The sequence below is a fragment of the Xenopus tropicalis genome, chromosome 6 (genome assembly GCF_000004195.4).
Source record: "Xenopus tropicalis strain Nigerian chromosome 6, UCB_Xtro_10.0, whole genome shotgun sequence".
Classification (NCBI taxonomy): Eukaryota; Metazoa; Chordata; class Amphibia; order Anura; family Pipidae; genus Xenopus; species Xenopus tropicalis.
Window position 1 is genome coordinate 64,556,996 of NC_030682.2, and position 51,481 is coordinate 64,608,476.

A 51,481-nucleotide genomic window follows, 5' to 3' on the forward strand; every position below is an offset into this window, starting at 1 on the left:
AAAAAGCCACTGTGATTGTAGGGCTTTAGATTTTCTGTGTAATGTGTCACAAAATTTTGTGATCACTGCAAAATGATGTGCCATGCTTTATAGCGCACATTATTATCCTTTTTTAGTTGGTGAGCTAACTTCAAAGGTCAGTTTAGATTATACTGTATTTACCTCCAAGATTTGATCAGCATGGATATATTGTTTTGTAACATGCCACTGTAGACAATAATACAATTTTTTTAAATAGACAACTAATTCTAACAAAGAAATTTGTTTATTTAAGTGTTTCTGGTGACAATTACAGATATCCTAGAGTCTCAGAGGCTAGCTAAAGCTTGTGGTTGTTGGGATGCAGTTTTTGTCCTTATCTAATTTCCTGTCTAAATCTGATTAAGAAAAACCCCAGTGATGTTCTTGCAGCTTAGCCTAAAATGGCCTATTACAGGTAATGTAGAAAGTGGGAACATATATAATACAAATTCTGTTGGTGTATATGATTGTTTTCCAATCTGTGAATGTTAAATTATACTCTTCCATAGAAACTTATTTGCGTTTTAGTTTTTGTAGTACTTTTTAAGAGCATATTTTCTGTATCCAAAACTGCTGGTAGGGGGTTTGAGTGAAAACAATGTAGTGTGCTCTTAGTTTACTTTTCTTAAACCCCATTACCACCTTTTGCCCATAAGCTGTCTTCTTTCTGCCTCCTGTTAGTTTCTGTGTTAGGTTCTGTTTTATTGATGGCAAGGCTGGTAAATTCACAGACAAGTAGCAAAAGACTGGAGATATTTTCCTTAATAGACCATTTTCTCTTCAGTGTTGACTGAAAAGACAATTCTGGGGCAGACAATGGAGATGGTAAAATATGTGTCATGATTAAAAAAAATTGACACTGCTTGAAACAGGAAGTCTATTTCAAGGAACACTATCAAATACTGGGAAAACATGCGTAGAGAGTGAATTATTTACTATGTTAAGAGTGTAATTTAGAAATAAAAAGTACACCATAAAAATCATGACATAATCCTTTAAGTGTAAATATACTCTAAAATATTCCCTAGCTGTCTTATATGACATATTATCACTTTAGCCCTAGATTGCCAGTATCATCTTGCATGCATCCTGATACAATTGTGCGCCCCCATCGGCCTGTCCTTGTGCAACCTTGTATTGACACACCACGCATGTACTCTGCACATAAATAGACACTGAAGCTTCTCTCTTCATTGCTAAGTGATCATCACTACTCATAAGACACTGAGCCATATTCTACTAAAGCTACTCCTGTGTTCCCTACCTTCAGCTTGATTTCCTACGATTTCTGACATCTAATTGACTCTCTCTGTTCAAGAGGAGCCTTTCACCTGAGGTTGCAACAGGACTGCAACCAGTGAAGGAGTGGCAGGAGTGCCAGAAAAAAGTTCCAGTCGTCAATGTAGAATCACAAGGAAAAATTGTAGACTGTCAGGCAGAAAGTCAGTGCAGACAGCAAAGGTGCCATCACAAAAAGTCAGGCCAAAGGAACACAAAAATAGCTTCAGCAGGAAAGGGCTCGGTGTTTTACAAGTAGCAACAATCTCTATATAAGACAGGCCTGAGCATCTATTTACGTGCAGAGAGCATGCACGTGTATCAATCCTGGGGCGAGTTAACGTTGGGAAGGCCTGTGCACTATGATTCATGCAAACCGTTTCCAGTCAACCCTGATATGTACCTGGATTTGCAGAAATGAAAGTTGCATTGATCAGAGTGCAACCCAGAGGGTACATGACATATACTTTTACATTCTGGGGAAATAAACAGCCCTCTCATAGTAAGCATTCACATGCTAAAGAGCTATGTAAATTTTTTCAAATAGTACCTGCTCCAGATGTTTGTACTAAGACTGTAATTTAGTTATGTTGTTAAAGGAGAAGGAAAGGCTAAGTCACTTGGGGGTGCCAAAATGTTAGGCACCTGTAGGAAGCGCTTCCTCCTTCCTTTTTCTTCTGCCGGCGAAATCCGTGGGCCGGCGCATGCGCAGTAGAGTAAAAAGCCGACTTTCTTGTTTAAGTTAGGCTTTTCACTCTACTGCGCATGCGAATAGGAAGTAGGAAGCGCTCGCTGCTACCCCGGGCTAGTGCTGTTCTCTTCGTACAGGGGCACCAGCCGGGGTAAAAGGTAAGCGAGCTAAGTCATTTCGGGGTGCCTAACATTTTGGCACCCCCAAGTGACTTAGCCTTTCCTTTTCCTTTAAATTGCGCCCTCTTGCTGCACTTTTATGTTAAATCTCAGAATCATCACTGCATTTATTTAAGGAACAACGCCCATGTCACCTATGTAAAAAAAGAAAAAAACACCCCTTAAAGGAGAAGGAAAGATATAATCAACTGAGGAACCCCTCAGTGACTGTAATCACTTACCTTATGCCCTGGGTCGGTGCTCCCCTTCCTCCTTCTGTCTTCGTGCCGCTTGCTCATCCTCAATAGAGTTGAAAGCTGAACTTTAACAAAAGCCAGCTTTTCCACTGTACTGCGCATGTGCGGACCCCGAGATTGTAAAGCAAGAAAGACAGGAGAATTGCCCACACAGGTACCCTGTGCCGGTGCAGTTTCCTGCTAACAGTGGCACTGGGCCGGGGTATCAGGTAAGTGATTACAATAACTGGGGGGAGCCTAACATTTTGGCACTCCCCCAGTGATTATAGCTTTCCTTCTCCTTTTATAACTGGCTACAACTCCTTTTAGCAGCAGTTATTGCACTTAAAAGCTTCCTATAATTTGATATGTCTTTCACTGCTGTTGAGGAATTTGCACCCATTATTACTGTACTTTAGACACATTGATTAGCTTTAGTGCACAAACTGTATGTTTCAGGTGCAATAACATTTCTGTTTGATTCAAGCCAGAACTTTGACTAGGCTTGCTGCATATCCCAGTTAAGTTTTGGCTTAATCTCAGAGACTTTATTTTCTAGCACAGTGATGCCCAACCATTCACTCATGGGCAACATGTTGCTCATCACTCCCTTTGATGTTGTTCCCAGTGGCCCATTTTTGAGTTTCTGGCTTGGAGGCAAGTTTGGAAGCACAGAGACAGATTCACTCCAAGCAGAGCCTCTTGCAAGCTAGAAGTTCACATGGGGCTACCAAATAGTCAATCCCAGTCCTTATTTGGCATCCCCAAAGAAGTTTTTTCATGCTTGTGTGGCTCACAAGAAAGAAATAGCTGGGGATCCCTGTTCTAGTATGTTCTAGTATTGTGCATTATTTAAGATTTCTTCAGTAATGGTAAGCTGTGCCATCCCATAGGCAACACAAGCATCCTTACACCATCATAGTAGCACCATCATGTTTGACTTGCTGCAATGGTTTCCACCAAACACAAAGGGGCATGTGTTCCACTTTTGGCCTCACTGGTCCACTGAACAAGAGAGGTCATCCAGGTGTTTTTCCTGCAAATGCGAGGTGAGGGTTGACGTTACTCTCGGATAGTGAATTTTGCCTTGTTGTTCTCCTGTGAATGCTCAGTCTTTTTATTGTCGATTTATCAACACTGATGCTACCTGGAGCTAAAGTGGTCTGCAGTCGTCTTTTGGAGTGATTTTGGTAGGCAGCCACTCCTGGGGAATATTAAACTCTGTCTCTAGTCTCCATTTGGATATATTGACTCTTGCTATGCTTTGATGGAATCACCAAGCCTAAGTAATAACTAAGGCACAGTTACTTTTTCAAACGTAATAGGAGTGTTTGACAACTTTGTTGCTTAATTAACTGCATAAAATGTGTTTACTCAAGTTCCCGCAGAAACCATTCAGTGTATGTAGCAATTGGAAAATTCAGGAAGGGAGCAGATACTTCTTTCTAGGTAAAAATAGCCTCTTCATTTCATTATGGTTGACTTTTTTTTTTTTTTTTTTGGCACTGAGACAAAATGCAGGATTGGGGCAATGGCACACGCTGCTGATTGCAACTATTTTTATTACATTTAAGTAGACCATGCTTTCTCTGCAATATTTCTTTAGTAAAGAATCTGCAGACAGCTGCCACTGAAACAGATTGTAGACGACCCATTGTGTGGCTTACCCCATTTATATTTAAGTAGAGTAAACTCCTGCATTTGACATGTCATGATTTGTAAATGTTTTACAACCAATTTTTTTTTCTCACTGAAAACTGTGTTAAAATGACTTAAATTGAGAAAAAGACCTTCTATTTCTAGTAAAGGGAATCATAGCAAAAGCATTCTGGCGTTTTTACAGGATTTCCATTGACAGAAATGGGAAATTATAGGTGGCAGGTTTCGGTATTCTGATTATGCATTTTTAGTGGGGTCAAAGGGAAAAATGACCAAAAAAAGAAAGAGACCTATGACCAGGCCCTCAGGTGGCAACATGTCACTACCTTCAACTGTTAAGCACAGCAGCATCTGATGTTTACACATTTGGTCTATTTTTGTTATTTTTTTATTTTCTTTTCTGCATTGCTTAAAATAACATTATAAATATATTTTAATGTCTTTCCTGCTATGTGTGTAAAGAATACATTTATGACCAATGAGCCGCCGTTGAAAATAAAATCCCACAGGAACCAATAGGCTGCACATATTAAGCGCAAGATATCCAATACCATCAGTAACTATGACAAATTAAATGTTTTTTGGTAGAATAATAAAACATAGCTAAATAAATCATATACTTTCTGATTTATTAATAAGTCCCACTAAGTGTGATAAATAGTATAAATATTTAGATATTTTTTACTTATAGCCAGTTTAAATTATGAGGTAACATTAGTGTTTTCTTCCGTTTAATCTGGCATAAAATAGCCATACACACCGAACGATTTGGAGAGGCCAGTGACGCCAGTAGAACTCAGAAGCAGCTGATAGGCTACATGTATAAATAGGTGTAGAAGCAGATACAACTCTAGTAAACTTTCATAGAAACTGGCATAGCTGGTTACATTATGTAAGCTATGTACTTTTACTAACTACACAGGTTGCTTGGCAAGTTTACCAGACTTGTAACTTTTTTTTTTTTTCCCAAATATTCAAATGGACTTTGTCAAGTCCATAAAAGTGTGATGTTGGTGTATATTATGACATAACTTAGCATACATACATTTTTAAATTAACACCAAAAAAGGAATCTCAGCATTAAAAGTAACAATTTATAAATAGGTATTAACTTTTTCACCAAATACTGTGCTTGTTTGGTGTAAAATTAAATGCAGGTATGGGATCCGTTATATAAAAACCCATTATCCAGAAAGCCATGGAAAAGCAATCTCCCACAAGCAAAATATTATTTTTACAAAAACTTTTTTCTCTGTAGCTTAAACTTGATCCTGTTAAAGCTGCACGAATCCATATTGGTGGCAAAACCATTCTGTTGTTCATGTTTATTTTTAGCAGACTTAGTTACAGTGACGATCCATATTCAGAAAGTCCCAGTTCCCAAGCATTCTGGATAATGGATCCTAGACCTGTGCACCCTTTTATAAATCAAGCCCATAGTTTCATGTGCAGTTAATAGTGTATTAAGATGTATGTACATAAAAGTAGTTTTTGTTATTTGTTTTTCAGATTATTGTATCCAGTAAACACCATTTTAGGGACATCAGGCCTATTTTCATCTATTCCTGTAATTTGTTCTTTGTTGTTTAACCACTAATGCCTTTGTTTTCTTTATTGCTGCACTGGGTGTTGTGGTGTTATGAAGCCAGCATTTTCAGGCTGATTTCACTGCTCAGTTTTTTTAGTTTGCAATTTGAGCCATTTTCAGACCAATAAACTCAGATTTTATAATTTTGTTGTTGGAACCCTTTATTGTATCATTTTCTTTCATTTATTCTGCTCATAAATGTCTAAGGGGTATTGACCGACAACATAGAGAAGGCCAAACTACTTTTTCTATGTGGTTGAAGTGTGAAATAGTTTAAAGGAGAAGGAAAGGTAAAAACTAAGTAAGCTTTATCAGAAAGGTCTATGTAAAAACAGCCATAAGCACTCACATTAACTCTGCACTGAGTCCTCTATCAAAAGAAACACAGGATTTTGTCTCCTTTTTTGTAAACCTGTTCTTAGGGTAACTGACGTCCTTCATTCATGGAGTTTGCGCAGTTCTCTCCTCTCTTGTGCGCCCTATTCATAAAACTCACTCCCCCAGCCTTAGGAATGTGTGATCTGAGCTATAACAGCCAGAGCTGCAAGCAGGAAGTTATTAAGACCAAGCTAAAATGGCAGAGAAAGCTTCGAAGGCTGTTTACTCAGGTATGGTAATGCTTTCTGCAGAATAAATATAGCATTCTACGTGGCTCTAATGTGGCGAATCTATTGGCAGTAAAATGCCAAAATGACTTTACTTCTCTATTAACCCCTCCAATAAGAATATTAGTTATATCTATATACACAGAATCACACAACTGCAGATCTGCTTGTCTGAATGGTCAGTTTAGTGCAGGTGAGGACAAACAACAAATTTTCAGAATTTTTTTTTTTTTTTTTTTAAAATCACTTTCTTGACACATTACATAACATCTCTCTGCTCCTTGACAATAGATATGTGCATGCACAATGTATTTTCTACAACAGAAATTCAAATTTGTGGCCATTAAAATTAAACTTCAAGGCACCCAGAAGTGACATCACTATGGTACACTCTCAAGAGCTGAACTGAAAGAATATGAAACGTTGCAGTTGCATAACTATATATATATATATATATATATATATATATATATATATATATAGGGAGCTCTTAGTGGAATGCAACTATATAGAGTATATATTAATTGAAATAGGACATTGCAATTCAGTATGCTGGCTGAGGGGAAAAAGTGAAAAATAATACAATTGTAGAAATCCAGAAAATAGGAAAAAAGCTTCAGCAGGTTTACCGCAAAACATTTATTGTGGGTAGTGGTAACTAGCATTTTTTTCACAAGGTATATTATATAATGACCCATCACTTATGTTTAACTATTGTACTATCCCTTTAAGGAGTTTCCTGAAATGCTGTGTGCTTGGTGGGTCATAGGTCAATTTGGTTTTAAATGAGAACACATGGTTATGGTCTTTGTACACTTATAAAGGGTATTGACCCGAAACATGTTGTGTAACCACTACCCACAATTAATGTTTTTCAGTAAAAAGGTGTTACCACTACCCACAATAAATGTTTTGCAGTAAAAAAGTGTTACCTCTACCCACAATAAACCTTTTGCAGTAAACCTGCTGAAGCTTTTTTCCTATTTTTTGGATTCCTACAATTGTATTTCGTTGCAGCACAGGGCAACAACTAGGAGCTAAAGCTTTTTTTCGCAAGTATTTTATACAAAGTTCACCAATAATTTTTTATTTTTGAAAAATAATACATTGGTGCTCAATAGTGTTGGGGCATGGACTAGATAGGACCTATTTAGAATGTGTCTGCTTTTCTAATTTATAGATCCAGCAAAACACACTCAAATAATAGCATTCCCTCCCCCATGCTTAAAGGAGAAGGAAAGCCTAAGTCACTTGTTAGGCACCCCCAAGTGACTTAAATCGCTTACCTTGTACACCGGGCTGGTGCCCCTGTTAAGAGAGAACAGCACCAGCCCGGGGTAGCTGTAGCGCTTTCTTCTTCCTTGTTGGCACGCTTGTGCATGCGCTGTAGAGTGAAAAGCCGAACTTTAACAACAAAGTCAGCTTTTCACTCTACTGCGCATGCGCTGGCTCAGGGATTTCGCCGGCAGAAGAAACGCAGAAGAAGGAAGCGCTCGCTACAGGTACCTGGGCTGGTGCTGTTCTCTCCTAACACGGGCACCAGCCTGGGGTACAAGATAAGCAATTAAAGTCACTTGGGGGTGCCTAACATTTTGGCACCCCCAAGTGACTTAGCCTTTCCTTCTCCTTTAAATGAAAATACATATTATAGTTAACATAGTAATGTGGGATAAAAAAAAAAAAACAAAACAACACACAACCATCGCGTTCAGACCTTTATGTATATATACAATCTGCCTAACTGCTAGCTCAGGGGTCCTCAACCTTTTTTTTTACCCATGAGCAACATTTAAATATAAAAACAACTGGGGAGCAACACAAGTATGAAAAAAGTTTAGGAGGAGACCACTAAGAGCCTTAATTGTTTTTTTGGTAGCCCAGTTTAAACTGGCATATTACAGAAGTCTCTGTTTGGCAGTACACATTGTCTTTATGCTTCCAAAACTTGTCTTTTTTTAAGAAATTAAAAAATAGGCACCTGCTCTGAGGCAACTGGGGGCAACATCAAAGAGGGTGGTGAGCAACATGTTGCTTATGAGCCACTGGTTGGGGATCACCGTGCTAGCTGATCCAGAGAAAGGCAAAAAAAACAAACCTCTTCTGAAGCCTCTCCAATTATCCTCAGTGGGAAAAATTCCTTGGAACAAGGACTAGTCCTTGGATCAACTTATACTAAAAGCTATTTTCAATAACCCTGTATTTTCTCACTTTATAAAAAGCAAGCGTATCAGTTCATTCTATATTAAAGGAGACATATCCTATAAAAATTATGGTACAAGTCAAAACAGATTCCGCACTCACAGGACTTAGTGAAAAAATAAAAGTTACATTTATTTATGAAGAAACATCAATCTAATAAATTATGAATGTACCAGTGAATTATACTCCTCTAGATATAGAAGGATTGTGCTTTAAAAAGTTGTGTTTCTGACTGATATATTGAGAGATTCCACAAAAACCCCACTAGTCCCGCCCCTTCCTGCTGGCTGAATTCTCTGGATGAGCTGGGGGGGCCGGCGGCACTCAGTACACTGCACTGTAGGATAGGAACCAATCAGCAGCTAAGCTGACCTGATAGGGAACTGAAGCCTGTCTTTGCTTGTGTGAGTGCAGGACTGTGATTGGCCCTCCCCCTCCTACTGTGCTTCTGGCAGGGACCGTTAGGACACGCCCACTGTTTATTTCACACTGAACGGAGAAGTGATACGATCTATAGGGAGCTCCAATAAAGGGGCCATTTTTACAGAGAGGATTAATTTTTAGCACAAAGGGAAACCAGCACCGTATATTATTCATAATTGCCTACAAAATTTAAGGCAGTGATACTGATTGGTATTAGACATATAGTATGTATGTATATCTTTATTTATAAAGCGCTACTTATTTATGCAGTGCTGTACAGTAGAATACATTAATACAACAGGGGGTTATTAAGACAATAGATAAATACAAAGTATAACAATAAATACAAATAAATAAAAGATATAGTTGCAATAAGTTAAGAGTCTAATCTCCCCGAGTTGCCATGACCCGCCATCCCGCCAGCGAACATGTAAGTCGCCGGCGGGATGGCACACGCGGCGGGGCGATTTGCGCGAAATCGCGCCGCCGCGTCTGCCATCCCGCCGGCAACTTACATGTTCGCCGGTGGGATGGCAGGGGTAGGCAACTCGGGGAGATTAGTCGCCCGCGAACAGGGAGTTTTGTCGCGGGCGACTAATCTCCCCCGTGTGCCAGAGCCCTAAGAATGCAATGATAACAGAAAACCTATACACCCCTCATTTTACTCATGAATGTAACCCATTCCTTTGCCAATAAGAAAAGGGGAAAGGAAAAAAGGGGACGTTTGAAAACAAGGTATATATGCAATATTTAAGAGGCAAATTTCACAATACCAATAAACATCAAAGTTTAAACCCATCAGATGTTTTGTTTTTAAATAAAAAGTTCACTTTACTACCACCCTTACAACCTAGCATGATTCTCTTAAACCTGTAGCATTTAATCCAGATTTCCATCAAAGAATTGCACAAAGTGCACAAATATACAAAGTAATCATTGAAGGAATAGGGGTATATACAATATGTTTTCTTTTTGCATGAAACATGCAAACTATGGTGTGTCCTACTACATGCTGGAAATGAAGTTTTACATTTTGTTTTAATAGCTGCTTTATGAACCCCAGGGACACAAGTTCAAGAATATGCCCCTTAGTGCTCACTCAGAGAGAACTTGTGTCATTAGTGTTGCTGCTCTCTGCCAGATAAAAAAATCCATGCCATCCCCACTCAATGCACCACACATTGTACAAAGTGCAAATTAAAGTGCAAAATGCTCAATCATGGACTTTTTTGCACACTGCATGGTGCATTGTAAGTATGCCCTATTGGCTTCTGCACTCTAGAAAAAGAACAATCCTCCCCTTAATTATGGCAACACATTTTTACAGACTTTTACGCACTGCAGCCTTTCCTTAAGCAGAATTTAAGGGCAAGAACCCAGGGAGCGAGTTACTTGTCCGTGATAGATCTCGATGGAATGGAATATTGCTCTGATTTTCCATCTAGCTCCTTGATCTCCTTATACTCCTTCTAACAGGGACATACAGTTGTCAGACACTACTTCTGGTAAAGTAGACCCTGTGGACTAAGAAAAGACCCTGTGGATATAGTCTTTACAGTAAGAGATTGTTTAAAAGTTATAGAGTGATAATATTGTTCTAAGTATAGAAAACATACTTATAGATAAGAAGCTGCTCCCTTGCTAGACAGAAAAGTTTGTTCTTAAGACCAAGAAGAAAGACTCCAGGGCTGAACCACATTTTTTTCTGGTGAAAGGGGGGTCTGTGGTGGAATTGGCAGAAACAGATTTCTTTCTGGAGGAACCTATCCAGGTTGGAAGATCACATTTCAGCAAACAGAAGAAGCTTTCAAAACCTTCTGCTGGTCTGTGTCTCTACTGTGGTGGCTTTGCCAACTTCTGTCCACAAATGCAGGAAAATGTCAGCACCTCTACGATGTAAGGGGGGGGACAAATCTGGGCAGTAGAGAATCTTCTGATCTAGGTCTGCCTATAGAATAAAGCAAACATACTTCAAAGCAAGATTTGCCTGTCCCCTCTTGTCTATTGACCTACCTTGCTGTTACCAATCTTCTGACTTCTTAGGGCAACACATTTATTTGGGTGGTAATAGATTGGTCCAGCAAAATGGCACATAAACTCCCATCAGTATATCAATTTTTTATCCAATGTATCTTCCATTTTCATAGCTTTCCCCTTAAGACTGTAACTAACACATTGAACCCAACAGATTCCCCCACACTCCCCTCACCTGGGTAAACTCCTTTAAATACCTTGGAGTGGTGGTCCACAGGAAAACAGAGGCCTTTCTTCCAAACAAACTGGACCAAATTCTCAAAACCAATCCCCCCCCCCCCCCCCACAATAGATAGATGGCTAAACCTAATCAAAACTCTGTTACCACTGTTCCAAATTACATATACTGCAAGGGGATGTCCCCAGAAATACGAGAAAATCTGGAGAAGCTGGATAGATGCTACCACTTGAACTGTCCCCCCCCCCCCACTCCATGCCTCAGGGACCATCCTTACTAGTAGATCCACAAACCTAGACTATACCAAATGTAAATACTGTTGTATAAGCTATCTTGTATAAATAAAAATCAAGACAATAAGATGTAAAACCATATGATGCTTTATTAGATTTACATGTATGTATGTTTTTCTATGTTTAAAAATGCAAAATAAAAACCTTTTTTAATAAAAAAAAGACTGTAACTAACAGATTATCTTAATAATATTTCCAAGTTTTGGCAATCTCTTTGCAAATTGCAAGGGGTTAGCCTTCAATGCACTTCTGCCCACCTTCTGCAACCCAACAGAGCTACTAGAAGGGTTATTCAAACCTTGGAGCTATTTTTGAGATGTCATTTTTGTTTGTCTGGATAACTAGTCTAACTATTCATACAGGAAAGAGGGGATTGATCAACGCACATTCCCTTATCCCATGTTTAATTTGTAATTTAATCTGTGCAAGTACATCCATTTAAAAAAAAAAAAAAAAAAGAAAATTTTAGTAATGAGATTATGCTAATAAAATTGCCAAACCACAATTTCATGTCAGGTTAAACTCCATATGGTGGTCCTTACTATGGTGGCTTCTTTACATTTATTGCAAACAGTCTCTCTGGACCAAAGCGTTGATGTTGCAGACTGATTCTTCCTCACATCTTCTATGAGTAGAGATTTCCGAGACAGAAATGAGGGGATTGACAAATATGCATTCCCTTACCCCAGGTGTTTTTAGGATTTAATCTGTGCAAAGGCATATATTTTCAAAAATAGGTTTTTCGTTACAGGTTTATGATAATAAAATGTATGTATGGTTGGGTTCTCTGGTAATATTTTTCATAGACTAACACTGCCAAGAGTGGTTGCATTTCTTTAGAAAAGTGTCTCCTGACAGAGTCGGACTGGGCCAGTGGAACACCGGGTAAAAACCTGGTGGGCCCTGCTAATCCAGACCCAATTCCTGCCTGCCCTCCTCCCCTGATTGCTGCAAAAGTAGGTATAAAGTGTATGTGGGGAGAAAGGGCTGGTGGTGGGGAAGTGGGCGGCTCACTGCAGCATTTATATAGGAGAAAAATCCCATTTTAAAAGGTACAAGAGGTATCACAAGGTAGTTTTCAATGTTATTACATTGTTTTACACACAGACATTGTACAAAAAAACATGGCGAAGGAATAGATTTTGGTAAAAGTAGTACTGGACATGGTTATACCTTATTTAATCCATTGGCGGCAACAACAACTGTAAAGGAAAGTAACAATTAACAACAATAAAAAAGAAATACAATTTTTTTGAATGTGTGAGTCTCTCTCTCTTTATTGTTTAAATGGTTAGTAAATGAGTAGTTAAAAGTCCCACCAAATCTGTAGTCCAGGATTCAAGGAAATTCCACCTGCACACCCGTGCCTCCTCGGAATGTTAACCCAGTGTACAGCCTAGAGGGTCGGCACCCTCACCAGAACATGAAAAAAGTTGACTGGCACAATGAAATTGCACTTTTCTCACTGCGTTTCATATATATGGGAATTATGAGTTGTGCTTGTAAGCCAGAATATAAGTAGATTGTTACTACTTTAGTTTTACTGCCTTTTAGCCATAAAAACCATAGGATATTTTTTTGGATTTAATTTTGGTATGTCGATACCTGTTATAAATGTATTTAAAAATATCAGCTGTCAATCATATATTGCCTCTTTCACTTTCCAATAAGCACTTCCTAGATGTCACTGCACTCTTCACATTCCCCTTTCCTCCTCGCGGTCTATAATTGTGTAGCCTGTGGATGGGCATTAGGTCCCCCATTCTGGCTCATACAAAAGATTTTGGAACAGTCTCTTTGTTGTGCATCCTGCAGGTTTGCCATATGGGTTTGATGGTAACGCAAACTTAATATTATATCCCTCGTGCTTCATTTTCCCTTACTAAACAGAGGGCTCAGTGGATCCTGTCACACTTTAGATGTTCTACAGGTAAGTTTTAATCCAATAAAGTGAAAATTGTGTTCACATAGTTACATAGGGTAGAAAAATGACCAGAGTCCATCAAGTTCAACCCTTCCAAGTAAACCCACACAACCTATAGTTACCAAGCTATACCAACACATACATAACTATATATACAAACATTAATACTAACTGTAGATATTAGTATCATTAGTATTAGTGTCCGTTCTGTGCCTCTCTGTACGCCTTACTGCACTGGAAAAGTATAACTGGACGGGCTGTTTGTTGCATTTCCCTTTAAATAAATTTATCAGTGGACTGACGTGGCCCAGTAACCTACTCTCCCTTGGCATAACTTTCTTCTTGGGTATACCCGATATAATCCAATTAACCCAGATATCAATAGTCTTAGCCAGTATGTTATACAATATGACTTTACAGGGTTCCAAATGATATTACGGTATTTATGGACTTATGGACGTATGGTCAATGTTCTCCCTTCACCACCTTAGCCCGGTACTCACTCTGGGAAGGACTGGAGAGATTGGGAGCCTCCAAGTAACCGTACGAATTTGGGCTCTTGTAGTCCAGCATTAGAGGATCCTGCTAAAAAGTAATGTATGTATGTATATTTTAATTTATAAAGCGCTACTTATGTACGCAGCACTGTACAGTTCAAGTAATGCTCACTCTTCAGTCCCGGGAGGTTATGCTGATAGGTGCTGCTGGGATCAGTAGTCCCTGTCTTTATTACCAAGCCACTACTCCCCACAGTGGTCCAGATGTGCACTACTGAGCTCGATTTGGTTCTTTCTTTTGATTGCAGGTTTCCAACTCCTCTTTTCTTTCACTTTTGGTGTACTTTGCTCCGGTATGTAAGTTCTCTTGTATATAAGTGCATAGAATTTCCTTCCTATTTGCTGTTCCTTTGACTAACTTGTTACACTATATAGCTACATAATTAGTAATTGTTTTTTTCACTAAACTGTTAGCTGCGCTATGTTTACAGGAATCTTTGGATAATTTGTTTTCTATACTGGTGTCTAATGTGATCGTTTTTTTTATAATCATTTCAACTTTTTTTATTTTTACTTTTATGTTTTTGATTTTTTCACTTATGATAATGTCACAATTTCACACCCCCCCTTTTTTCCCCCCATGGTAGGTTTATTAGGTCTGGTTTTGTATATGTGTACACTTTGAAAAAGGCCTTTGTATAGGCTGAAACATCAGCCTCCAAATAAAGCATTTACCTTTACCTATCCTGTCTAAGTCCTGTGTTGTGCAGACCTTCATATATTTTATATAATATATATACCCTCACCAGCAATGGGCTACCCACATGGGGAGGGAGCTCCTCACATGAGCAGCCATTTTGTGACAAATGCATGCCCATAACGAGGGAGTGCCACAACTCAATCAATATGTGCAGATGTGAAGTTGTGGGACTGTGGCATCCACCGCTCCTACTTCAGGTCCGTGTGCATAATGAGCAGGGTGGGGCAATTTGTTCATTATGTGAATGCGCGCCAAACAACATGGCCACCTGCTCCAAGAGCTCCCTCCCAGTGTGGCTAGCCCAGAGCTAGCAGGTTTTTTTTTTTTTTTTTATATTGAGAGGGAAACAATTTGGGGGTGTGATAGTTGCCCTTTAATGAATATATTTTAAGTTGCATACTCATGTAGATACACTAAAATTGGTGAGGGATAGTATTCATTAAACTGTAGATTGTAGACTAAATTATTTAGTACATTTTTATTATTATTTATTAACATTTATTTATAAAGTGCCAACATATTCCATAACAATGTACAATAAGTGGTTTCATACACTGGACATACAGAGTAACATATAAAGCAACCAATAACCGATACAAGAGGTTATCTCCAAAGCAGAAACTAGTGTTTTAACCTTTTTTCCTATGTTACAATAGTTGCTGGAGAGGTTGGGTGCCAAGCAAAGAGTTAATTTTCCTTTACCTCAGCTCCTAGAGCAGGGATCCCCCCAACCTTTTATATCCATGAGCCACATTCAAATGGAAAAATTGTTGGGGAGCAACACAAGCATGGAAAAAAATTCCTGGGGGTGCAAATAAGAGCTATAATTGGCTATTTGTTACCCCTTATGTAGACCTTGCAGCCTATAGAAGGATCTGTTTAGCATTACACTGGGCTTTATGCAATCAACACTTGCCTCCAAGCCAGGAATTCAAAATCAAACACCTGCTTTGAGGCCACTGGGAGGAACATCCAGGGGGTTGGGGAGCAGCATGTTGCTCACGAACCACAGGTTGGGGATCACTGTCCTAGAGGCTGAGCTGTTTAATTCATTCTGCATGTAACAGAGGGGCGAGCAGGATAGGGCAAAGTTGTTGGGAAGTATGCAAAGAGTGAATTTAACTTTACTTCAACTCCAAGAGACTAAAAACCATCTGCTGTTGAATTCTTTGTGCGTGTAAGGAAGAGGAGAACGAGAGAGAGAGAGAGGGCAAAGTTGTTATGATGAATGCATAGAGAATTTACCTTAACCACAACTAACACTGAAGCTGTCCGCTGTTTAATTCTTTCTGCATGTAAGGGAGGAGAGGGACAAGAAAGCCGTTTGAAGCAGAGTCCAAGCATAAAAAGGTGTAGTTACAAGACGGATTGCTGCAATAAATGTAACTCACGCACAGCAATCAGCCATGAAACGCAAGGGGTGAAATCTGCAGACACAGGAAGCTCTGGAAGGGAACGGGAAAAGAACAGGTCACGTGTGAGGGTCACATGTTTAGTGACGCTGCCTGCAAGTAAGAGAAAAAGTAACCTTCGGAGCCTCCCACTTCATGACGTCGGCTGTACATAGACAGCTGCAGAAGCTACAGTCGGGTTCAGGATCTGCACAATGATTTACTAAGAGACACAGACCTTTCAGGGGAAAATGGACAACGTGACCCATACGTGGCTTTAAAAGTACATTCATATTTTGATTAGTAGTTTTTTTTGGTGTCAGTATCGCTTTAAACTCAAAGTAATCCCTCCCTGTTTAGAAAGCCGGCAAGAAGAGTGCGTACGGGAAGCTGGGTTGTTGTAGTTTTTGTTCCAGCCCAGTGTAAAGCGCTGCTCAGGAGTATAAGCATTGCACCTGTCATACAACCCGTAATATCGGGCCAAAGGAAATCTCTTCTTTGCTGACTGGAAAATCAAAGATGCCTCCTCGCATGCTGCGTTTAAACTTTTCCCTTGCCAACGTGAAAAGAATTGATCGTATCTGACCAGCAACCTGTTCTCTACCATGTGCTGAAGTGGGAGGTGTGTGTTGCAGGGGCAGGAGATCCATATTTCCCCGTAACATTTTGTGTTGGGAACATGGAGCCGATGGCACTTCCGTGTTCAGCCTATTTTGGGCCTGTGTGACAGCGCTGCGACTGGACCATTGCCTACAAAGCCAACCGTAAATGCTGCACTTGTCTGGGGACGCACAGCCTCCATGCCATGAATGGGGTTTCCTTTTCCTTTCAGCTCCATTAGGACTTTCCAATCATTTCTAGTGGCTGTTAGAAGTAGATCATTTTCTTTCTGCTTCTCGTTTTGCTTGCCATGGGCTGACTTTTGAAAAGTATTGCCTTCTGAACTACTGATTTTCCATAAAACCTAGTTTGAAGATTCTACTTTCCTGGAGCTCATCTTGGATGTAAACAATATTTTATAGGGACACTATACTAAAAACGTTTGGCTTATTTAGTTGGTTATCTTGCTCTGGTTTAATTATCAGTTCGTTTTTTGATTCATTATTTAGCTTGGCCACATTGGAATGCAATTTACACAGATGAACTTGTGACTTTTTCAGGAGTGCCAGAATAAAAAAAAGGAACAAACAAAACTGCGTGTCACGGTACCACATGAAGCAAAGTTAAGGAATATATTTCTAATATAACTGAGGCGACGTTTAGCTTTCGCATTAGAGTTCCACGCACGTGTATAGTGTTCAGAACCTTCGCTCCGATCGCTGCTTGGAGTGTATGCAAGAAAGAGGATAAAGTGGATTCAGTATCTGGCAGCCATAGTAAATGGCAGAAGGGAGAAGCAGCTAGGGACAGAGGGCGAGGGAAGAGACGGGAGACTTTCCCCGATGCCGGGCAGCTCAGAGCTTAACCAGCCTGCGGCCCTCTCCTCTACTTCCTCCGCGGCTTCCTCGGTGTCAGGCCAGCACCCAGGGCCCGCAGACGATTCGAGGAAGAGGAGAAGCCACCACCAGAGGAAGAAGCGCCGGGCCCGACAGCAGGCCATGCTAGATTGCTCGGTGGAGCCGGTCGGGCCCACGGATGGGGACGATAGTCAGGCTGCCACAAGGGGAAGGAGGCACCACAGAATGCACCGGGAGAGAAAGAAACGGAGGAAAGACCGCGGAGGGTCGGGGAGAAGGAGTGGGCTGAGGAAAGACCGAGCCCGGGCTCCCACAGTTGAATACGACGATGTAAGCTCGCTGTCTGACGGTGACCTTTCGGAAGGCGAGCAAGTTCCAACTCCACCATTTGCGCCTTCGGTTTTGGGTTTAGGCCTTAATGCATCACCGGCCTCCGATAGATGTCCATCGCCTGTGGGGTTACCTCCTCCTCCTCCTCAGGTTAGTCTTCTACGCCAGCGGGGGGACTCAGGGAGAAGCGGCAGAAGGAAAACTTCTCGCAGGCCTGAGTCTAAGCACCGCCGCAGAGAAGACATGCAGGATCGGCGTAGAGGGGGCGAAATAGGGGACCTGCTTCTCCCAACACCACTAATGCTGGCTTCCACATGGAGGCCGCAGTGTGAGCTAGGGAAAAAGCCAGAGTTCAGGCCTGTGCCCTTGTTTAGGCCAAAAAGAGAGGAGGCGTTGGCCTACAACAAGCAGCCACCAAAGGCATACAGGGATAAGGGTTTTAGGTCTTCAGTGCTACAGGGGAACCACCGCAAGAAATCTCTCAGCCCAGTTCGCTCCCCTAGTCCAGGATACAGCGGCCACCGCCAGAACCGGCGCTCCCCCAGCTTTGGAGTCCGAGATAAAAATGAGACTTCTCCACCAGCTCGTAGAAGATCCCGCAGCCCATACAGTCCAGGAGGCAGGTGAGTGGACCAAAAAGTGTTTGTTTGGGTTTCTTTTCCTTTACTCAATCAGTGGAGCCCTCCAGCAGGTGCTAAACGTCTAGGATCCCACCTGATGAAGACATGAAGGTACCATCAACAGATTAGGCTCAGAACTTCTGATTATTAAGTACATGGTAAATAAGTAAAGGGTGTCTCAGGAACTATAGTATAACATTTAGGGCTGTGACAGACGGGGAGATTAGTTGGCGGGCGACAAATCTCCCTTGTCGCGGGTGACTAATCTCCCTGAAATGCCATCCCACTGGCGAGAATGTAAATCACCGGTGGGATGGCATATGCGGCACAGCGATTTGCTGAAGTCGCAGAAGTTTCCTCTCCGCCTGAACTCACACTGAGCTACTAGTAGCAGCTACTTTTTTCATGGCTACTAAACTCCAGAAAATACCTTGCCGTAGAGCAGGGATCCCCAACCAGTGGCTCAGGGGCAACATGTTGCTCCCCAACCCCTTGGATGTTGCTCTCAGTGCCCCCAAACCAGGGAGTTATGTTTGAATTCCTGACTTGGGGGCAAGTTTTGGTTGAATAAAAACAAGATTTCCTACCAAATAAAGCCTCCTGTAAGCTGATAGGGTGCATAGAGGCTGCCTAATAGCCAATCACAGCCCTTATTTGGCTCCTCCATGAACTATTATGGTGCTTGTGTTGCTCCCCAAGTCTTTTTACATTTGACTGTGGCTCCTGAGTAAGAAAGGTTGGGGACCCCTGCCGTAGAGAATACTGAGAATTACCTCTGCTAAAACACGTAGAGACAGTTATCAGAAAATGATCAGCATTGTCTTTTTTAGTAGCTGTGACAAGTAGCTGCTACTACTAGCTCCATGTGTCTTCACCCTTTAAAGGCCTCAGTACTCTTGACAAGGTCCTATGCATTTTGTAAGACTTTACCACGGTTGCCAGATTTATTTTTTCGAGCCAGCCAAAACCAGTTCTAAAACTAGCCCAAAACTCAAAAAATAGCCCAAAACTCAAAAAATAATCCAATACGCACAATAAAAAACATTTCTAAAAAATAAAAGTATATATGGTAAAATATGCCTTTTTAGATCGTATAATCCCTAACCATGCTCTGTACCCCTTCTCCAGTTACTGGGATGACTGGAATGTTTCTCTGCCCTCTGTGCCCAGTCTATGCAGGTTATAGCAGTTTTGCGGTTCATCAAGGAGGAATAGAAAAGGGTGCTTCTGTCTATAATTGCATGCTTGGTATTGTAGGTTTATACCCGCCAAGGCTCCAAAACCTAGCCCAAATTTGTACCTTGGCGGGTTTGTACTTTGGGAACCCACCTGGGCTTTAAATTAGTAGCCCAATTTGGTGGAAAACCCACCAACCTGGCAGAGAGACAAAAGAGACGAACATGTTTTAGGGTTACTAGATCACTTTACAGTTTGTAAATTCTTACATAGTATGAGGGCTCCATGACATGTGTATGTATGTGTGTATGTGTATCTGTGTCTGTCTGTCTATCATCTGTCCTGATATGGCAGGCACTTACATGTGTGATGTGGAAATCTGGCTTGGGTGCAGTTCAGAGAATTCAGGCGTAGCTAAGAAATAGGATGCATGTTCTCAGGACTTAGTCTCCAAATTAATTTTGAATAACATTTAGGCCACCACTGAGGCCTTTGTGAATATACATTCATAGACTGTCCTTGGAAAATTTGCAAGACAGTCAAAGTGACATCAGCAATATGTCACTAAATGTGATAAAATAAACCCAATGTAAACAAAACACACAATTTGTAAATAAAACACAAAAAAGACAACTTAAATGTAGGATTTTTCTCTGCTAATACTGTCAGGTGTACACTGATGCATGTATGCACAGGTAAACTCAATTTCAAAAATATGTTGCAAGTATCACATGCGCCTGAGCTTCTCTCTGTGTGTGCTGACTTCATACAGACTAACACCAAGCCTGACACACAGAGCGAATATCGGCTAAAAAATGCATATTCATACAATACGTTTTCTCACCAATATATGCTCTGTATTTCTGCACACATGCCATGCATGTGTATTGCGCCTTAAATTGTAGATAATATTAAGGGGGGGCATTTTTGGGTTGGGGCTTTAGACACGAATAGGTTGCAATTCCTGCAAAAGTCGCAACTTTTTTGAGATTTATTTTTAATTTTTTTCACAACGATTCGTCCGAAAACTTTTCACCTAAAACCTGTCGAAGCCATGTAGAAGTCAATGGCAGATGTTTCCTTCCCTGAAAATTTTTTTTTTTTTGCTTTGAACCTTTTGAGTTTTTTGTATTTTTGGCTCTGTTTTTTGTGTGACTAGTTGAAAAAGTAGCACTTTTTACGACTTTTCTGCGACTTTTTCCCACGTGTGCTTTTTTCATTTTGGATTTTTTATAAATGTCTGAAATTCGTGGAAATTAGTTTATACGTGATTTAAAAAAAAAAAAAAAATCAAGATAAAATCAAATTTTTGTAAATCTGCCCCTAAATGTAAGGTTATGCAATTGATACACCATTAATAGGAATAAGGCACATTCTTGATTGTGAAGGTCTTGGTGGTACTCGGGAATAAAAGGCTGAGCCCAAAAGAATTGTCTGGTTTCAAAATACCTTTAGCATTCGCTCCAGGTAATCAGTCACTATACTTAGGATGCAAAGATTAAAGACCTTGCAGAGCCCAGGTAGCTGCAGTCAGCTCACACTGTCAGTCTCTCATCCCTTTTCTGTCAGTACAAGCTGGGCTTCACCACATGTATAATTATGTATAATGTCACCTACCCCATTATACATAATTACTCAACATGAATGTGGCAGAGCTGCAGTCACAACTGAATCTATGCACACGTATGCCATTTCTTTTTGGTAACTAGAATTTAGTGCTTATTTTAGAAGTATGGGTGTGTATAAGGACATTGTTTCTGAGAGGATTCACCATAGTTTGAAACACAGACTCTTAAGTGTAGGGAAACAATGTCACTTTGCAAAAGTATGCTTCTTTGTTTGCACCCAGACACACTGTTATTTTATAAGTAAGTACATTTTTTTTAAAAAAAATACATTTTACATATTTATTTCTTTAACCTCTCCAACAGGCGAACAGCTAGGTCGCGGAGCAGAAGTCCTTATAAGCCACGTCATTCTAGATCCCGAAGCAGGCACAGGGGGTCCAAATCCAGAAGCAGACAGTCGAGTATCTCTCCCAGCAAATTGACTCTAAAAAGCAGCCTTGCAGCAGAACTGAACAAAAATAAAAAAGCTAGAGAAGCAGAAGCTGCCAGAGCCCAAGCAAAAGCTGGAAAAATATCTACCCCTGTTAAGGGACAATTAGAAGCTGTCAGCAACTCACAGCAATCAAACACTGCTAAAGAACAAAAGAAAGTAAAAACAGACAGGGTTCAATCTCCATCTCAGAAAAGTGAAAAAGCCAAAGTTAAAGTACAAAGTCAAGAATCCTGCAGAGAAAATAACCTTCCAGCTGAAAAAACTGCCAAGTCTAGTAGTAAAGTAAGCAAAATAGATTTGGTTAAACAGGAGACATGCACTTCAAAAGAAAAGGCCAAAACACACAATTCAGATGCAGCTACCACGGAGAAGATTAAATGTTTGGCACTCCTGACTTCTGCACTTCCATCACTACCTCTGCCTCCTGTCCTCTCCAGCCATGGTGAGAGGTAAGTATATTAATTTATTTTTGCAAGGCACAAAGCTGCTTTATTTTTAAATGTGAATGTTTTCACTAGTTTACCTTCAGTCTTTCTATGTCTTCAGTTTATAAGTTCTAATAAAGCTGTTCATTCTTAGCCCTGTATATTCTAACTCTTTTGGGCAATGTCAAATTTTGGTAGAGTACTGGATGTGGATGACCAAATGATTCTGATTGGTCTTTGAGTTGCTTTTTGTTCTTTTTGATTATTCTCCCTGTGGGCCAGAAAAACACCAAAAAATGAAAGTGTATAAAAGTAACTAAAATATAATGTGCTGCTTCCCTGCACTGGTAAAAGTTGTGTGTTTTACTTCAGAAAGTCTACTATAATTTATATAAATAAGCTGCTATGTAGCCATGGAGGCAGCCATTCAAAGTACTTTGAAGACTGACAAAGATGAAGCTGTGAATGAGGCACTGAACTATTTGTTACCCTTTTTATAAAAGACTTGAAGAGAATGCGTGTCCCTAAATATCTTAATAGCTTCCAAAATGATTTATTCACTTAACCAGCTCTTACACTGATATGTTATGAAATTAAATTTATCACAAGATATGCTCATAGCGGTTGTTGCTGCAAAGGTTTCTCTACAGCAGAACCGTTCAAATTGGCAGCTCCCTCATTCCTTCTCCCTTTTAGTATTTTGCATAGAACCCTTTGCAGCAATAGGGGCTAATTTTTGAATATCTGGCCTTGGAGGCAAGTTTTGGAAGCAGAGAGACAGTTTTACTCCAAGCAGACCCTCCTGCAGGCCAGCAGTCCAAATAGACAATCACTGCTACTATTTGGCATCCTCAAAGACCCTTTTTCATGCTTGTGTTGCTCACCAACACTTGTTGCATAGGAATGTGGCTCACGAGTGAAAACAAGTTGGGGATCCCTGTCCTAAGGGATGGGCTTAGATGTTGTTCACTGATTAAATTTTTTTGTGGAGGTTTACATGTCCTTTAAGATAACTTTTAGTATGTAATTGAGTGCCCCATTTGTGGCATAAATTAATAATAATTATACAGTATATATATATATATATATATATATATATATATATATATATATATATATATATATATATATATATATATATATTTTTTTTTTTTTTTTTTTTTTTGTTTTTTTAGTAATTACCTTTATACAGTCATAACATGTTAGTCTTACTACTTTCTTAATGTTGGGCTTGTCTCTAAGCTGTGGGCTTGTGCACGTGCCCACAATTTTTAAGGCTAGCGCATGCATAACGCATTGCAGAACAGTGCGAAAACGCATAATTTTTTACTTATTATGACCTGCGTACACCAGTTTAAGTGTACACAGGTTTTAAAAAGTGTGCACAATAGAATTTTTTTGCTCACACAGCTAAGAGAACATTAGGTGGGGAGAGTACTTATCCACACATACATACCGTGCCATAACAGGATCCTGTGGCCCTAATATCAGAATTCCTACTGAAACTGCAGTGATAAAAATGATCTACAGGCTTTGCACACTTGAGAATAGACTGGTAGATATTGAGAATATGACAGATATTTAAAGTTTTCAAAGAGCCTGTTCTCTGGTAAAATTTTTGTGTGTGGAGTTTGCAGTGATTCAAGGCATTTACGCTTCCAAACTCTTTTTGCTTTGTGAGCAATCCTCAGCCTTTCTGCAGGACAGTTGCCTGAGCCACCAGTGCAGTCATGGGTCCAAGCAATAGGGGGTGATTCCGGGCATTTCGTTGGCTGCCTGCAAAATTGCCAGAATAGCGTTGTGTGCCACTTAATTGGTTGTTTTTAACCCAGTTGTTCAAAAGCAGTGAAACTGACCATTCGCTTTGCTATGTGTATTTAATGCTGTGTATTATTTCCATGTCATGGCTTCTGTACAGAATATCAATGAAATCCACATACAGTGGCTTGCAAAAGTATTCGGCCCCCTTGAACTTTTCCACATTTTGTCACATTACAGCCACAAACATGAATCAATTTTATTGGAATTCCACGTGAAAGACCAATACAAAGTGGTGTACACGTGAGAAGTGGAACGAAAATCATACATGATTCCAAACATTTTTTACAAATAAATAACTGCAAAGTGGGGTGTGCGTAATTATTCAGCCCCCTTTGGTCTGAGTGCAGTCAGTTGCCCATAGACATTGCCTGATGAGTGCTAATGACTAAATAGAGTGCACCTGTGTGTAATCTAATGTCAGTACAAATACAGCTGCTCTGTGACGGCCTCAGAGGTTGTCTAAGAGAATATTGGGAGCAACAACACCATGAAGTCCAAAGAACACACCAGACAGGTCAGGGATAAAGTTATTGAGAAATTTAAAGCAGGCTTAGGCTACAAAAAGATTTCCAAAGCCTTGAACATCCCACGGAGCCCTGTTCAAGCGATCATTCAGAAATGGAAGGAGTATGGCACAACTGTAAACCTACCAAGACAAGGCCGTCCACCTAAACTCACAGGCCGAACAAGGAGAGCGCTGATCAGAAATGCAGCCAAGAGGCCCATGGTGACTCTGGACGAGCTGCAGAGATCTACAGCTCAGGTGGGGGAATCTGTCCATAGGACAACTATTTGTCGTGCACTGCACAAAGTTGGCCTTTATGGAAGAGTGGCAAGAAGAAAGCCATTGTTAACAGAAAGCCATAAGAAGTCCTGTTTGCAGTTTGCCACAAGCCATGTGGGGGACACAGCAAACATGTGGAAGAAGGTGCTCTGGTCAGATGAGACCAAAATGGAACTTTTTGGCCAAAATGCAAAACGCTATGTGTGGCGGAAAACACTGCACATCACTCTGAACACACCATCCCCACTGTCAAATATGGTGGTGGCAGCATCATGCTCTGGGGGTGCTTCTCTTCAGCAGGGACAGGGAAGCTGGTCAGAGTTGATGGGAAGATGAATGGAGCCAAATACAGGGCAATCTTGGAAGAAAACCTCTTGGAGTCTGCAAAAGACTTGAGACTGGGGCGGAGGTTCACCTTCCAGCAGGACAACGACCCTAAACATAAAGCCAGGGCAACAATGGAATGGTTAAAACAAAACATATCCATGTGTTAGAATGGCCCAGTCAAAGTCCAGATCTAAATCCAATCGAGAATCTGTGGCAAGGTCTGAAAACTGCTGTTCACAAACGCTGTCCATCTAGTCTGACTGAGCTGAAGCTGTTTTGCAAAGAAGAATGGGCAAGGATTTCAGTCTCTAGATGTGCAAAGCTGGTAGCTGTAATTGCAGCAATAGGTGGTTCTACAAAGTATTGACTCAGGGGGCTGAATAATTACGCACATCCCACTTTGCAGTTATTTATTTGTAAAAAAAATGTTTGGAATCATGTATGATTTTCGTTCTACTTCTCACGTGTACACCACTTTGTATTGGTCTTTCACGTGGAATTCCAATAAAATTGATTCATGTTTGTGGCTGTAATGTGACAAAATGTGGAAAAGTTCAAGGGGGCCGAATACTTGTGCAAGCCACTGTACCTCAGATACAAAAATGGCTGTGTGCAAACAGAGCAGATTTCAGTGCAAATATGCATATTCACTGGTTTCTGGACAGATATCTGTTTTATCTGCACACAGGCCAACACAATGCCTGTTCGGGTAAACACAGAAGCAGGCTGAACAGAGCAGGTTTCTCAGCTGGCATTTGCACACAGGCCAAAAAAACAGCGGGCCCGATTCACTTTGTGTGGGTGAGCATTTGGGGAACAGTGATCACAACATGGTCTCCTTTGAGATAATGCTGCAGAGACAGCGCTATAAGGGAGTAACTAAAACACTCAATTTTAGACGTGCAGACTTTGCCAGTATAAGGGCATCTCTGCAATGTGTCAACTGGGAAAGGCTTTTCATGGGGTTAGACACAGAAGGAAAATGGAACATCTTTAAAACATTGCTTTGTAGGTATACGCAACAGTATATCCCCCTAGTAAGCAAGGAGAGGCATCGCAAAGCAAAACCTTTATGGCTGAATAAAAGTGTTATTGTCGAGGTTGGTAAGAAAAAACGTGCTTTTAGGGCATTCAAGTTAGCTGGGACAGCAGAAACTTTCATCAGGTACAAGGAAGCAAATAAAGCATGCAAAAAAGCTATCAGGCAAGCTAAAATAGAGATGGAAAGGGATATTGCTGCTAGGAGTAAAAAGAATCCAAAATTATTTTTTAATTATGTGAATAGTAAAAAAATGAAGCAAGAAGGGGTGGGAACTTTATTATCACGGGGGGGTACGTTGGTTGATGAAAACGGGGAAAAAGCTGAAATTTTGAACTCTTATTTTTCATCTGTCTATACATCTGAGGAGCCAGATAATGAAGGCTTCCCTTGTAATATGCCCAGTTCTAGTAATTTAGCTACTGACGCATGGGTCACTCGGGAGGAAATTCAAAAGAGACTTGAACATGTAAAGGTAAACAAAGGTCCAGGGCCGGATGGGATTCATCCCAGGGTATTAAATGAGCTGAGCGCTGTGATTGCCAAACCTCTTCACTTAATTTTTCAGGATTCATTGAGGTCTGGCATGGTGCCAAGAGACTGGCGGATTGCTAATGTGGTGCCGTTATTTAAAAAGGGATCCCGTTCTCAGCCTGAAAACTATAGGCCTGTTAGTCTGACATCAGTAGTAGGAAAACTTTTGGAAGGGGTAATAAGGGATAGGGTACTTGAATACATTGCAGTTCACAATACTATTAGTTTGTGCCAGCATGGTTTTATGCGTAACAGATCTTGCCAGACTAATTTAGTTGCCTTTTATGAGGAGGTGAGTAGGAACCTCGATGCTGGAATGGCAGTTGATGTCATCTACTTGGACTTTGCTAAAGCGTTTGATACAGTACCTCACAGAAGGTTAATGATCAAATTAAGGAATATTGGCCTAGAACATAATATTTGTAATTGGATAGAGAACTGGCTGAAGGATAGAGTACAAAGAGTGGTTGTAAATGGAACATTTTCTAATTGGACCAGTGTGGTTAGTGGAGTACCGCAGGGGTCAGTCCTTGGGCCTTTGCTGTTTAACTTGTTTATTAATGACCTGGAGGTGGGCATAGACAGTATTGTTTCTATTTTTGCTGATGACACTAAATTGTGCAAAACTATAAGTTCCATGCAGGATGCTGCCGCTTTGCAGAGCGATTTGACAAAATTAGATAACTGGGCAGCAAACTGGAAAATGAGGTTCAATGTTGATAAGTGCAAAGTTATGCACTTTGGTAGAAATAATATAAACGCAAACTATCTACTGAATGGTAGTGTGTTGGGGGTTTCCTTAATGGAGAAGGATCTAGGGGTTTTTGTTGATAACAAGTTGTCTAATTCCAGGCAGTGTCATTCTGTGGCTACTAAAGCAAATAAAGTGCTGTCTTGTATAAAAAAGGGCATTGACTCAAGGGATGAGAACATAATTTTGCCCCTTTATAGGTCCCTGGTAAGGCCTCACCTTGAGTATGCAGTGCAGTTTTGGGCTCCAGTCCTTAAGAAGGATATTAATGAGCTGGAGAGAGTGCAGAGACGTGCAACTAAACTGGTTAAGGGGATGGAAGATTTAAACTATGAGGTTAGACTGTCGAGGTTGGGGTTGTTTTCTCTGGAAAAGAGGCGCTTGCGAGGGGACATGATTACTCTGTACAAGTACATTAGAGGGGATTATAGGCAGTTGGGGGATGTTCTTTTTTCCCATAAAAACAATCAACGCACCAGAGGTCACCCCTTTAGATTAGAGGAACGGAGCTTCCATTTGAAGCAGCGTAGGTGGTTTTTCACGGTGAGGGCAGTGAGGTTATGGAATGCCCTTCCTAGTGATGTGGTAATGGCAGATTCTGTTAATGCCTTTAAGAGGGGCCTGGATGAGTTCTTGATCAATCAGAATATCCAAGGCTATTGTGATACTAATATCTACAGTTAGTACTAGTGGTTGTATTTATAGTTTATGTATGTGAGTATAGATTGGTAGGTGTGGGTTAGGTGTGCTGGGTTTACTTGGATGGGTTGAACTTGATGGACACAGGTCTTTTTTCAACCCTATGTAACTATGTAACTATGTAACTATGTAACTTAAGTCCGAAATAAGGAGTGCTATTTATAGCATGCGTTAAAAATTTCATCACTTCTTATTTTTCGCTCAATTCACTAAAAGGACACTTGTCATAATTTAGAAGCGATGTTCTTGGCGTTATTTATCTTGCGACGACATATTTTCAAGCAATATATTACGCAGCGCACAACATATTACACAGCACGTTGCTTGAAAATATGTTGTCGCAAGATAAATTTCACATTTTCTATATGTTTTCTTGAACAGGCAGCCATCTTTGAAAAGGTATTCTCCCTTCCCTTCCTTTCCCTCCTTGCTTCATACTGCACATGTCGTCCGTCCCCCCCCCCCTCGGCCCACCAGCCAGTCAGAAGCGGATCTGACTGGCTCAGAGAATAGGAAGGCTGTAGGCTAGGCAGCCTACAGGAGGGGGAGAGAGATTTCAGTGATGTCACTGTAGTCTTCACACTGCTGTAGGCTGCCAGCACCATATCTCAGAGAAGCAAGCAGGGATCTGGGAATTTAGATATGCAGTAAGTACTTAAAAAGAATGCCTTTAGACTTACTTTTAATTTATATTAACCTTTCCTTGTCATTTTAAGGCTCTCTAGTTTGCCTTGGAAGGTGGGGTTTAAAATATTTCCAGACTTCAAGTGGGCAATCTCTGGATCAACTTTAATTTCAGTAATTTATCTGCCCATATTACTTAATACTTAAGTATTCAATTTCAGAAGAAAAAAAAAAAACACTTTAGACCCTCTCCAGAGATCTCCCTCCTGAACTGCATCGCACTGGCCCCTAATGTTGCCTATATGCCATACATGTCTAGAAAGATGTTGTGTCGCTGTTTCTGATTAGGGATGCTAGGTGTTGTTTTTCCAGAAGTGGCTGACAAATATGCAGAGATGATGGCCGCCAATCTTCTCAGTCTCCATCTTGCAGTTGTCAAAATGGAGTCTGTGAATGTGCTGCTTAGTGACAAAAAAAAATCTTTGTGCTTGTTAAAATATTGCAATTTACAAGACCTATGCTCAAGTTTCTCTTGGAGGAGAAAACGTTTATAATGGTTTGTTAATGGTTGTACAGAGAGAAAGATGCCTTTTTCATTTGCAGATATTTATATAAATGTTTGACATCCCTTCTTAAAGGGATTCTGTTTTAATAATTCTATCTATTTAAAATGTTATTCTTGAACCAATAAATGTATTTTTTTTTAGTTGTTATATTGGTATGTAGGCAGTCATCTCACTGCATTTTGCCTGAGTCTGAGCTTTCAGAAGGAGCTAGTACTACACATTAGAACTGCTTTCACATCAGCTATTTTTTTCTCCTGCTCCATGTAACTGGAGGAGTTATGCCTTAGGGTGAATACATGTGTTTTAGCAGAGGCAAGTCTCAGTATTGTCTATGGCAGGGTATTTTCTGGCTTTCAGTAACTGTGAAAAATTAGCTTCCACTAGTCTTCACCCTTAAGTGTGCTGGACTTTTACTATTAAAGGTGGCCGTACACATTCAGATTTTAGTCTTCTCTCGATGAACGGTCAGATATCAATTGTACATTTAAATGCAACATTCTAAAACTAACATTCAGATTGAAATTGTAGGATAAGGTCCTAAAAATGACAAATCAGAGGATGTTCTGAACATGAAATTATTGGCAGACAACAATCTTGCCCAAGTGACTTCCCGGAAATGCATTGTAGGTCACCCAAGGATATTGTCAGATACACAATACATGCACAGATTTTATAATTATCCAACTGAAATTTTCTAACTTATCCAATCAGCTAAGCAACCGCCATAGTACGAAAATTATCAGGGCAATAATTAAGAGCACACACATGATCCAAAAATTGCACAAAACGTAATTACATCAGTGTGTGTATGGCCAACCTAGGTGCTATTCTGATATCTAGCATTAGATGGGGATGTGGGAGCATTTTTTACTTTACTGCAGCGCAGTAATCGTGGCCATGGGCACCTGGAAAAGTAAGAATATGTTTAACCTGACACCAGATTTTAAAATCAAATATTAAAAAAAAAAAATCTTTTCTTTTTTTGAAAAACTGATTTATACTCAGGATTCTGTTAACTGATGCATTTGTAAAAAAAAAAATTGTCCCTTGACAGAATCCCTTTAATTAATCTGCTTATGTTTAAAATATAGTTTTAGAGGCTGTGTCCCAGGAAAATCGGTAAAGAAAGAAATGGAACGGAAACTACGAACCTTGCTGTCTGACTTGCCTCTTCCACCTCTACCAGCACCTCAGTCTGAAAGTGAGGATGTGTCAGACAGTCCAGAAAGGAAAAAAAACCAGTCCAGGAACAAAAGAAGACCAAAGTAAGCCAAATCATACATTTTTCAGAAAAAGTATTTCTAGCCTAATTTATTTTCAGCTCAGATGTGAGATGGGGACACATGCTTAAAGCAAAAAAAGTAATTTTTCTTTCATTTAAATGAATAAGCAGGGCCAACCTATCACTGTAATCTGTTCCTTCAATTCAGATTACGAATAAATACCATTTTTATATGCTTAAATCCAACGGTTGTTTCTGCATCATTTGGAATCCTGGAAGGGAAGGCGGGACTAAAACATTAATGTTATAAATTGTAAACTTCTCCACAGGTAACAGCAGCATGTAGGAACTACATAACCCACAATGCATTGCACTGTGATGTTCCTTTTCTTATGAACATCAGGTGTGCATGGAATTGTGGGATTTGGAGGATGTAGGCTGAAGGCAGCCTGAGGACTGTCGACTAAAAAAAAATTTTTTTTTTTTTTTTTTGAGTCTCAAAGTAGTCAGCCAGATCAGCAGGAGAACAGGGGGCTAGGCTTGGGTAACTGTTCCAAACCATATTATTACATTAAGAATCATAGAAAGGCTGCATATTTTTAACTGATGTATATTGCAAAGCTTAAGTTGTGTTTGGGTGGAGTTCCCCTTTAAACACCAAAGCCTTGTGTTTTTTTATGTTAATATTTGGTGAATACCCTTTGCTCCATAACCAGGCTCACGCAATAAATTTTTATCATTTTGTAATGCGTAAATACTTCTATTTATACCCCTTATGGCACCTGAATAAACTTGATATAAGCTACTGGAATGTATAAAATCTTGGATTTTGTTTAAATGAATCTTGGTTAAATGTTTTTTTGAGTTCTGCAGACATTCGCTTGCTTATTATGCAACACAATCTGTTGTTTATATGTAGCCATAGCCTGTAATACAATTTGACTCAACTAGACTAGTTATGCAAACGGTTATGTGCATAATTACAAACATATACAATATTAATGTGCCTTTGATTGAAATACTAGAAGCAATAAATGTTTGCATTTTCTTACTGTATTCTCTCTATAATTAAATAGGATATGTGGTCCACGCTGTGGAGAAATTCTTGAAAAGGAAATTGACTGGGGAAAGCGTTGTGTGGATAAATTTGATATCATTGGTATTATAGGGGAAGGCACATATGGACAAGTCTACAAAGCAAAAGATAAAGATACTGGTAAGCAACATAGCTGCACTCACTTACTGGAGAAAATGCCTGGGTGCACACTGCAAAAAAGTAATATAAAGCTGGGCATAAAAGTCACAGGGCATAAAAGTCACAGGGCATAAAAGTCACAGGGCATAAAAGTATGGTGAAAAGAAATCGTCCCACAGAGTTATGCTATGTTTGTTCTTTCCTGCCTTTGTTGCCTGACATATTGTGAATTATACAGTCCTTGTACTTTTATTTTTTGGTGTGCCTTGGGTTCTTTTGTACCAACTGAAAAAGGCAGGTCACCCAACCTTGTGTATAGAGAAGGAAGAGGTCATCTTGTTTTGTTCTGTATAATCTGGGGAAAGGGGATTAACCCGACAATCCTATAACAAAATTGGAGAAAAGGATATTTTGAACAAAATAACTTCAGTATTTATTATTTTCATTAATCAAACTCTGGAAAATAAAGGTTTACTAGCCCTGGAAATGGGATACTGCAGTCTAATGTCACACTAGTAGCCTAATAATAACCGTAACAATAATATAACAAAGAGAGATCCAAGTATTATTTAGTGAGCAGGTTACATAAGGGACACTATGCTTTTTGCATTTATAGAGTTGTTGTTACTAAAGTGGCATTACACAAATACCCAGGTAAATTTAAAAAAAAATTAGGATGCCCTTAAATACGTAGTATAAACTTGTATTAAATGCCTCTACCTTAGAAATGCCAATAAAAAGAAAGAGAGCATGAAATATTTAAGAAAAATTGCTGAAACTGAGTGCAAATGAAATGTGAAATGTTGCTGGCATTATATATTTTTATTTATTTGTTAAGAAATTTTATACTTTCACAAAGCTGTTGAAAACCTCAGCTGTGGAAATGCTGGAGATTTTTGCTGTTTTTGCATTGAAGGAAATGGCACAAAGGGTACTTTGTTTCCATGGGAGTACAATTTTTTGTGGTGGACAAAACACCCTGTGTGCCATTGCCACTACCTGCAGAGGGCAGCACACCATATGTCTGCTTATAGGTGATCGTCATTGATCACTTACACATAATCGCTGTTTTCAGAGTAAAACAACTTTAATTTATACAGAAACTCATAGCTTCCCTATATTATGTTAATAACTTTTAAATGTGTGCTGTAGTTTTTACATAGGGTGACACTTGAGAGATTATACTACTACACTGTACCTGGTTTCTAGGATCAGTGATCTTAGCAGCCAGATAAGATTTTCTTTAGTTGGAACCATTGTTGCCAATTACCAGTGTTTCTTAGCAGCTGTTAAATGTATCACAAGGCTGCAATCACTGATGCATTATAGTGCCCTATAATCACAACTGTAAAATTTTGCTGTGCTTCCACCCGTTTAGTTTTAACTACCAGCATTAATTGGTATTTCTACAGAAGTTTTAGTGCCACAGATAAAATATTCCCTCTTGAAACCCATTTCACCTTTAAAATTAGACCCTGCTATATAGTACATAATTATAGCAAGGGTATTCTATGTTTAAGTGCATCTTTGTTCTAATGAACTTTATGTAAAATATTTGTGTGTGTGTGTATATATATATTTTTTTTTTTTTTTTTTTTAATTATAGGAGAGATGGTGGCTTTAAAGAAAGTACGTTTGGATAATGAGAAAGAAGGATTTCCCATCACAGCTATTCGAGAAATTAAAATTCTGCGCCAACTTAACCACCAGAGTATTATTAATATGAAGGAAATTGTCACTGATAAAGAAGATGCTTTGGACTTCAAAAAAGATAAAGGTTAGTGTTAAATTTTTTTCCTGATTTGATAGATTTTTGTCCTATGTTTTGAAAATGAAATGTTAACCTTCATTTTTACATTATTCCAGTGAATGATTGCATTTGTTCATAATTATTTATTCACCATACTTAATTAATTTTGTTCAATTTGTTGCTGAGGCTTATCTCACTCTCTCATCTTTAAAGGGAATGTAAAGTTTAGGTAGGCAAACTATATATCATTTTTTTTCAGGAAAACCTGAGCTTTCCAAATCTTGTGTATTTCCACTTCTGGAACAAGATTTAGAGCTTGAAATACAAAAAATTAAACTGATTTGTAAAACCTCATGTCTTCCGAACGTGCCAATACCTGATATGTTTAGTTTTATGGATAGTTCAGACTTCTATAGATCAAATACTCCAAGCAGTAAATTACCAAATTTTCAAAGCATTACAGCAGAATACGGCATACTTTAGATTCCAAAGCCAAAAATCCTGGAACATTAGGTTTACCCCAGGGAACCATATATATAAAAAGTACACATTCTGCTGAATCCGAAATGGGTAACCATGTCTTCCAATTCCTAAGTACCAAACTGCAAAGCTTTCCTGAATTTAGCAGTTTCTATAAAAAATTAATTTATATTTTAGGAGCATTTTACCTGGTGTTTGAATACATGGACCACGATTTAATGGGTCTCCTGGAATCTGGACTAGTGCACTTCAATGAACATCATATTAAATCCTTCATGAGACAGCTTATGGAAGGTTTGGACTACTGTCATAAGAGGAATTTTTTACACAGGGATATCAAATGCTCAAATATTCTTCTTAACAACAGGTATGCTATATTTTATCTCCATACACTGTATAGCAATTGAGAGATTATTAAAGAATTAATCTAAATGTATGTTTCTTTGGAGTTTCTATTATATTTCCTTAGGCTTTGTTTATATTGCATTTAGGACTGTTAAATGAACAAAATCCTATATTTTCAATTCAACCATGTGCAATTCAGTTGGGAGGGGGTTAAAATTCATAAAGTAAAATGTCACTGTGCATTAACGTTTGCAAATATGTTGCAGATAGGCCTGCACACCTTTTTTTTTTTAGTAACTGCCAAGTGCAAATCAGACAGCCTAATGATAAAATGAAATGTCCATAACCACTAATTATAGTGGTTACATATTTTGGTTATGCTATATTAGATCTAGTGATCTTTAACAACTTAGAGCGAATCACAAAGGTACATGAACATCTGTGTAATATGAACCATATAATAATATTTATTGTTTGTGTAAAAAAAAAAATAATTTACAGCAGGTCAACAAAGTGTATAACCTGCAGGGAATCAAATTTTAGCACCTTAGAGTCATTACTTGAACACATAGGGACGTATTTATAAACTCACCACCAAACTGACGTGAGCTCTAATCTAATATTTTGATAAATTTGACCTATACTGTAGATTGAGACGTCAAGTTTTTAGTTACAAACACAGGACATACATGTTTTTCATTTAAAATGATGTTAAAACATTAAATTCTAAAGGGATTCTGTGTTAAAAGGCACTAAGTTTGGAGCAGTAACCCATAGCAACCAATCAGCAGGTAGAATTTACTGGTCACCTATGTAAAAGTAAACATCCTATTGGTTGCTATGGGTTACTGCTACTGGGCAAACCTAGTGCCTTGTATTACAGGTATTGGACCTGTAATGCAGAATGCTCGGGACCTGGGGTTTTCCAGATAAGGGATCTTTCTGTAATTTGGACCTCTATAACTTGTCTGCTAAAAATCATTTAAATATTGAACAAACCCAATAGGATTGTTTTTTCTCCAATAAGGATTAATTATATCTTAGTTGGGATTAAGTACTAGGTACTGTAGTAGTAGTTATTATTATTATTATTACAGAAAAAAAGGAAATTTTTAAAAAATTAGAATTATTTGCTTATAATGGAGTCTATGGGAGATGCTCTTTCGGTAATTTGGAACTTTCTGGATAACAGGTTTCTGGATAACGAATCCCATACCTGTACATATTGGGGGGGAAAGTTCAACATTTATTCCCTTAGAAAAGAAGAGCCACTGTCATTTTTGTAATTAATCTCTATTATTTAAAAGGTTTTGTTTTGAAGCTGCAGACCAGGAACAGTGCTGCTGACAGGCGCTATCCTCTGTCTTCTAAAGGCATTGCAGATTCCAGCTTGCGTTCTGGCCAAAACAGAAAGTTGACACTGAATTGGTTACAGCTCATGCCTTCCCTCTCCTGCCTCATTTGCATTGCATTGTATTAATCCGATTGTGATACAATTGGCAGGAAAGATTCAGGCAGATATAATAATGAAGCAGGACAGGGAAGTCATTCTCATTCTTTTAGTCCTTGTTTGGGAAATCCCCTACTGCAGGGATGCCCATCCTTTTTCCCCTGGCTTTTGACTCCTCCCGCGTTCGTATGCATACCCAATAAACTCGCTGCACTTCAGCATTTCCCGGATTCAACTAGGTCCACCAGAAATCCACCAAAGGAGAGAAGCCTGTTCAGCTATACTAAACCTGGTCTGTAGCTTCAAAACTAAACATTTTAAATGTTGAAGATCCTTTGCAAAAATATTTTTTTGACAGCTGTTCAAATTCAGACTGTTGTCTGAAGATGAACATTCCCTTTAAGGGCCACCCTATGTACTTGACTTAGATGTTAATAGGAATGAATAGGAATGCGTGTAAAATTACAAGCCAGAGGGGACAGATGCTTCTTTTTAAGACCTATTATTCATACGTGTTGTAAAGCAGTGATCAAAAAAGAGAAAACAATAAGCTTTTTGTGTGTTCAAAACCTAATCCTAAAATTGTTTAAGTATATCAAGTTGTAATGATGGCAAATGGCATCATTTGTACTGCATATATCCCCTCCGTTTGCTAGCACCATCACATTTTCCTAAAGCAAATAGCAGCTTCCACCCGGTGGCCATTTTTCCGCTAATACATAATCAGATACATTTAAATCTGCAAACGGCATACACCCAGACCCTTATTCAGCATACATTTCATCAAGAATGCAGGCTCACACAGGAAGAACTGTCTTTGATAAAAGTTCTGCGGTGTTTGAGCTAAGCTCAGGAGAGGAGATTAGGAGAGAAAAAAAATTAAGCAGTTGAGCTGAGTTTCTATGGGAACCTGCAATGCCATCTCTTCACTGGCTGCTAGACTGGAGGGCGTGTTTAGTAATCTGAGCTTAGAATAACTGAGTTTCCACAACCAGAAACCAAAGCAAATTCCTGAGAGGGGGCCGAGTGGGTTACAGGAGGAGAAGGAAATCTAAGTGATTAAGGGGACACTGCAGCCTTAATATTAACCTCTGAACAACCAGTGTGGCAGGTATTGAAAGATTTCAAAGAGGCTGTTCACTGATTACATTTTTGTGTGGGGGGGGTTACATGTCCTTTAAGGTGTGGATATATTTTCATTACAAAAAAAAAAAAAAAAAAAAGTAATTTTTTTTCTCAGTGTATACTGAGAGTCTTAGCTACAGGACCTGCAAAAGGACCTGATAAAGGTATGCATGGTCCAGCTAAAGTAAGGTGTCCCTGGCTCACACAGTATGTGGTATGTAAAAGTTGAAGCAAAATTAAAGGAAAACGAAACCTTTTAGAACAAATACATAACCGATTATTTGTGTCATAATTAGTGATGTCCTTTTGCACCACTTTGTGATACTATTTGCTTACTGATCACCTGACTGGAAATAAATTGATTTTAAAGTAACTATCCAAACACATCATCATCATATGAATGATGGTTGATATCCCCACAGTAAGCACCAACCATTTGGGTTTATGCTGCACTACCACCATTAATGTGGGCATAGTCCTAAAAGCTCTTGTGATAATGTGGGTGTGGTTTAAAAAAGGGAGTGGTCAAATTTGGCTTCCATTAGCGGCCCTCCACTATGTATGGTAGAGAAGTTCTGGCCCTCGGCACCACATAAGTTGGACAGCACTGTTCTAAAGACTTCAACACGATTCAAGCTCGAAACATGTTGTGTGCAGTGGTTTAAATAAATGCTAAAGGAGTTAACCTGTGTGAAGGTGCTCTCCTCTTATTCTATGATATTCCAAAGGGCCAGGCCGTGAGCCATTGGGGATCGATGCATCGTGCTTGTGAGTAGTAAGGCTGAGCGTTTGAACATTCATTTTTGGATTCAACACGATTGTGTAAACAGCTGGGGAAACTGACCCTTAAAAAGAAAAAAATCACTGTATATTAGAAAGTAGCTTACTTTAAGGGACTCTAATACAATCCCACAAATCATGGAAGCCTTTACTTTCTATTCTGATGCATTTCTATGCATTGCCGTCTTTTCTGACTTGCAATATATTTTATTTTCACAAGGGGGCAGATCAAGCTTGCAGATTTTGGTCTTGCACGGCTCTACAGTTCAGAAGAAAGGTAAGTCTCCTCTTGCTGAAAAATTTGCATTGTACAAATGATTATGCAGTTTGTGTACTGGTACAGCAAAAGAGGTACAGTGGTTGAACTATTAAAGCATTGGTATATGGCAAGACCAGGATTCTTTTGTAAACTGTGTGACAAAAGGCAGTGGTGGGTTAATAAGATGAGGCTACATTTTTCACAGGACCCTCTTCTAGGCTACTCCCAAAAGTTTAGAAATACACAGCGCAGTCAGCAACTTGGCAGGCAAGACATGCGTCACTTGCATGCCTAGAGGTCCAGTGTGACCAGAGGCCCATCTAGATTTGTTTCCAATTATTATTTCAATTTTCTTTTATTTTAATATTTATTTTAATTTGCACTGCTGGGTCCAGTTGGGGTGCTCCTGCTGGGAGAAGAAAACAGGCAAGGCGTGTACTTGCACCCAAATGTAGGTCTGTGTACTCATTGCATAAATCCTTTGATTCCCGACTCCTCAGTTTATGGCACCAAAGACTCTAGGTACCAAATTGCTTCTGACTCCACAGCCCTGCACAGGTGTATGCAGATCCAGACATGAATGCACCAGGGTTCTGTACTTCAGGTTGGGTTTGGCGAGCGCCATTGTAAATATAAACTGCATTTCAATGTATATAATGTGCCTGAAATGTCCGTACCCACTGCCTTTGTTGCTATAAAACTAACTAAAACACATTGAAGCTAACTGATCCCAAAATAGATGGAGAACCCCTCACAGAAGTGCACATATGAATACTTTTACAAGTATTTTAAGGTGAAAAAAAGCACCCCCCATCCACACTTTTGCATGGTATCCCTCGGAGTCAGTGGGAACTGCAGGAGGTTGTGGATTTGCTGCTGGCGTAAAAAATGAACCTCCCAACTAAGCCTTGCATTAGCTTTAGGTGAATCTGTGTGGCTCATCTTTAGCCTTCCCAAACAAAAAAAAAAAAATATGTACCGTTTGCCTATGTCTGCAAGCTGCATATGTTAAATAAAGCATATACAGCGCATAGGACAATTTATTAAAGGGGTTGTTAACATTACATTTTATTATGATTGTAGGCATAGACAATTTGCTATTGGAATTCATTTTTTATATTTTTCAAATCACTTTTTGTTCAGAAGCTTTTCAGTTTGGAATTTCTGTGGGTATCTGGGTGCTTAGGTTAAATTTACCATAGCAATCACGCAGGACTGGAATATGAATAGAAGAGAGTGAGAATAACAAATTAAAAAAAAAAAATGGTTATGTAATATTTGACATTTATTTTATAAATTTGCAGTCTCAGAGCAATTGTTCATAAACTGCTTGCAAGTGATCCGCATTTGGAAGGTGAAAGAGACAGAGAAGGAATGCAAATAATTTAAAAACCATTAAAAAAACCAGAAGCTAGGGAGAAAATGGTACAGTTATGGGTTACCTTGGATATGCATGTCTTATGAGAGGCCTTGTCCAAAATATACAGCACAGCAACAAGATTAAAGAATCCTTCATCAAGACAATAATACACCCTAATAATGGTAACAATACTTTTTATTGAGGAATTATTGAATATACAATAGATAATTCTTGCCAAATAATATGGACCAACCCACACACAAGACAATTAATAGACCTACTGTAATATATATTTCAAGCTTCAATTAAATATTTTATTTTTACTTTAACTCATAAGTCCTGTTGAGTGCAATACACACACGTGTGTACTCAATTGACTCAAGGGATGAAAACATAATTTTGCCCCTTGGTAAGGCCTCACCTTGAGTATGCAGTGCAGTTTTGGTCTCCAGTCCTTAAGAAGGATATTAATGAGCTGGAGAGAGTGCAGAGACGTGCAACTAAACTGGTAAAGGGGATGGAAGATTTAAGCTATGAGGTTAGACTGTCGAGGTTGGGGTTGTTTTCTCTGGAAAAGAGGCGCTTGCGAGGGGACATGATTACTCTGTACAAGTACATTAGAGGGGATCATAGACAGATAGGGGATGTTCTTTTTTTTTTCCTATAAAAACAATCAACGTATCAGAGGTCACCCCTTTAGATTAGAGGAACGGAGCTTCCATTTGAAGCAGCGTAGGTGGTTTTTCACGGTGAGGGTAGTGAGGTTGTGGAATGTCCTTCCTAGTGATGTGGTAATGGTATTCTGTTAATGCCTTTAAGAGGGGCCTGGATGAGTTCTTGAACAATCAGAATATCCAAGGCTATTGTGATACTAATATATACAGTTAGTATTAGTGGTTGTGTATATATATATATATATATATATATAATATAGTTCATGTATGTGAGTGTATAGATAGGTAAGTATAGGTTGTGAGTGCTGGGTTTACTTGGATGGGTTGAACTTGATGGACTCTGGTCTTTTTTCAACCCTGTGTAACTATGTGTGTATAGACTTAATGAGGTTATGCTGTTTAGCCTAAGGAGCATCTCTTAAGGCCCGATGTCCCTTGCACATACAGTGGAACGCATTAGCAGAATTCATTTTGTGTCTTGATACATCACCTGTTACTGAATCTCCCTTCATGTCTACATAGTCTGCTTTTATTTCAAGCAGGACAGTATTTACCAGTGTTTCCAGTGTTTTGTAAAGTACTTCTTAAATGAATATTATCATTATCTGTGCAAAATTTTTTTTAACAGCAATAGTTAGGGGTACTGTTATAATTTTTATGGTGTATTTTTATTTCTAAATTACACTGTTTACATAACATAGTTGTAATATTAGTGTGTAGGCAGCCATCTCAGTGCATTATGCCTAATTCTGAGCTTTTAAAAAGATCCAGCACTACACATTAGAACTGCTTTCAGGTAACCTATTGTTTCGCCTACTCCCATGTAAATGCCAAGCTGGACTTGGATTTCTTACTATTGAGTGCTGTTCTGATATCTACTGGGAGCTGCAGTAAAGAGTGACTGAAGGTTATCGGAGCACAGGTCACATGGCTGTAGGACCCTGGGACGTGGAGAATATGGCTAGCCCCATGTCAAATTTCAAAGTAAAATATTAAAAAAAATCTTTGTGTTTGTAAAAAATGGATTTCACTGCAGGATTCTGCATGACAGTATTCCTTTAACCTTTGGTTTCAGATAGGATTTCTGACTGCCTCTAGTCCAAATGGTCCTTTATGACATATTAAAAGGAAAATTTTGACCATAAAATTATAGATATGGGACCTGTTATCCAGAATGCTCTGGACTGGGTTTTTACGGATAAAGGGTCTTTCCATAATTTAAATCTCCATACCTTGTCTACTGAAAAAAAACAAAACATTTTAACATAAATGAAACCCAATAGGATTGTTTTGCCTCCAATAAGAATTAATTATATTTTAGTTGGGATCAAGTACAAGGTACTGTTTTATTATTACAAAGATTTAGAATCATTTTTAAAAATGGTACATATTTTCTCATAATGGAGTCTATGGGAGATGACCTTTCTGTAATTTGGAACTTTCTGTATAATGGGTTTCCAGATAACGGATCCCATACCTGTATCTACTCTTGCAAGTTATAGCTGTGTATTTTTATAGTTTAGGTTTTACATTCCTTGCAAATCAGTAGTTTTAAACATGAATATCCTTGTCTGTTTTCAGTCACAGCCAAGTGACTACATAAACCTTTGTAAAGGAATTAGGGTTATTTTAAAATTCTGTTATTAATATTACATTTTACGGTGTTTAATATTTATTTTATTTTGAAAGCCGACCATACACCAACAAAGTAATAACGCTATGGTATCGACCACCGGAACTGCTGCTTGGAGAGGAGAGGTACTCACCAGCTATTGATGTTTGGAGCTGTGGGTAAGTAGATGTTGCTGTTTTATTTGGTTTTGCATAATAAGCACAATTTAAAGGGAACATCTTTGAGTATTGAGGATTGTTTTGCCTCCAATAAGGATGAGTTGGGACAGGGAAAAAGGAAATCATCTTTAAAAATTAGATTTATATAATTGTAACCCCTTCTTGGCTTGTAACCAAGCCAACAGCACGGCTCGTATAGATTTAGAGCATGGGGCACATGCGACTCAATCCTTCAGGATGAGCCTTCGCTATGTGGAAGTGCCCAAACAGAGCTATGGTGTTGTGAAACTACAACCCACTGTGTGTAGTGCAGAATAACAAATGGGCAACAGAAGGTTCTTGCAGTTGAACAATAGAAATGGTTTATTGTCAGAGACAATCAATATGCAGGGTTATAGCAATACTCACACAGAGGAGATATCAGGCATTTGCACAACAGGTAGAAAAATATGGTGTACACCCACATAGCCCACCTCAGCCGAGGGTAGGGAGGGTAAGGACCACCAACCAGCACAGCCTCCCTGCGGAGTGTAGCCTAGTATCTGTATATTCAGGATGTCCATTAGCAGCCAAGGATCCCTCACAGCCAACTATGAATCAGGGATAGGAACTGACTTGACCTGCCTCTTAACTGTGGTCCTGCTCTAAGGCAACAATGCCTGTAGGGAAGAATACTTCCAGCTAATTTCTCCTGGTTGGAGCCAGAAAACTGCTCTTTCTAACTAATGTCACTGTCCTAGAAAGTGCTCTTATAAATTATCCTGACACTTATTATTCCTCATTCACGGGGTTCCTATTCCCCGACTTCACTAGAGCTAGATGCAGACTCTAGGATACTCACTTTACTAGGGCCCTGTTGATCCCAGGCTCAGTGGAACTTGGGATTCCACCTGGGTCAGCAGATGCAGACCCACCCCTTTGCTAAACACTATATCAGAGTGCCAAAGGAGTGGTCTTCCTGTTTAAACAATAAGACACACATGCAAAACAATAAACTAATACATGGGTCTTTGGCCAGTAACAGCGCAGACTAAGAAAGTTGTAGTGTTTAAAGCCATAGGGACATGTTAACCCTATGGGTCCCTACATTATTAAAATTGAGTCTATGGGACATGGCCTTCTTATAGTTGAAGCTTTCTGGGTAATTGGTTTCTGAATATAGGATCCCATACCTGCAGAGATGTTCCAATTGGTTTCTTTGATGGCTGCATAACAGATGATGATACTGCAGCCAGTGGTGTGTCAACTAGGAAGATTCTGGAAATCTAAGGACTGATTATGAAGTGAATTTTTCATGTTACAACATGGAAGGAGTTAAATAACATTCTACTGATTAATAACTAGGTTACTATTTAAATTTCCCATGTTTCAGCTGTATCCTGGGTGAGCTGTTTACAAAAAAACCAATCTTCCAAGCAAATCAGGAGCTTGCACAGCTTGAACTTATAAGGTGAGTTGTGTAAATGTGCATTTATTTTTATCTACCATTTCTAGACAAAGAATTAAAAAAGGTTTCTTCGTGATCAGCTTAGGATCTATTATCTGGAATGCTTAGGACCTGTATTTAAAAAATAAATGGATTTGATCTAAATAAAATAAGTATTTTTTTTTATTACATTTTCCTGGTGTGCATCAGCATTTTTTACATATTTACACTGTTTATCTGATTTGCACCCAGGTTGTTATCCCTATAAGTGTGTGCCTCAGCCTTTTTCCTTGCATATGCACGGTAGAATAGATTTTGAAAATCTGGTTTACGTACTGTTCATACACAAGTCTAAGGGGAATTTAACTAATTATAGTGCGTAAGCCATATATATATATATATATATATATATATATATATAATATAAAAAACAGTCCACACGACAGCACCACACTCCAAAATCTCCCCTGTGCACGGGATATCATATAAATATCAAAATAAAACAGCCAGCACCAAGGGTCTTTGTGTTTCAAAAAGTCTCTTGTGTATTATAATTGCATGTACAACCGACGTTTCGGTCCCTTTTGGGACCTTTTTCAAATTTTTTTTTTTTTAAATACAGGTCCTAAGCATTCCAGATATATATAATATAATTAATCCTCTGTTGCATAATAACAATACTATTTTTTTTTTTTTTTTCTTAAGCCGAATGTGTGGAAGTCCTTGTCCTGCTGTATGGCCAGATGTTATAAAGTTACCGTATTTCAACACCATGAAACCAAAGAAACAGTATCGTAGAAAACTTAGAGAGGAGTTTGTTTTGTAAGTATTGCTGTACTTTTTTTTTTTTTTTTTTTTTTACATTTAATATTTACTATAATTTTATAATTCTTCCCATATGCCATTCTTTTTGTGATTAATCCTTATCATTGCACAGATAGACTGATTTAACAAATGTAACAACTGATATATACTGTAATTGTAGTATATGAAAAAAATTCTGCTCCTGGGGTTGTTTATTGCATAGTGCAAGAGAAGGCCTGTTCCCAGGATGTAGCATCCAGGAGAATCCTGTGGCTCCTAGCATATCAAACATCTCCAAAGACCTATTTGTATGAAATCATTGGGTGGCTGAATAATTATAAAACACAGTAAATTTTGGACATTGCAGATTTGCAATCAATTGTGTTTTTGCATACCAACTCAAATAGTGGGGGGTAGTAGCGGTCAAGACAAGCCAGTAACAGGCCAGGTAAATAAACACAAACTTGAAAAACATCTCTAAGGGCAATGACAGACAAGCAGATTAGTTGCTCATAGGATCTTGTCAGGAAGTAGAAGGTAGCGTGATTTATTTTTATTTTTTGGAGAGTAGGTTCAATATCACTCATTGTGTTTCCCAGCTTTTGTGGGTAGATTTAAGCAAGGTGAGAGGTATGTCTGCATAGATTTCCTTCTGCAGGGTGCCACATGATCAGCGCGGTCTCAGGGCTTCTTGCTATCCTGAGGTGGCCAAGTAAAAACCACCCCACACACTTCCTTTTTATACATTGTAGAGGCACTCTCCTCTATAACAGACAAAATCCCAATGTAAAAATCGGAATTTCAACTCTTTAAGTTACCAGGAGTGTCTATTGGCTGCCTCTTCTAACTTGCCGAGGGCCTGAGGCAAATTTCTCAACTCACCTTGTGGCAGCAGCACCCCTACGAGAGATGCCTGTTTTCAATGTAATGGCAAATTCTCTAGTTCTATGATGACTTAATTTGATTTGTATTATTTCAAGTAGTATTTTACTGTTCACTTTTAACATGTAGCTGGTTTTTTTTTCTTCCCCAAGCATCCCCAATGCAGCTTTAGATCTTTTTGACCATATGCTGGCTCTAGATCCAAACAAGCGTTGTACAGCAGAGCAAGCCCTACTTTGTGAATTCCTTCGGGATGTAGATCCCTCAAAAATGACACCGCCAGAGTAAGTACTAACGGTTTTCCCATAGTGTGTGCCAGTCTTTTTTGCAGTTGTTTTGCAACTATTGCTCATTCATTAATGTGTTGTACTGGCCATAGCACCCAGAATGCTGGGTTTGTTAGAATATCCATGGTCCATTATTTGTATAGCCTGCATAGCCAAGTAGAACTTTTCTAAAATACTTTTTCTAGTTCAGTGAAAAGGTGAAATTGGCCCCAGGGGGCCTGCTGAAACTTCAGTCTCACCAGTGAAGAAAAAATTGTTTGACACCCAAATGAAATTCTGATAATTCCCAAGCTCAATATTTTTAAAAATCATTATAAATATTTTATTTTCTTAAAAAGTTAGGTGAAATTGGGGGCTAGTGCTTATTTGCTGGTCTGAATTCCCCTGCAGTTATAGAAGAGTGGTTTTAATTTGGCTGTTTATATAGATTTATTCTTGTTAGAAAAAAAAAATGTTTATCAGTAAAATTATTCTAAACAGCCTCCAGAATTACCTACCTTTGTCACTCTGTTCTTTCTGACCTGGTTCCTCAGTTACAAGCTGCTCGATTCCTCTCCTTCCTTGTTCAGAGTGAAGACCCGCCCCCACTTCCTGTTCAGGTCTCTCGTCAAGAAAAAAACCCTGCTAATGCACTGGCTCCTGCTGCCTCCAGGCATGCGCAGAAGGCTCTCCACTTCTACTAGAGGTAGTTGATATAATGGGAGACCTGAACAGGAAGTGGGGGCGGAGCAGCTTGTAACTCAGGAACCAGGTCAGAAAGAACAGAGGCACAAAGTTAGGCAATTTGGGGAAGCTATATAGAGTAATTTTATTAATAGAAAAAAAAAAGTTTACTTATTCTTTAAAGAGATACTGACACGGAATTAAACCTTTTATTACATGTATCATAACATTGTCTTGTATTGCATGCTATGTATAATTCTGCTATAAAAGTATTTGCCTGTTACTTTTGCATTACCTATCGTATCCCCTATATTCCTCTATGAGGGGGCTGCCATATTTGTGCAGCAGGAGTTTGTTAGCATTAGAAGCTGTAACTGACAGATTGGGAAGGGACAGTCAGGTTGGTAAAACAGTCCCGTTTAGAAACTTCAAGTAACAATTATTTACAAATTCATACCTATTAGTAAAAAATGATCAACATGACCTATAGGTAACTTTTAATGTACATTAATAATTTGAAGAGTAGTTTTTTTAGTGTCCGTGTCGGCCTGAAAAGGGATTATACTGCTCCTATCATCTGTAATATTTTTCTCCTTACTTTGCAGCCTACCCCTTTGGCAGGATTGTCATGAGTTGTGGAGTAAAAAACGCAGAAGGCAAAAACAACTTGGGATGGGTGATGATCTCACAGTTCCCAAAGTACCGAGGAAAGATTCATCTTTGGGCATGGATGACAGCAGAAATAGCACCCCACAAGGCATGCAGATATCTTCACAGCTAAAGACTCAGGGATTCCCCAGTGTTGGAGTAGGTAGGTATGCTCTTCTTGGTACAGCGCTAGCTAACATCTACCAGCACCAGAGGCTGGCCATGTTTGATAACACTTATCTGGTTAATGAATGATTTGTTGCCTGCAGTAGCTTAGATTTAACCTCTGATGAGAAATCTTACCCTGTGCCATTGCCATTACTTGTATTAAAAATGTTGTATGTGTTCCTAAAACAGTTTGTAATATTATAGTATGTTTGGTACATTTATTGAACAGGGCAACGCTAAAATAATTTGAACAAATTTGCCTTTTTTTCCCCAACAAAGCATTACCATGCTTTATGACCAATATTTTGCCATTTTTATAACCACAGATCCTAACAATAAATATTAACTAACTTGAGTTTTATGTAGGAAGTTAAAGAGCAAGGAAAGGCTACTACTGTAGCCCTTAATATAGTGTAGAGTCCCCTTGCCCATAGCAAATCGCCAAATTTATTTTTTAAAATAATGGTCACTTCTCCCAAAAATTGGCTCGTTAGCTGTATTTCCAGCCTGTCACGGCCTGCCATCTTGGATTCCCCTGCTGGGCTCGCACCACCCCGCCGAGCGCGCCACGCTTGCGCCAGTGCTTGCCTGCTCCTTCTGTGCTTCTCTGTGTCACTGTGTCTGCGTGTCACAGGGGCCAGGGGAGGGGAGCAGGCCTGCTTCTCGCACTGGCTTCTCTCAATAAAAACAGCAAGGCGCATGGGATATGTGGAATTGCCATACAAATAACTATGATCTTAAACATGTAAACAGAATTTTGTTTTTGTTCCTTAGGTAATCCAAGTTCTGGCCAGCAACTGAACCATAATGAAGTGGCTATCTTGCTAAATTTGCTCAAGTCACAGACAAGTGTGAACATGGCACACTTTGCACAGGTTCTGAACATTAAAGTAAATCCTGAAACACAGCAGCAGCTTAACAACATAAACTTACCTGCTGGTATATTAGCAGTGGGAGACAAGCAAGCAGAACAAAGAGCGGAAATTCCTTTAGCAACCCAGCCAGAGTTGCCTCCTATCCCACATTTGCCTTTGACCAAAACAAATACAGATGTTACTCCAGCAACTGTGCAGAGCACTTTCACTTTTCTACTGTCTCTCCTATTAAAGGATCAGGAGTTAAAGAAAAAAAGTGATGTCACAGCAGGGGAAGTAAAGGAGCACATGAGTGAATTACTTTGCAAACCCAAGAGACCTCCAAGTCCATCACCAATCGGTATGATTTAGCACCTTGGGTTTTTTGAGGACTTCTATCTCTTTCTATTGTTTTGCCTCTAATTAAGATTAATTACCTCTTAGTTACCATCAATCTTTCAAAGACCAGAAGGGCTGTACAAAGTGAAGCTTGCCCTTTACAGTTTTGCCCTGTACATCCTTGGTAATGTAAAAAAACACTTATCATATAGAATCATATGATATGTTAATAAAAGGAATTAGGGCTGTGGCACACGGGGAGATTAGTCGCCCGCGAGAAATCTCCCTTGTCGTGGGCGACTAATCTCCCCGAAATGCCATCCCACTGGCGAAACGCCACGTATGCAATCCCACCGGCGATTTACATACTGTATTGGTATTTCGGGGGAGACTAGTCGCCAGCGACAAGGGAGATTTGCCGCAGGCAACTAGTCTCCCAGTCTGCCACGGCCCTTTGAAGAAAGTTATCTACACCTATAAAAGCCTCAGTTTAATTTATGTAACAGATGATCAGAATAAGAAAATATTAGCTGCCTTCCTCTCGGTCTGTGTTTTTCTGTTCTATATGCCAGTGGATTAGTATGTAATTGGTCAGTAAAGGAGGATGTAAAATTCTTTTATCTGATGCCAATTACAATAGTGTGGTTCCCCCCCACCCCGTGTGTATTATTTTTAGTGTCTAGTAAACCTTGAAAGCACAGTTTTGGGGTTTTCAAGTTTGAATCCTTTATAAAACGTTGTGTGCTATACTAAATCTAATCTTAATTTAAATAAGTAACTTTGATTGTCCTATACCAGGGATTGTCAGCATTTAGTGTTTGAAGCAGCACTGCAGCTTTTGATAATGTTGGTTTAGCTGTGGAGGAGGAAAGCACAACATCTGGAATATATATAATTAGAAAAATATCTAATTTTTTTTAAAAAAGAAACTTAATACAGGCACTGTTGTGTACGTTCATTCGCAATGCTAACTTTTCTATTATATGTTGGTCTTTCTTTTAGATAACTGTAACCTTGGTGATCATGAGGTTAAGCAGTTACAAAGTACATCATTACAGCCAGAATATCCTCAGATCCTGCCACCAGATCAGCGCCCCCCAGAACCACCTGAGCCCCCTCCAGTCTGTGAGGAAGACCTTGACTACCGGCCAGAGAGAAAGCACATCCATAATACCACAATGTTGGCTGGTGACGCTCATGCAGAAGTAAAAGCTGCTCTGCTGCAGCTTCTTGCCCAGCACCAAGCTCAGGTAGAAGATAAAGATGGTTCCGAGTTCCCTACCAGTACATGCTACTCCAAGCCATCAGACTGCACTGAAAAGTTTGTGCCCTCTTTTCAAGCAACTACATATAACAGTGATAGGGCTGCTAGTTTGTGCACAACTATTTTGGAAAGACAAACTCAAAACCAGCCTATCAGTAACTACAGTAGTACATCATCTCAGATTAGTAACAGGCTCACGGCACCACCTGCTTTCACCGAGCCTTTTTGTATTCCCATCACCACATACGGGGACAGCTTCCTTAATACTCATTCCATGCTGTTTAGTGGTGATAAGGACCATAGATTTGAATACAGCCATGCCCCAACAAGTCTACTGAGAAATAGCAATCCTGCTTCTGGACTGGAGAATAGTCCATCTTTGGCAACAAACATGCATAATTTTAGCTACAGCGGTAATGTACCAGAGCATCCTGGCCTACCTGTTCACATGCATGGACATGCTTGGACATCCCCACTCCAAGGACCCCCGTTTTCTCAAGGACATAGGGGACATATTGGCACATATGCTAGAGGTCGAGGTAGGGGACTACCATACTAAGACAAACCCAGTTTCATTTTTTTTTTTTTTTTTGTTGATCAGACAAAATATTTCTATCTGAAATTGCTTTTTACTTTACTTGTAGCTGCGTTTTTCAGCAGCCAAAGGACTTGAATTTGACAGCAGCTTTATTTTTATGTGACAAATTGTCTTGCAGTGTAACAATAAACAACGTTTTGGTAAATATAATTCATTGTGTGCTTGAAAATAAGGTGAACTAATCTACACATTGACAAATATCAAGAGATCTTTATTTTGTACTTTATCAAGTTTAAGTTGAATGTTAATTTTAGGGGCATCCTCTGTATTCCCTGACTCTTGCAAGTGTTTTAGAGAAGTTGCACATTTGTGCTATTTTTTGTACATTTGGACCAATGTTTGGACAAAAAAATGCAGGGCTTAAATTTCTTTGGTGTCTTTCTTTGTACAAAAACTACCTTTTAGTCAAAGGTCAACGTCATTCTGGCCTGCTTTCAGTGTCATTGTGCAAGATGTACCTTGAGCTAATTTTGGACAAAACATACCTTTTCTCTTCTGATGGAAACGTTTTATCAACTGTTTTTTTTTTTTTTCTTTTATGCATAAGAAAATAAATGTTGATCAAAGCGCTCTGTTTGAATATGTGCCTTATTTGATATTTTTTTTTTGTAAGAGAACCATTCTGCTGATCTGTTTGCAATAACCTGGGTCTTCATAGCCCTTTGCAGTCAAGCATTTTTGTATTTATACCTTCATAAATTACATACTGTGATTTATAAATGTAAAAACCAGGACCATGAGCATGCACCCTGCCTAACAAGTAGAATGTCCAGTTTTGCCTAAGTCATGCTTCATTACATCAAAATCAAACCCAAGATGCTAATCCTCATTTATTTATACAGCCCCAGTGGATTATGCAGTGCTTTATATTAATTTATAATGAACAGGGGTCATAATTTAACAAAGATTTACAGAGTAAGAATAGGATTAGAGGGTCCTACTCGCAAGAGCTTCCAACCTAAAGGGTTAGTAGGGGAAATTTTAAACTTAAGAAATACAGAAACAAATTGGTGATTTATGATATATAAATGTCTGATCAATCAGGGTACATTATTCATAAGCTTCCCTATAGGTGGGTTTTAAGGAGCGTTGAAAGTTCGAAAGGAAGGGGAGAGTCTGACAGCTCGAGGCATTTAATTCCAAAGATGGAGAATTCAAAAGAGAAGTCTTGTAGCCAGTAATGGGATGAAGTGAAAAGAGGAGGAGGCGAAGGTCAGAAGCAGACCGTAGATTGCGCAAAGGAGTGTATTTTGATACCAGAGCTGAAATCTATGGAGGGGCTTCGGTGTTATGGGCCTTGAATGTATTAGTCATTTTGAATTTGATTCAAGGAGATTGGGAGCCAGTAAAGGGATATGCACAGGGGAGTGGCTGATATGGAGTGGAGAGAGAGATGAATTGGTCTAGCAGCAGCGGATAAAAAAAAGGCGATGGGTTGTAATGCCTGCAAGGAGTATGTTGCAGTAGAAATATGAGAGAAATAATGAGAGACTGAATAAGTATTTTAGTTGTATCTGAGCTGAGGTAAGGCTATATTTGGGCAATGATGTGCATATGAAAACAGGAAGATTTGGCAAGTGTCTGGATGTGTGGTGTAAAAGACAGATGGTAGTCTAAAATAACTCCAAAACTCGCAAAACCTGTGTGGTTGATTTATTGACTTGTGAGTAAAACCTGAGGGACAGGGAAAGAAAAATAATTCTGTTTAAGAAAGATTCTGTTTCAGGTGGCACTGTGACATCTGGGAGGAGATCGCAGAAAGGCAGTCTGTTAAATTGGGAAAGGACAGAAGTCCACATGACTGAATAAAGGTGGCGACACACGTGGCGATCTGACGATCTTTCGTGCGACCACAAACATCGTCAGATCCGCCACACACCGTTCAGGGCTGAAACAGCAGATAAGGAGGTAGAAACAATAGGATTTCTACCTCCTTCTGCCGATTCAGCCCTGACGGCAGATTTTGGT

General features: G+C 39.3%; 1 protein-coding gene across 1 annotated transcript; it reads left to right on the forward strand.

Moving 5' to 3' along the window:
• Window positions 1–15,554: 15,554 nt before the first annotated feature.
• cdk13 (cyclin-dependent kinase 13) lies at window positions 15,555–50,083 on the forward strand. The gene is made up of 14 exons (XM_002940799.5): window positions 15,555–18,345; window positions 21,450–22,028; window positions 30,241–30,414; window positions 31,448–31,587; window positions 33,173–33,343; window positions 33,974–34,163; window positions 37,717–37,773; window positions 41,479–41,580; window positions 42,953–43,030; window positions 43,712–43,828; window positions 44,845–44,976; window positions 46,248–46,453; window positions 47,233–47,673; window positions 48,654–50,083. The coding sequence occupies exons 1-14, from the start codon at window positions 17,378–17,380 to the stop codon at window positions 49,472–49,474; spliced, it is 4,176 nt and encodes a 1,391-aa protein (XP_002940845.2). The 5' UTR covers window positions 15,555–17,377; the 3' UTR covers window positions 49,475–50,083.
• The last annotated feature ends 1,398 nt before the right edge of the window (window positions 50,084–51,481 follow it).

Excerpts from the sequence above, each read along its gene's own strand:
- cdk13 (XM_002940799.5), top strand. The coding sequence starts at position 17,378 with ATGCCGGGCAGCTCAGAGCTTAACCAGCCTGCGGCCCTCTCCTCTACT. Across the intron at positions 37,774-41,478 it reads CTCTACAGTTCAGAAGAAAG|CCGACCATACACCAACAAAG; the intron begins GTAAGTCTCCTC and ends TTATTTTGAAAG. Across the intron at positions 46,454-47,232 it reads ATTCCCCAGTGTTGGAGTAG|GTAATCCAAGTTCTGGCCAG; the intron begins GTAGGTATGCTC and ends TTTGTTCCTTAG.